Here is a 72,089-nt window from a genome sequence, read left to right as displayed (position 1 = left end):
TCCTGCAGGGCTAGCTGTAACTTAGCTAATTCAATCTGCGTTTGCTCATTTGGAGGAGTTACATTAAACAAGCTTTCATTAATCATGTCAACAATTTGATCTTTAGAATGATGAGAGCGAGCAGCAATTCCCAATTGTTGAGCAACAAGCTTAAGTTCATTCTTTGTTCTGTTTTCTACATCCAACACTGTTTGCACATTTGACAAAAAATCTTTGGCTTCATCAAGTGTAGTAATAGTAGACATCATGAATAAATCACAGTCACAAAATATCGAGCAATATCCTTATGATAATATCCTGAATATCCTGATAAGAGGTCGCCAAATTTATGTTACGGAACAGAGAAAGATAATGTACACTTCAAGTGAGAACACCAAAAATCACCACTGTCCCGTAACGTTCCAGGTTCAAAACAAAAGAGTTAGGTAAAATTACAAGTTAAAGTTTAATGCTCAAACTAACAACAAAACATTCAGGACTCATAAGGATAATGTAATGGTAAAAACAGGATAAATATATGGTTAACTGCAATAGCCTCTATTAACACGAAATTAGCAAGAGTAAATATATCTAAGTCAGCCCTGATCAAATGAAAATACACTGGGTAATGCTCAGTTAATGCAAGATAAATTATTACAGATACAAAGTAATATTAAAACTGGCTGACAAAATGAATCTTTACATAAATCACAAAAAACCTCACTAGGCCTAAGAATTAACCCTATGCTACACAGCACAAGAAAAAATGCAACAACAGTTATGCTCAAATTACACAGCTGCTAGATGGTTGGAGACTTCCTGAGCACTCACAACAATAACTGTACAGGGGAGGACAGAGATGTGACCAAAATGAGGAGCAGATCTAAGTGGCAATGATGCGGAGACTGAGCTCATTATATAGGGGCCAGCAGAGCCTGATACAACTTGTAAGAAGGATGCGCAAATGAAGCCATGGGGACAAAGAGTTGACAATCCCGCTCTGAACAACAGAAAGGACGACTTACTCTACTATAACGGTAGAAGGGGGGGACTGAGGCAGAACACGCTCGTGATCAAACATGCAGCATACTGTGCGTTAAAATTACACAAAGGATGATGAAATCATAGGCTATGTAACAGCATTTATTTATATAATGGTAATATGATAGTAATACAATGGCAAGTCTAATGTGGTCAGTTGTATCAAGAATCAGCCATATGGAATGTATTTCCTGTTTACATACATATATGTGAGATATAATAATACTGTTATATACAAAAGATACATGTATATGCGTTTAATTATAATTATATGCACCATGTTTCCTGGGAGTAGACTGTAGCACCAGTCGAGCAGGGCAGTACTCCCGAGGTGGATGGAAAGCTGATGACAGGAAGTGCTGGAGCTCTCGTTTCATCAGCCCTCAGGACTAGTTCCTGACCATCCCCCTTTGCTGAACTTTTTCAGTGTCTCAATTACACAGAGAGTAGGCCAGCATGCTCTCCAGTACAAATTTCTCTAACTATCTACACCAAACTACATGCACAGTACACACTACACTTCCTATTCAAAATTCAACTTTATAAAATGGCGTCTCATCACCAAGCCTCGAAGTCCCCAGGGGGGGTGACCATAATGCCTCCACCATCCGCCCCTCTCCCGGTGACGACTCGAGGTGCCTGGAACCACTGTCTGACTCTCTTCGTTTTGATTTCTGCAACATTCGCCGCCTTTCCTCTAACTTTCGCTCTGTTGAGCACCACCTCTCCTTCTCTAAACCTCACCTTCTTTTTCTAACTGAGACTCAGCTGTCTGAGGCAACTGACAGCAAACCCATTTCTGTATCCTCCTACTTTCTCTATAGTCATTTCAAAGCCAAAGGTGGCTGTTGTGTATATATACGCAACGACTTATCTTGCTCTCGTGTTCCTGAACTCGATTCCTCCAAATTCTCAACACTCTGGCTTCTGCTTTCCTGTCATTCTCTGACTAAATATATCTGTGCCGTTTACTTATCCCCTAATTCTACTGACTATCAAAAATTCTTTGACTATCTTACTTCTACGATGGAACACACTCTATCCATTTCTCCTTTCTCTGAAATCTCCATTCTAGGAGATTTCAATGTTCACCACCACCTTTGGCTCTCCTCTCCTTTCACTGATTCACCTGGTGAACAAGTCTACATCTTTTCTATCCTTAATGACCTAGAGCAGCTTGTGCAGCACTCTAGCCATATCCCTGACCGCCTTGGGGAGAGCTTCAACATACTTGACCTCTTCCTCACAACTAATCCTTCTGCTTACTCTGTTAATCTTTTCTCTCCGTTGGGCTCCTCCGATCACAGCCTTATTACCTTAACCTGTCCTATCACTCCGGTATGGCCTGTGGACCCTCCAGGGAAATGTCGTCTGTGGCATTTTGGAGCCACGGACTGGGAGGACCGCAGGCAGTACTTCTTTGATTTTCCCTGGAATGATTAATGCTTCCATAGCCAGGAGCCATCTGAGTGTGCCTTGCGCATTACGGAGATTATTCTCTCGGGCATGGAAGCATACATTCCTTTCTCATATCCTTTGACTAACGCAAGAAAGCCTTGGTTTAATCACGCTTGTTCTAATGCTGTCCGCAACAAGGAGAGGGCCTACAAAAGGTACCAGAGCCAACCCACCCCTGAATCACATCATTTTTACGTTTCTGCCCGGAATCGTGCTAAGTCTGTTCTTCGCTCAACTAAAAATAATTTCATCCATTCTAAATGCTCTCAACTCTCCAACTCGAATTCTTCCCGCTCCTTCTGGCACCTTGCCAAAAATCTTTCTAACAACTTTACCTCATCATCCTTCCCTCCTCTTTTCTACTCTGATGGTTCTGTAGCTATTTCTTCTACTGATAAAGCAGATCTCTTCGCACAGACTTTCTCCTCCAATTCCACCTTAGACGATTCCGGTGCTGTTCCTCAATCACTTCCCCCCTCTGACTTCCTCATAGCTGACATTAAAATTTCTTCAGTTGATGTATTTTCTGTCATCACTGGCCTCAGTACTAACAAGGCATATGGGCCTGATGGGGTCCCTCCTGTTGTTCTCAAGAATTGTGCTTCTGTGCTTACACCCTGCCTAGGCAAACCCTTTCCCCTTTGTCTGTCAACTTGTACCTTTCCTTCTTGCTTGAAGTTTGCTCTCATTCAGCCAGTCCCAAAGAAGAGTGACCACTCCCAACCCTCCAACTATCGTCCAATTGCTTTAACGTCCAGTATTTCAAAAGTTTTCGAGTCAATTCTCAATAGAAAAATTTTAAGGCATCTTTCCTATCACAACCTTCTTTCCGATCGTCAGTATGGGTCCGTCAGGGACGCTCCACTGGCGATCTTCTCACCTACCTTTCAGACTCCTGGTCATCCTCCTTTCGGGACTTTGGCGAAAGCTTTACCATTGCACTTGACATCTCAAAGGCTTTCGATTGAGTCTGGCATAAATCTTTAATTTACAAACTGCCCTCCTACGGTTTCTATCCTTCTATCTGTGCCTTCATCACTAGCTTCCTTTCTGGTCGTTCTATAGCCGCTGTTGTAGACGGCCATCATTCTTCTCCTAGATCTATCAACAGTGGTGTTCCTCAAGGTTCTGTCCTATCACCAACTCTCTTCCTTTTATTCATCAATGATCTTCTAAGCTGTATATCTAACCCTATCCACTCATACGCTGATGACTCCACCCTTCACCTTTCCATTCGTTTCCCGCAACGCCCATCTCAACAGTTACTTCAACAAACAAGGGATGAGGCTATGGCACACCTAATGTCTGACTTGGCTCGTATCTCTGACTGGGGTAAAAATAATATGGTTGTTTTTAATGTATCTAAGACTCAGTTCTTACACCTATCAACCCGACAAAATCTCCCACAGTTGTACCCACTAATGTTTAATAATATTCAGCTTAATCCTGCATCATCCTTGAACATGCTTGGGGTTTCATTTACTCGGGACTTATCTTGTAAAGATCATATTACATCTCTTGTAAAATCTGCTTCCAATAGATTAGGTGTGCTAAGCCGACTGCGCCCTTTCTTTACTCCTGGTCAATTGTTGACTCTATACAGGGGTTTTATCCGCCCCTGTGTGGAGTACAACTCTCATATGTGGGGAGGCTCCCCACATACAGCTCTTCTCAATAGGGTGGAGTCAAAGGCTTTTCGTCTCATTAACTCTCCTCCTCTTACTGACTCCCTTCAACCTCTGTCTCTTCGCCGTACTGTTGCATCTTTATCTCTTTTCTATTGCTACTTTCATGGTCACTGCTCCTCTGAACTGTCTGCTTGCATTCCTCCACCTCTACGACGGGCACGTAGTACCCGTCTGGCAGCAAACTCTCATCCCTTTTCTGTCCAACTCTCTAATGTAAGAGTTAACCGTTACTCCCGGTCTTTCATTTATGCAACAGGTCAGCTCTGGAACTGTCTCCCTCTGTCTGTATTTCCTGCTGCCTATGATCTCCAGTCTTTCAAACGCAGTGTGTCCAGGCATCTCAAATTGATCGGATCTTGAATTTGGCTCTCTATTGTATTTTATTTTCTCTTGATGGGAACTGTTACTGCGGGCTCATGGCCTTTGGTTCCTTCTTCCTCGCATAAAAAAAAAAAAACACCACGAAACCATTTGCTGTGCTGGGTGGTAACCATAGAATCAAATAATGGCGCCTGGTGGTTTAGTGGGTAATTTAGGCTCTGCAATCGGACTGAGCCTGTGTAGGTTTATATTCAAGGAGTGGTTGGGGTTCATTGGTCATGTAATGTCACACAGGGATGAGTTGGGCTGGTCACTCTCAGCTTAAATGTCAGGACCAACTTGCCTAGCCCTGGTCTCCTACGCTCCTCATGGGGCAACATAGAATTGGATGATGAAGGGATTATATGTGACCTCATAAGTTGTTTCTTTTCCTTTTCATGTATACATAAATTAGATTTACATTATTTACATAATATACAAATGTACAACTTTCATTGAGGGGGCCTCACTTGAATGTTTACTGATCTTCCCCCCGTGAATAATTATTCTAAGTTTCCAATCCTACCATGCATTCTGTGCATAGCCAGTAGTAATATAGCTAATACCATGGTGAAGATTACAACGACAACAGTAGATGGGCTTTACACACAAAATGGTTTGAAAATACTCATACTATATTCTTCCCAGGGCTACATTGTTTGACTGATCAATTGCATGGTTTCAGACATAGGTGACGTCAACTTAATATTTGTACTCATGTTTAAATCCATCATAGGTAGTGGTTTTAAGTGCTTATGAGTGTGACTGAGAATGGCATAGTGTTTTTTTTTTTCCTTGGTAGCTAAGGTGGACAAAGATGGCATAAGAACAGCACAATAGTCAGGTGCTATGTATAGGCCCGATGCTGAAGTATAAGATTGTGGTTCGTTCGTTCGTTCGTTTACAGATTCCCTGCACCTATAGTGCAAGGCAGGCTATACATTAGCCCGGTCAGTGGTGTATGGGCTGATTAAAAAGTAGTAAGGAAGATGACAGGGCCTGGGGACTGCCCAGCACGCTGGCTGGCTTTGTTGTGTGTGTTAGATGGTGGTTCGTTCGTTTCGTTTAAAGATTTCCTGCACATATAGTGCAGGCCGGGCCATTCATTAGCCCGGTCAGTGGGGTATGGGCTTGTTAAAAAATATTAAGGGGGGAGAACAGGAACTAGGGTTGCCCAGCATACACGTCCTGTCTCCTGGCTGGCTTTGTGGTGTATGTGAGATGGTGGTGTATCTGGACAAATTACAGTGCGAAGACTGATGTGTTATGAGTGAAACAGAAGATCTGTGAAAGACTGATGCGTTGAAGGTGGGTGAGTTTATGTGGAGCAAATGTAAAGTTTCAATGCTGATGAATGTAATGGTTTCTTATGGTAGACATTTCAAAAGCGACTGTTCCAGCTGGCTGAAACGTGATGATGTGCACAGGACAAAGATGAAAAGCAAGTAACGATGGGCGACATTTCCGTTCAGTTTCTGATTTAAAAGCGAGGGTGATAGTGTCCTGTTTCTTAGAGACCATGATGAGTTCTATGTTACTATTGATGGTGACCAATGTGTCATCTTTCTGTGAACAGATCAACTGTTATGAATGGTACATGAGTTACTGTTCATGTCGGTGTGAGAGTTGCTTCTAAGTATGGGTAATATAGCATGAGATTCTTTTCCTCAAACAACGGCTTGAAATCATATTTATGTATGGACTGACTGATTATTTGACGTAAATAGTGAATTGGCAGCGAGCTAATGGTGATCTTGCCATCACCAGCATTGGCAATGCCTTTCATGAAAGCTAAATAATGAGTCCTGGTATTGTCTAACTGAAGGAAAATTATGTCCATATGATCCATGACATCTGAGAAGTGTTGGAGAAGTGTCATATTCCCTTCCAGTGCATTTATTTTCTCCATACTTTCTTGAGTTTTTTTTTTTTTTTTTTTTTTTCTCAATCGTCATCATTGCAGTGTTCTGTGTATCACCTAGCTTTCTTTGATATGTTAATTTGTTAAGTAGCTAATTCAGTCATGCTGAGGAAGATGATAGTGTTGATGAGCATTATTTACTGGAGTTTGGAGAACAATAACTATGCTCTACATTGCTCGATGTTTTACGTACAGAAGGAGTTTAAATCAATTCCTAGATCATGTCAATTCTGTATTGTGGCATTTCCTGAAACAGTCGCACCTATCTTTGTTTGGTAATAAAAAGGGATATGGCAGACACTAATCAAAGCCATGCATGACAAAGAATGGCATCTCACCACTGGAGCTATTTATGGAGGAATCTGTCAAAGCAACTGCTTGTGGAATCCAGTCATTCCACGAACTTAGACTGCCAACCTGGTAGCGTAGACTTTTCAAGACATTCCGATTTTGACCATAATTTATTCCTGTATGCATTAGTTTCTTCTTGTTTTTTGTCATCGTTTGTGCTAGGGTGTTCGGCTGTATCTGATATTTTATAATTGCTGGCTAAATTTTTTCAGACACATTTCAAATGGCAAATATGAATGTTTTTCTTCATCATTTGGCAGCAACTAATTTACTATTTTATTGTCTGTTTTCTTAATAACTCTATATGGGTCTTCATATTTTGGTGCTAGTTTATTGTTTCTAGTGTGAATGATGCCTGTGTTGTTATTTGAATCGTTAGGCTTTTTGTTAAATGACTCCGTCATTTCTTCCTTTGACATCGCTAACTTTTTCTTCAATTTTGAGTGTCTCTTGAAATTCACGTAAACGAAGCTTAGGACAATCGTCATGATTGTATATTGGCAATTTTTCACCTTCGAGGATCTCGTACGGTAAACATTTATCTGTCCCGTAGATAATGAAGTGTGTCGCCTATAGAGTTGTTTATTGCACAGTTAATTGATGCTTCCACTATGGGAATCCAATCATCCTAGCTTGCGTAATTTTCAGTGAGAATGTGTCAGATCAGAATGCTCCTTTATTGTGAAAGATAACCAATGCTAGATGAAAAAGGCCCGACTCCTCGGTCCTAGAACACCTAACGTGTAGCGGGGTCCTCTTCCGAGACCGGGGCTTAGTGCAATAAAGAGAGGAAGGATACAAAAAATCCAGGCAATAACCTTTACACGGTTAGTACCACAGTCAGACACAGGACAAAATCAGCAGATGATACAACTCAGTACATGGCAGAAAATAAAACCTTAACTAGATAATTAGTATCTCGCAAGATACTAGCTTAACAGACACTGATGCTAACACTCTAGGTTTAGTGCACAGGTGTACTTGGAATACAGGGTCGCGGTACGCGGGGGAGTGTAGGAGTGGGTCTTACACGGGGGGGTGGGGAGGGCGAGGAGTGACGCGCGGAGGGTCAGATCAAAGTTACAGTAATATTGGGAGGGAATTGATGTTACGGATTCTGATTTAGTATTTTCTGATAGCAAGGGGATTTTCACAGGCGATTATATTGCTAGTCCAAGTTCTTACATACGCACTGACTGCTGAGAGGAGATTTATTAAGGGAGAGTAGAAGACACCGAGAGTTTGCTAAGTTTATGGTAATACGAGCGGGAGAATATTACTAACTCTTTTTCTCCCCTGTTTCCTGGTACCAAGGGACGTTTGGAAATTTTACTAACGGGAATCTCTCGTGCTAGGAGTCTTACTGATTTTATGCAAGGGCGTCACTCGTGAATCTGATTCACCAGAACTTAGTCTCTGCACTCGTCCTTATTAATCCGCCCCGTGATATCACTTGCCCTGGTATTCAACATACACTAAGTCACTGTATCACTGTTACACTAATTTTGGGGCAACATCACACTTAACATAAGTCACTTATATGGTGGGGGCGGCTGGGAGACACGCCGGCGACAACTCTGCCGGAATAGGGGCACTGCCAGGGGAGGGCGTGCCGAGAGGGCACGGGACGACTCGCAGGGGCGTCCTGTCTCGTCCAGGGCTGCAGGTGGGAAAGGGGCCAGTAGTCTCCGGGCTGGGTACGGGAGTGTGGCCCTCAGGACTGGGGCCAAACAGGTCCAGAAATCTCTGGCTCAGGTCTCGGCTGGAGGTGGAGGTCTTCCGCTGTCGGGGTGTGGAGAGCTCGCCCCCAGGCGTCCTGGGGAGGGCCTGGAGTACCCTTGGACTGTGGCCCCCAGAGTCAAGAGGCGCCATCAGGGAGGGGCTGCAGCACCGACCTGAATTAGGGTCCGTCAGGTGGTTCTTCTCCAGGGCCAGGCGTAAATAGCAGAGGCCGGGGGAAGCTGTAGGGCCTCTCTGGGGTCCATCTGCGCTGGAGGTCCGGGCACTCGTCTCACACTGGGGTGGTGACACTGCTCTCACTTCTCTCTGGCCGTGGGGCCCGGGTATTGGCCATGGCTGCCCAAGGGTGCAATTATAGGGTGCCAGGGCCCAGCTATTGGCTGTGGCCTGAGTGGGGGAATCAGCGCGCCTCTGGACACCTTCGGAACGGCTATCGGCCGTCTGACGAAGGCAGGAACGGCCTCTTGCCGTTTCCTTCTGCCGGAGGGGTGAGCGGCTATCAGCCGACTCGGGGGCAGCACCTTCGGAGCGGCTATCGGCCGTCTGATGAAGGCGGGAACGGCCACTTGCCGTCTCCTTCTGCCGGAGGGAGGAGCGGCTATCGGCCGTCTTCTGCAGGAGGGGGTGTTGGGCGGCTATCAGCCATCCCAGGAAGGACACCTTCTGACGAAGTCAGGAGCAGCTATCAGCTGTCTCCTGATTACCCTCAGGTTGGTGAGACACTGATTCCCTTGTGAGGGGCGGGTGGCTATCGGCTGTCCCTAAAGAGAAGGCACCTTCGGAGCGGCTATGAGCGCACTCCTGTAGAAGGTGGGAGCGGCTATCGGCCATTTCCTGAGGGGCGCTATTTGGAGCTGGACAGACAGCTCCACCCCGATCTGATCTGGCGGTCCCTCTCCGTGAAGGTAGTGTTGTCTTCCTGCTAGGGCGACGGTGAGGAGGCTGAGTGCTTTAGGGGCGCATGGCCCAGGCTGACTTGTGCCATTGTTGCACTGCATCCTGCGGTTCGGCTGCGGCTACTCTGTGGGGTCTGGGTGTGGGTGTCGGTGAGTTCCCGGGGGCACTATGCTGCAGCTCAAGCATTTCAGTAACAATATGCATGTAATTTAAGTAGCACAATTTCAGGATTTCATCTTGGAAAAATCATTAATAACATCATCAAGATCAACACGCTTCACGATGTCAGACTCGATCATCAGCAGAGCTAGGTTACACAGTCCGTCCTGGTTCGTGGTTGACCTCAGGTGATATTTCACCCGCTTCAGAACAGAGAATGACCTTTCTTCTTCTGCATTAGCTGCCGGGAGTGTTAAATACAGCCAATACATGATTTCAACATTGGGGAACGTTTCGGTGATTCCCGTGCTACGCATGTGCTGCAAGATGACTGAAGGTGGGCACTCATCAGGCAGTACTTGCATCACGTATTCTGAGAATTGCACAATTTCTTTGACAAACATAGGTTCAATATCTGCCGAGAAGTGAGCCCTACAACTTCACTGCTGCATTTTTCTGATCATATTCTGACATAGAGGTGATTCCAAGCAGAACAGCGAACCTGTCTTGCAGTACACAGTAGACCTTCTTACGCTTCTGTGATTGAACTGCCAATGGGTCTAGAATGGGGAAATAAGTAGCCGTTTTGAACTTCTGTTTTGGGAACAGTTGAGCTTTTGTGTCTGGTTCCTTGAAGAATTGTTTCCGCTTCCTCGAACGTTGCTTTTCCTCTAGATAGCTGGCATCCTGGACCAACACATGAGCTTTCTTCTCGACCTCTTCAAAAGAATCATCACTGTGAAGGACTGTAATATAGGCGTACAGACTTTCATATAAAGTCACACATGGAGCAATGCCTTTGTCTTCTTTCTGGAGACTCTTATTGGTGTAATCCAAGTGTCTCATCACGCAAGCCGATACTATGCACAGAATGGCTGTTTCTAGCTCTTCCATTTTTGATGCCAGACTGGATGCTTCGTTTCTGGATGCTGTTTGATGAGTCCTCTGGCAAGGGAACCAACGCTGCTCTTACTTTGAGGAAGTGTTTTTTTCGGTGCTTGTGCAGCGTCAGCTCGAGCTGACCATCGTGTTTTCGACACTGATTTCATAGCAAATCCGTGAGTTTCGACTCGAAGACTATTCCACTAGTGAGTAAATGCAGAGAAGAAATTGTACAGTGCCTGTAAAAACCAAAAGAACGATACCGCATCGATGCCGCTCTCTGCGGAGCATGAGCCAACCAGGTTGAGCGAATGAGCCGAACAAGGCACATATTCAGCCAATGTGCTGATTGTCTTGATTTTAGCTTGCAAGCCTTGGTATCTGCCTAACATATTGCTAGCTCTGTCGTAGCTCTGGCCACGACAATCGGCTATTGATATGTCACACTCACGGAGAGTCTCATGAACAGCAGCCATCAGCTTTTCGGCATCGTGACCCAGTATGAGGAAGTACTTCACGAATCATTCCACAGGTACGCCACTCAGGCTAACATAGCTTACAATGAATGATAATTGATCGACGTGTGAAATGTCTGGTGTTGAGTCTACGCTATGGCGTAGTATTTGGCTGCTTTGACCTCAGCGGCGATGTAAGAGAGGATATTCTGTGCAGTGAGATTGATGATTTCTTCACATGTTGTCGAAGACATGTATGAAACATAGCCTCGACCAACATTACCAAATCGTGACACATGATCTGTGATGAACGGGTCGAATTCTTTACCCCTGCACAGTTGTTGACTCTATACAGGGGTTTTATCCGCCCCTGTGTGGAGTACAACTCTCATGTGTGGGAAGACTCCCCAGATACAGCTCTTCTCAATAGGGTGGAGTCAAAGGCTTTTCGTTTCATTATCTCTCCTCCTCTTACTGACTCCCTTCAACCTCTGTCTCTTCGCCGCACTGTTGCATCTTTATATCTTTCTATCGCTACTTTAATGGTCACTGCTCCTCTGAACTGTCTGCATGCATTCCTCCACCTCTACGACGGGCGCGTAGCATCCGTCTAGCAGCAAACTCTCATCCCTTTTCTGACCAACTCTCTAATGCAAGAGTTAACCGTTACTCCCAGTCCTTCATTTATGCAACAGGTCAACTCTGGAACTGTCTCCCCCTGTCTGTATTTCCTGCTGCCTATGATCTCCAGTCTTTCAAACGCAGTGTGTCCAGGCATCTCGAAATGAATGGATCTTGATTTTGGCTCTCTCTTGTATTTTGTTTTTCTCTTGGAGGGAACTCTTATTGCGGGCTCATGGCCTTTGGTTCCTTCTTCCTCGCATAAAAAAAAAAAAAAAATCCCCAAGAAGTTTCCATAGTTTCTACACCCGAATATTTCGTCATCTCCACGTAATGGTAGACCTCTCTCAGCTAAGACTTTGACAATAGCAACAACTCGTTCCAGTACGCTTCTCCAGTACTTCCATTTCTTTTCATACTGTGCTTCTAAATGTGTATTTATACCTTCCTTCCGTGCCAAACTTACACTGGAAAAGACACAATCCTTGTGTGTAGCGTTATTTTCATGCTCTGCTATTTGTTGGGATGAGTTTTTCCAGTCATTGAATCCAAGAGTGAACACATCTTCTCTGTCGGAAAAGAGCTTGCAAGCCACACAACAGACATTACCAGAAGGTTCAGAATAGATTAACCAGTTAGGTTTGACAATCTCGGAATTTACTAGTTTCCGAAAAAACGCAGATTTGTTCAGATATCGAGTTCTGCCATCACTGTAGTTCTTCGTTGATTTTTAAAAATCGATGTCCAGGGACTGGTTGAAGTTTTTGACTACAAAAGCTTGACGAAACTCACTCGACATTTGTTCCGGCCACATATGCGGGTCATTCATTACAGCTTTTGTGGGAACCGTAGATGAAATGTCTGTCACTTCTTGGTGTGATGGTGTTGAAGCTGTTGCATATCAACTGTTAATTCAGCAGAAGTTTCCGGCTGATAGCCGGTCGCCGCCGCTGAAGGTCTGATGAGCATGTCGGTGATTTTTCTATAACTTTCGACATATCTCTTCTTTTCCTCTTCTTGTGCGATCTTCTTACGTTTTTGCGATCCAGTGGGGTTCGCACGCCCGATATCTCGTTCACGAGAGGCCATAACGTAGTTATGCACACCCTCTCTCCACTAGATCTCGAGGAGCAGTGCAGTGGAGCACGGTCATTTCAAACGCTGCACAGCGTTGCAGTAATTATCGTATGTCTGGGGAGAACAGACAGAATGTTAAAATCCGTTTTCTATCAAACCACAATGAATAAACTTTATGGACGGTAATGGACTAAATATAGGTTAACAGGCATAAATGGGCTGATATTCAGACTTTGTATTTGTATTCACATACTGTACATCGTATTCAGATATTCAGGCTATATTGGTCAAGGGTCATTCCGAAAGTAACGGCTTCTATTTTATTAAGCCGTTCTACGATGCCTAATGGTTGACTCACTCATAATTTGGTTATTGGCTCAATGCCTCGATCCACCTAATTCACAGATAAGCCATGGAAGCTGCTCAGAGGACTCTTCCCACCGCTTCTACATGCTGTTAAGTTACAACCACACACTATGTGTACATTATATAGGTTTCAGTCAACCTGAGCATTTAACTTTTATTGGATTTTATACTTTGTGCACCTAACTTTTTTCTATATTTATTTTTATGAAACCTCCAAGTCATCCAAGCACGAGGCCCCATTAAGCGCGAGGCCCTAGGCCATGGCCTAGTTGACATTTGCGATAATCCGTAACCGAGGCATTGATATCTATTGTGAATTGTTCGAGTGATATATGTGGCTTGGGTAACTGTATGTCCTCGCCACTCTTCAGTTTGTATATAACTTTAGACCATGCGGGATCAAGTCTCTGTTCTTGCGAGATTTCGTCATGGTTGGGGTTTAGTTCCCTTAAACCAGGGGTTCTCAACCTGGGGTACGCGTACCCCCAGGGGTACGTGAGAGGAATTTTGGGGGTACGTGACAGGTTTCTCAAAATACTTCGGTTTTGAATAACTGTCACTAAGTGACAACATTAACAAGGAAACTCTTGGAGTTAGGTCATTTGAGAGAAAGCTCTCTTGGACTACACTTGCCACACAACCTTGCAAACCCATAATACAGTAGTCACCCTTGCTCGTTTTCTATCGATCACGTCTCTCCTCACGCGTACCGAACAGGTACCAAAGTGAGAAGCACTGTTCGCCTCTCACTGTCACCCACTCACCACTCTTCCCTCAATACCCTCACCCTCAGGTACGCTGAGATCTGCTTCATGGTTTCCAGTGTATTTGTAGTCTGATTTTTTTTCCTCGTTTAAGTTGTCATGGATTTTGTTTGCGGCTACGAAGTCATGTGCCTACACTGCAGCCATAATAACTAGTAATGGTTTCCTTCTACATACCGCTGTGAGCAGGGATTCTCAGCACTGTGCTTGATTAAAAACAAGTTACGTTCACGTCTTGCAGTCAAAGATGACATAAGAGTGGCTCTTTCAAAGGCTGTGCCGAGGATTGACTTGTTGGTAGCAAGGAAACAGGCCTAACCATCTCACTGAATTAGTATATACTTGTATTTTAATGCAGTCACACACACTGACTTCCCTGTGAGTAACTAGTTACTAATAACTAGTTGCGAGGCTTAACAATCAGCATTAGTTCGCAGTCAGTGGAACACAATGCCTTCTTAATTCTATTTTGTTAATTTTTTTTCATGCTAGTGACGCTAGTCACGCACACAGTAATTTCCCCATGAGTAACTAGTTATAAGCTGTATATAGCACCACTACCTCACAGTCATAGTTATTGGAAAAATGTGTCTGATTTAGTTCTATTTTTTTTTTTATGCTATTCACACACACAGTGACTTACCTATCACTGTTACTAGTTACAAGTTGCAACTAGCTGCAAGCAGCACTAGTTCACTGTCACAATGATCGAAACCTGTCTGCTATAGTTCTGTTTTAGTAACTGTATTGCATGCTAGCAGCCAGTCACATAGTGTTTCCCTATGACAGTAGCTAGTTCCTATCAACACTACCTCATAGTGACATACACACATTAATTGAAAAGTTTGTCTGCTCCACATATATAACGCAATTTAAACTTAATAAACTAAGTCAATAAACCATGCATTTCTTTTTACCCTTCCTGATCCTGCATTGTGGGTAAGGGGTACGTGACCAATACTGAAAGACTTCAAGGGTACATAAGACTAAAAAGGTTGAGAACCCCTGCCTTAAACGTAATGTAGCAACTTTAGTTGTCTTTGGGTTTCTTGATAAGGAATCCACTGCTAAATTTATTTTGCCCTGTAGATAGTGAATATGCACAATGTAATTTTCAGCGGTACATTTTCATCTTGCTCTCCTCCCAGAGAGGAGTTCTTCCCGAAACATACCCGCGAGTGGTTTATGATCTGTATAAAGATGAATTTCGTAATCATATACCAAATCACTAAATTTTTGTAATGCAAAGATCACTGCCAGAGCCTCTAGGTCTGTAGTGCATTAATTTTTCTCTGCACCTTTTACTTGTCTGTTAGCGAATGCAGTTGGTTGATATTTTCCATGCTTATCTTCTTGCAGCAGTATGGCCCCTAATCCTTTAAGAGATGCATCTGTGCACATTATAAATGGTTTTATGAAATTAGGATAGGCCAAGCAGTGAGCACACGTAAGTTTATCTTTTAATTCAATAAATGTGTGTTTTTTTTTGTTCCTCTCCCCACTGAAATGTAGCTTGTTTTTTTCACTAGTTGGAATAAAGGTTCTGATATTCTAGCAACTCCATGAATAAAAGCACGGTAGGAACTTGTTAGACCTAGAAATCGTTTTACTTCATCCACATTTGTTGGTTCAGGAAAGTCTCTCACTGCTGTTATTTTATCATCTGAGGTGTGTATACCTTTTGCATCTAGTTTGTGGCCCAGGAATTTAATTTCCTTAAAGCAAAGTTTACATTCTGACAGTTTTATTTTTAAACCAGCATTGGCAAGCTTGTGTAGGAGCTGGTCTAATTTCTGTAAATGTTCATCTGTTGTGTGTGTTGTGACTATGATGTCGCCCAGATAGACAAAAATACTTTCTCCTAACATGCCTGATAATACACTATTCATTAATCGTTCGAATGTGCTCGGAGCTGTCCTTAATCCCATCGGCATTCTTTTATACTGGTAATGACCAGTGTCGACAAAGCAGTGTATTTGCATGATTCACCATCTAACTCAATTTCGTAATATCCAGTAAGCAAATCGAATGTGGAAAATATATTATTTTCTGGACCAATATTTTGCAAGACGTCGCTTATCAATGGCATAGGAAACCAGTCTGTGAGTGTGTTTCATTTTCGTTTTCATTATTCAAGGCTTCAACATGCTTGCATGCATTGGCCTTGGTCACCTATTGGCGGCTCTCCATGTTGCTCTATCTCTGGCAGCTTCCCTAGTTAATCACTTAACCCTGAGGTCATACTCAGTGACCTCGTCCCAGGTCTTTTTCGATCTACCTCTCGCTACCCTACACCCAACATTAACACGTCTCACTTTCTGAACCAAATTACGTTCCCATCTTCTCCACATGCCCAAACCATCTCAGTCTACCTCTCCTCATCATAACACCAATTCAGTCCAGTCCCATTCTACCTCTCAACTCTTCCATCGTAAACCTAGCCCCCCAAGGCCTTGCAGTGAAGGACGCACTGCACATCCACCTAATCATTGCCATTTCTGGACGTTTGAGCCTGCGAATATCCTCTTCCTTCACTGACCAGGTCTCACTACCATACAACATCACACTTCAAACACACGCTGAATACAAAGATCCCGTAGGACGAAAGGAGAGTCCTCTCAGTGTCAGGAGAGGCAACAGCTCCCAGAACTTCTTTCAACTACAGTACTCCTCACTCTAGCCACAGCACACAGGATCTCCGCACACAGCAAGCCTCCCAAGTAATAAAAGTCTTCCACACACTCAAGGGACTCACCAGCAGGTTCAATCCTTTCGCTCTTGGCAATATCCACATGCTCTCCCCGACACACCACTCACAAGAAATCAGCATTATCTGGCAGTCTACCCCTAATACCACTACATCTCTTATGAACCCACTCATCACAAACCCTGCACAAGATAGAATTACTTACCACGCTCTTGTGTCAATTCGCATATGGCCACTCTCCCTCTTCTTTGACAGTACTGCCTCCAGCCCTGCATACCATCACTTATTATATCTGTATTTACTCTTAAGCCCTTGTGCCCCATACCATCTCTCCACTTCCTAAAACTATCCTCAGCCTCCCTTTCATTATCTGCAGTGAACACTAAATCATCAGCATACAACAGTTCCCACTGGAGTCCATTTCTGAAGTCACGTGAAAGGGCTTCAAGTACCATGATAAACAACAAGGGGCTCAAGACTGACCCCTGATGCACACCAACATTCACGGACAACTCATCACTCGAATCTCCATTAATACTTACCTAGGTGTGAGCACCCTCATACATGGCCATAGCAACCCTAACCAGTTACTCCTCGATCCCAAGCTTTTTCACTGACCACTTCACCATCTCTCTAGGAATTCAGTCAAAGGCCTTCTTCAAATCAATAAAAACAAAGTACAGTTCCCTGTTCTTTCCTATATATTTTTCCTGAAGCTGTCGAACAATGAATATGGCATCCGTCGTCCCTTTGCCTGGCATAAACCCAAACTGCATAGCATCAATACGGTATTCACTCTCTCTAATCATACCTTCTAGAACTCTTTCCACTGCTTTCATTATCTGGTCTAAAAACTTTACGCCTCTATCATTTGCTCTTTCCAAAGCATCACCCTTCCCCTTGTACACATTTAAAATTAAACTCTTCTGTCAGTCATCTGGGACAACACACTCATATATGTTCATATTTATCCAGTCGATGACTAACATCATTATCTCCTGAAGTTATCAGCATTTCAGCAGGCAATCCAAAACCATTTGCTGCCTTCCCCACATGCATCCTGCCCATTGCCCCGCTCACGGTGGCAGCGTAAATCAAAGGCCAAGGGCCAAATACTGGATCTATTGGCTCCAAACCTGCCCTGTCCCAGTCAAACTGCTCATTCAACAACCGGCTGTAATGCTCTCTCCACGCATCTTTAATATCCCCACTGTTCACATTACCCCTCCTTCACCATTCTTCACACACTGCTAACCTATTACGAGTATATCCCTATTCTCCCTCTTCATCTGATTTCCCACCTTCAAAATCACATTCTTCCCTTCCACACGTTTTAGGTTATGAAGTAACAGTCTGTCTGACTCAGATTCCGCCCTGTAAACCTCTTTTCTGACCCTATGCTTGGCAGCCAAGTACTCCTCTATATTACAACGCTTTTTCCATTCCCGGAAAAGCCTTTTCTCCTTAACTGCAGCTTCTACATCCTCATCCCACCACCAAGTCACCTTATGTCTTGGTGGGCCATTTGTCCATCCACATGCAGGAAACGTAACTCTCAAGAGTAACTGTTCAATAACACTTCTCTCCACATCCCCCTGTTCTGCCACACTCTCCTCATCTTGCTATAGAAGGCATCCTATACTCTTTTTTTTTTTTTTTTTCAATTTCCATATTTTCCTCCTAGATGCATAGGTCCTCTTCTTCATCACCCGCTCCTTAAGCGCCATGTCACAGATCAATAACTTGTATTCCTGCACACACTCCTGGCTCCCTATAACTTTAACATCCATCACTAACCTCCTATCAGCCCTCCTGACCAGAAAATAGTCTATCTGGCTGCTATTTCCCCCAGACTCCTACATAATCAATCTACTCTCTTTTTTCTAAAGTGTGTTGCACACAATCATGTTCACTGCCTCCCCAAACTCGAGTATCCTTTCCCCTTCGTCATTTCTTGTACCATATGCACATCCCCCGTGTACTCCTTCATATGCTTCAGATGCTTCACCTACATGACCTTTTAAATCCTCCCTGACATTACAATCTCATCATACCCGATACCACTTACTACACGTATTAAGTCATACGAAAATCTATCCTTCTCTGCCTCGTGCAAGCCTGCCTGTGGAGCAGATGTCAATATAACTGTAAACATTGTCCCACTAAATAAAATTTTCACCACAATTATCCTATAACTTACCCTCATAACATTCATGACATATTCCACCCATTTCTCCCTAACCAACACACCCACACACTCATATTCATCTATCCTTCCCTGCCAAAACAACAATCCCTCCCAGAAATCAGGCTGATCCACCCCTATCCCAGATTTCTTGCACACATCCCACATCCACCCACCTTCTACTCATTACCTCAACCACTTCCCCCACTCTACCCCTCAAACTTCCCACATTCCACGAAGTAACTCTGATCCCCCTGGGTGATTTAATGTCCTCATGCTTCCTTTGAATTGCATTCTTTAACTTCGTCATAATCAGCAAAATAAGATTTGGAGAGACATGCCATAGACCCCACCCACAGCACAGTCCCAGGCCCGGGCAATGGATCTGGGATCCCTAGCCCACCAGCCTTGACCAGTGGCTGTGGTAGTGGCCTCGGGGCATCCTGCCAGGACAGCTACAGGGACACCCTCCAAGCGTGACTTGGCACTTTAACTGCCCAGCCATTATATATGCATTAATAGGGCAGCCTGCTGGGCCGCTACTCCCAGGTTCAGGCCCCTCTCTATTGGGCACAAGCGTCAGCCTGGGAACCGCGATGTCCTGTACCCTCTAGTACAGGCTTGACCCCCATCTCACCCTGGCCCAACAATCTATGTTGGTGGAGGCCTCGTCACGCTTCCCTCAAAAGGTCCGCCACTGGTAGCGGAGGCAAAATTTTCTGGCTGTATACCCTTGCTGGTGCCAACCCCTGTGACGTAGTGGGGTATGTTGTGTGATATGTAAGGTGCATGTGGTGTGGCATATGAGATAGGTAGAGGAAGTGTTTGGGAGAGTATGCTGGTCTGCTCTCCATGTTAGTGCCACGCTGAAAAGGTCAGCAAAGGGGGATGGTTGGGTACCCAGTGAAACAGGAGCCCCAGCGCTCAATGACCACACACATTTCATCCTTATGCTTCGGTACAAAAAACAGTGTTGCATTCTAAGGTGACACTGATGATTCAGTAATACCCAGTTTTAACATTTCATTAACATATTGATTTGTTAGGGTACATAATGTATATTGGTTGTGTGTCCTGGAGTATGTTAATCTTGTGTTTAAAAAGGTTAGTATAACCTAGTGGTTTTCAACCTGTGGGGCGCGCCCCCCTAGGGGGGCACGAAGGGCTGTCTGGGAGGGTGCGAAGGCGCGATAAAGAGGGTAATTATATTTGAAAACCATGAATTATGATGGAATTCAGTAATTTCTAAATGTGGAGAAAATATTTCAGATATGAATAAGAAATCTAGTTATCTGAATGTATAAACAATTTCAACGATTAAGAATCTATGATATTTCTTGTCATGTGCCAACTATGCCAGTAAAATTTGAGGAAGGGGGGCGCAGGGAACCTATCATTCAGGAAGGGGGGGCGAGAATTAGAAAAGGTTGGAAACCACTGGTATAATATAATTTCTCACCAGGTAATGCGACTGTCGGTCGGTGTTTTTGTATAAAAATCTAGTGGATCATTTTCAGCATCAAAATTTCCTGTATTTTTTTAAATAACGGAACAGAGGAAGGAAAAAGAATTGAGTAAAAAAATAAAAAATTCATACACCAGATTACTGGTGTCCTCCATTCATAAAATATCTGTAACAGTTGGACTTGAACAGCTGTAGGTTGAAGTCTAGAGGGAAACAACTCTGGGGAAGCAAGTTCTGGAGAGATGTAGTTCGGGAAATGAAAGAATTCTGATAGGCAGAAGTTTTGCAATATCGCTGAGTGACGCTCTAGTCATGAGCACTATCAGATGCCCGTGTAGCACGAGGGAAGGCATGGAGAGGTGGCACAATGGGCGCAACCTCGTTTGAGTATTTGCCATAAAAATATCTGTAAAATAATGCGAGCCAACATTCCTTCTTACTTGGAGGGAAGGTTTTATAATAGCAGGGTTATTAATAAGTCCAGCAGCTTTGAATTTTGTCTAGTTGTTTTAATGCAACCTCTTCACATCCACTCCACAGGGATGAGCAATATTCAAGCTGAGAGTGCACATGACTCTTATAAATTATAGCTAACTGCTCGTCAGTGAAGAGGTTACGGACTCTGTACAATAATCCTAGTTTCTTTGAGGCAGTTTTAGCAAGTGATAAATCAAATTCTCCATTATGCACTCTCAGTCTGTCGATTTTATCTTAACTGATATTCCACCTATTGTTACTTTGTGTAAAGCAGCTGGACAAGTTTCAGAATTGCATACACAAGTTCTTTTTTGATCTGAACTTCTCCATTTATCTGATTAATTAGGGACACATGAGTTTCCCCATTGTTATTTATCTGAATTAGGACATTTTCCACAGAATCTCATCTCGCTTTACAAGATTCTTCTAAGACAATAACAGAACACTTCTTCAGTTTACTCTTTATTGTGACTTTCGTAGCTGATAAAGTGGGATAACTATCTCACTGCTGAGATGTGCGGGAATTAATCCCTAAAAGGCGGTTAGTGTTCTGGAACGTCCATCAAGGAAAAGGCGGTCGACTTTCCAGATGGCATTTCTATTCCACGGGCCTATTATATACCAGGAGTGAGGTGTGGGCCACAGTATCCATGTATGCATGTTTTGCCTGTTTTTATAACACTTTTTTTGTTTTTTTCAAAATAACCCGCCTCACACGGGTGTAAAATTGGAAAGTAGCCTACCGTTCAAGGGTTAATTTGGAAGTTTACAGTCATCTCAGTCCCTGACTAGAGGAGAAGGGAGGGAAAGGTGAGAAAATTTCTTTGAGGTCAGACTGAATCATTCTGCTCTGGTGTTTAATCATTCCAACTCCCCTCGATTTTCTACCATTGTTGGGCGACACTTCTGGTGAAGGAATCTCCTCAATTAAGCCATACCGTGATGGGAAAAAAAAAAGAAAAAAAAGAAAAAGACAGACTGATACCCTCTATGCCGGCCGAGTTTGGATTTATTTTTTGTTCTTGGTATATGGGCTTAATGCAGCAATATAAGATCCATGGCACTAATAAAAGTAGTCACTAAGGCCAGAAGGTTGGTTGAATCGAGTCAAGTTGGTGCCATTCAACCTCTGAAATCTTCAAGGTTACAGACAGAGCAGAGCGGCTGTGAGCCTGTGAAGACTCACTCGCCTCCCTTGCTCCTAAACCAGTGTAGTAAGCATAGCGGAGAAATGTCTGAAATTAGCGATACGATATTACCTTCCATTTTACTTGGGTTGTTTGCAATGACTTCTCACTGCTGCAGGACGTAGATCTACGTCACCTGCTTTTTTGAAGGGGGCGTATATCTACATCGCTAGCATGGTACAAGTTAATTCTATGTTGTAATTTATCCCATTGATGTATGGCATTAAGATGATAATTATTTTCTTGTCACATGGTATTAAGGCCTAACAGAATGTTTGTTGTAGCTGCTTAATCTTCCACTAAGTAGAAAATAGTAGTAATTATTTTTGTAGTCTCTGTGAATGTAATATCTAGCTTTATAAGCAACGTTGGGTCTGGTTAGTACTTGGATGGGTGACCGCCTGGGAACACCAGATGCTGTTGGCATCCCTACGTCAAGTGGGGTTGGTGGAGGATTAGTGACCCTCCCTGTAAAACAATTAACTCTAAGCCCTTGGCCACCCTGTCTGGGATACATGGCGTCTGGCAATGAATGAATGAATGAATCATGTCATTTATGGGTATTCGTTTGGATCTACCATATATAAATCTAAATCAGATACCTCTAAAACCGTTACTTTATTTTAATTTCTAAAAATCCTCTCTAATTCCTCTTGTGTTATAAAATTCACTGCTGAGCCTGAACCCAAATATAATGAAATCTCTTCATCTTCACAGGAAGCAGAAACCAAAATACACTCATTCCCATGTATGCTCCTTATTTGAACTTTAGGTTTGGTTTTCTTTATGTTTGTTCACCTTTTGCACTAGTATGACCTTCCCCTGACTTTAAAAGGGATAATAATCTCTCTACCATCTTGAAGTTTGACGTCCAGTGTCCTGTGGCCTTATGCATTCTGCAGTAAGGGTCGAGTCCTTTTTCATATTCCTTATCCTCTTTGGTTTTAATGTAACACACAGAGTTTGTATGACCTGGGTTACCACAGTAATAACACAGTGTAGGCCTATCTCTAGAATGTGACCTATGAGATGGTTAACCCAACACATCCCGGCAGATTTTTCACCACTGACCCCCAAATCCTGGCAGATTTTCGAAAAGTTTTTTTTGGGGGCTAAAACCTCCGCTTTTTATCAGAAACATCGAAAATTCAGAAAGAAAGTGCTAAGTTGAGTCTAGAAATACGGTAGAGGTAACTGTACTTTACCTTGTTACCGAGTTCTCTCAGGACAGGCTCGAGAGAAAATGTTCTCTGTGGGAGGGGCAATTATTCCAGATCATTCATAACTGGTTAGATATTTATCTATTTGCTACGAATTCACTTGTAGTACAAGAGTATATTGGTTTTCAGACAATAATATAGGCGATATAAGCGTTGTTCACTCAGCAAACACATCAACATATGGCACCTTCTTTTATGATGTTACTGCCTCATCACTTCTGCTTGTTTCTTCCTCTGGCTTCTTTCTTTGTCCTCCACCTCAGGAATCACTTTCGCCTTGAATTTCCACAGTGGAGAGACCGTGGTGCAACATGTCTTTACTGGCCGGGTCACTGGTAGCAGGTGAGTTGCCAAGAAAATGGTGTGCGTGGGGGGAAGGGGGATCAGGTGGGGCCAGGCATTATCCCCACCTGGCGTTGGGTAGAGGAAGGTCTCCCACATATGCCTACCAAATATCACCCATGAAACTTGAAAAATGTGCAAATGACACCTAGCAATTGCAAAACATATGGATACGTTGTCATATGTCACCGTGACAAAACGTGGCAATGTATACATACATAGTCGGGAAGTCTCGGGTTCATCATATTTAGGTTTTTCTGTGGCACGGTTTCTGCTTGGGCTGTGTGCAAATTTTTGATGGTCCCTGTAGCCTTCTGTTTGTGAACTGTGCCTTAATGCCCGATGTTTTATCTATCTGTTTCCTGGTCGAAAATTTCTTTGTTCTGTATTTGTGCTCGATGTATTTACAGCTGTCACTGTGTCAGTAATTCTCATCCCAATTTTAATGTGTGTTGGTGTTTCAGCCTCTCCTGCTTTGATACAGTTCAATTCCACATCATCAAAGAAGTGAAGTAAGCATGTTCCTGGATTATAAGGGATTGCCTTAGCAATGTGTAAGATTCTCTCTGGCAGTTTACATAACCCAACAATATAACCAATAATAATTATCAGCTACATACATTGGTGATATTCCACCATTAACTGTGGTCCAGTCTGAGTTTTCTATGCTGCCTAATAGAGTTCTTTTAATCATGGACACATCAGCTGTGATTTCACTTAAATCATGAGAATTGTGTGTATGTTTCATGAGATCTATGATTTTATGTAACTCTGGTGTTATACCTGTTAACCTGAGGGATCCCGTTGATGTATGGGTACATCACAACGTTTTGTCACGGTGACTCCCGTTGGCGTGCCCATACATTTTGCAATTGCGAGGTCCGTCATTTGCACATTTTCAAATTTTGCCCGTGATTTTTGGTACATATACGCGGGACACCTTCCTCTACCCACCGCCAGGCAGGGACACTGCCTTACTCCGCATGACCTCACCCCCTGCACGCCATTGTCTTATCAACTCACCTGTTACCAGTGACCTGGCCAGTAAAGACATGTCGCGCCACAGTACGAAATTCAAGGCGAGATTGATTCCCCAGTCGATGACGATGTGGAGGACAAAGATTATGTGGTGCCCGAGGAAGAAATGAGCAGAAGTGATGAGGAGGTAATGTCGCCAAGGAAGGTGCAGTATGTTGATGTGTTCAGTGAATGAAACAATGCTTATATCACCTATATTATTGTGTGAAAACTAATATATTCTTGTACTACATATGATTTATTACCAAATGAACAAATATCTACCCATTTTCAGTGGTTTGCAATAGTTATCGCTACATAAAAAATGCAACACCTGCAGTGTGGCTCGAGAACATGGTACCGAGTGTTTCAAGGGTCACCTGTTTAGACCACTTCTAAGCTCAGGTGAGCATTTTGGGGGGCATTTCCAATATTTCTCATGAAAAGCAGAGGTGTTAGCCCCCAAAAAAGTTGTCAAAAATCTGGGGGGGGGGGGAGGTGGTGAAAATTCCGTCGGGACTTGGTGGGTTAAATAATTTCTACCCCCAGAGAATTTCTTTATCAATTCTGTTTTAAATTCATTATATTTCCCAGCTCGTACGGGTTTACCAGATTTGAGCAAGTTTTCAGTTGGACATCTTTCTTGATTAACTCTAAATGTAAAGCATGCTATTTTCTCTATCTCATCCATTATACTTCTTCTAACAAATAGCTGATCACACTCATTTATGACTGTGTGGACATCAATTCTATCCTTCTCAGTGTCTGAGAATTTTAAAACATTTTTTGTCTTTGTGATACACATATATTGGATGTTGATTTCTGTGTGGATTGGGTGGATTCTGTGGGGAATGCCAATCACTGTTCCCTGTTGCAAGAACCATTGTGTTTGTTTGTTTGCCCAGGTTCACTTGAATGACCGTGTTATTGTAATAAGGGAATGTATCATGTTCGTTTCCAGATCTCAGTATTCTGTTGTATTGTTTGGGTCTAAATTTTCATAAGTATGTACGGATTGTCTATGATCTTCTCTATCTAGATTTGAAAAACCTGGCCATGATACATCATCATCCTCGATTACTCTTCCAGGTGATGTGTTTGTTTCTTGGTCTCATGTATGTGAAGAGTTATGTGAGTTATTTCCGCTTACCTCTCATTCTTCTAACTCTGAGTCGTTATTTGTTTGTTGGGATTTTCTACAGAACTACTTGTTCCCACTAATCGTGTATCGTCACTGGGTATCGCTAATGCTGGTGCTTTTTTGAACATACCATAATAATACGACTCACTAGATTTCGTTAATAATCACATATTGCTGATAAGTGCAGCCTAGTTATACTTATAAAACACGTGTTGTATGTTTGTGCCAAATGTATAATTGTGTATCACTTATGTATAGGCAAGAATAAGATTTCATGATTATATAACTTGGAAATAAATGAATGATACAAACGATTTTGTGTGTAGGTCGGATAAAAAGCCTACTGGGAAGAACAAAAGTGCATTCAACTCACTGATGTCAGCTTTGCACTGACTCCAGTCGTCAGCAGATGTCGTCATCAGCTAGGTAGGTAGGTTGGCAGGCATGTGCAGGCTGGCTATTGTGAGGCACTTGGAATGATTGGCGTGTTATGCTGCCGTCATCTTGACTCGTCAACATTCATGATGGTGAAGGAGTGGCGATGGTGATATAGGTTGGTGCTGAGTTGTTCCCCTAGTCACAACACTTACAGTCGTTTTTTTTTATGAAGGCAGTTTGGGTGGAACGCTCTGGGACTTCACACTGTTAGCGCTGTTGTCACATTGCCCGCCGACACACGTGTAATTATTTGTGTTTACCTCTCTCTCTCTCTCACTCTCCTATTTTAAGCTAGTAACTACTTATAAATGAATTCTAAACACTCTGTATAGATGTAATTCAATAAAAAAGCTGTAGTATAGTATAAATCTCATAAGACTTGTCAGGGTTGCCTTTGAGACGTTGTCAGGTGGTGACACGAGGGACAGCCCTGCGTGAGTGGGTCTTACTCGGTCAGTCTCCCGCCATGGAAGCTATTAAAAAAAAAAAAAAAAAAAAAAAAACGCACCTATAGACTTTTACCTCAGGGGTGGTGTGGAAAAAAAGTCGAAAACAAGAGAAAAAATTAAGAAAATACAATTAGTAGTAGTTAATATATAATATGAGAGAGAGAGAGAGAGAGAGAGAGAGAGAGAGAGAGAGAGAGAGAGAGAGAGAGAGAGAGAGAGAGAGAGAGAGAGCGCACCTGTGTGGCGACGATGTGGCAACAGAGCTAACAGCGTGAGGTCCCAGAGAGCCCGACCCAAACTGCCTTGATAAAATAGAACGACTATAGTCAGCTCCTCCTTGCTGTCTAGGTGCTTGTTGCTGCTTGTAGTTTCTCACTTGGTTTGTAGTATTCTCACTGTCTTATAGTATCTTGTTTGACTGTAGAGTTGCATCAAAGCTAAATAGTTTGATTGTTGCTTGTTGCTTGTAGAGCAGTCGTAGATTGTTTTCATTTTGAAGTTCATTCTTAATTTGTTCGTTGATCATTGATAAAGATGTTAATGGGCCTCGTTTACCACTTGCATATAGTCTTGAGGCTTAGGCTGATTGTAGTTGGTTCGTTTTTGCTACTTGCCGCCAGTGTCAAAGGCCACCAGATGTTAGGATTATGTGGCCTTTACCTATTAGTTATAGAGAGAGAAGTTGTATTATCTTGTCTGGTTGATCGAAGAGAAGCAGGCAGAGAGAGAATAAATATTGGTGTTGTAGGGGAACGTCAGGGTAGGTCGTTTCTATCCCGTTATCCTCTTCGTACTGTAAGTCAGGTGAGGTGATAAAATTGGCAGACTGGAGTCGATGGGGGTTTATTGTAAGACAGTTGCTTGACTGAAAAGTTGCAGAGCTTGGCGTGACCAGTGTTTGGTTAGTAGCAGTTCGTGCTTGCTAACGCCTTCCCACTCTCTCTCTCTCTCTCTCTCTCTCTCTCTCTCTCTCTCTCTCTCTCTAGCCTCTACTCTCCTCGTCCCTCCTTCTTCCCTGGCTGTCTCTGGTGTCGATCTCTCTGGTTCTCTGACTCCTACTTGTGATTTCAGACTTATATCCCCCTCTGACTTCAGGCTGTGTGGGAGTACGTGTGGGTACGTATGTGCGTGTGTGTGTGCGTGTGTGTATGTAGGTTCCCGCACATTTCCGACATGTGAACGACTATCAGGTCATCCTGTGTTTGGAATACTTGAGTGTCTGGCTATAGGGAAATGTATATAATCTTTTCCTGGAGAACTCAGACATGACTACCTGTCTTACATATTGTTACTTATAGCTGTATAGTTACACAGTTACATATTCTATATTGTGTCATAAAATATTAATGCCTATGCCACTAGATATGAAATGTGTGAAAGTATCAGTGAATGAATTCGCTGTTGTGCCCTTTCAAAATAAGTCAAGACATGTGAGTGAGTTTGAGGGTTACGAGAAAGTTCGGCTGGATATGGTAAGTGAGTATGTAAATAAACAAGATGTAGAAGTTGAGAAAACAAAAGAACTGACGAATGATAGAAATGGCAGGATGTGGTATGTTTAAAAACCCGCTTTCATTGTTATATTCCTCTCACTCCTTGAGTTAGCAAGATATGGGGTTAAGATGATGCTGATGTTGAACTACTTCAATCACAATTATAACATGAAATTCTTGCTATTATCGCTCCAGGCTTATCTGTGCATGAATCTTGTTGACTACAGGCCAAAGTTGTCCTTCTTCTGCAGTCCACTATCCCCCTTTCCGAGGACGACAAGGAAGGGATTGAGGGAAGTTTGTGTAACTGGGTAGCTCCACTACCCGGCTATATCGGTGCCACCGCGTGAGGACATCCTTCCCCAACACCAAGAGATTATATAACAAGTAAACAGAGCATTGATATGCTCAGTGCTATATTCCTTTAACCTTTTCAATAGGCACTGGAGAGGGATGCCTTCACGTGATGGCACTGATCTACCTGGACGACTCCACTATCCAGTTATACAAATGTGCCTCACTTCCCTCCCTGTCCTCCCCCCAGAATGGTGGACTGCAGGAAGAGGATAGCTCCTCCTTGCAGTCCACCCTTTCAGTATGGAAAGTATCAGCATTCTTTGTCATTAACCATCTGTGCTCCCTCCTGCCAGGCCAAGCAGCCTGTCTTCATGTCATCTCTGTCTCATCAAGCATTATCATCAGTCTTATCATCACCTTACCTTCCTCCACAAACCTCTCTCTTCAAGTATCATAATCTTTGTCATATTTCTGCCACGGGCACCTGTGTTCTGAGATCATCATCAGCTTCCTTTGCTCTTCAGCCATCACCCGCCCTAAGCTCGCATCAGTCATTATCATCATATACCTTCCTCACAAAGTCTTTCTCCTCCAGCTGATCCATGTGAGCCTCCAGCTTCGTCTTGAAGTCCACGAAGTCGTAATTTACAATCGTCACCACAAGACCCCCTGCAGAGATAGGTTTTTACTTACATATATTTGCATTGATAAGCTACGCAAGGATCATTAAAAGATAAAATACTGCTCGTGAGTTGATAATCAGGCTACTCTTTCGAGGTTTTGATCGCTCATAGTTTTTTTTTTTTTTTTTTTTTAGAACAGGCACTTTTGAGAAACAATGATTACCCATTATTATTATTATTATCATTATTATTATTATTATCATTATTATTTTTATTATTATTTTTATTATGACTATTATTGGTGCTTTCCCGCAAAATATCCATAACTAACTAATAGCTTTTTCATCACAAAATATTTGTAAATACCATTACCTCTGTGTCCATACCTTTGTTAAGCCCACAATGACCAATTCTGGCCAAAATTCGAAATAAATATTTACAGGTATTCGTATATTTTCGCGTGTCGCGATTTCCGAAAAGTTAGCGCCATCACGTCACACACACACACACACACACACACACAAATATATATATATATATATAAATATATATATATATATATATATATATATATATATATATATATATATATATATATATATATATATATATATTGTTTGGTATTTTTCTGATACTCCCTGGTCTTACCGCAACATAATGAAAAAAGAACTAAGTCAGTATCTATTACATTTTTCGTGCAAGAAACAAACAGATGTAGAGACAGACACACATTCACAAATTGCCTTAATAATAATAATAATATTAATAATAATAATAATTATTATTATTATTATAAAAGTCCACCAATCCGTCCACCAATAATCCGAAAATTCCAGTAAATACTCCGAATTTGTCAAGGCGATAGTTTTCGATTTTATTTAAATTTTTATTAGGGCCTATATGTAAGGATTTGTCTGGCTTGGACTTGCTCTTGGACCTGGATTAAGTTACGCCTTATACACCTGCCTACCAGTTCTGACCTTTATGCGTGAGACAACCGCTAGTGACGCAATGACCAGACAAATATCTGGTACCTTCTTGTGGAAAGGGAGAGGTTAAGGGAGGAGGGAGGCTGGGGGAGCTTATAGTTCATATCCTTCCCTCCTCCATCCCCATCCTTCTCACACAGTTACCAGATGGATCAATGGTTCTTAAGCTGGGGGCCGGGGGGGGGGTGAATCCATGTGCCAACTATTGCTATCTGCTAGAAATAAGCACACACATACACACACACACACACACACACACACACACACACACACACACGTAGGAGCAACTCTGAATCATCCTCACATGATACCTCTGTGCAAAGCAAAGTATACCAGTCACCCCTACCTGTTCACTTTCTATAATTTTATTTCTCTTGACGTGTCTTGTACACGTTGTTGGTACCACTGACTCGCACTGGTAGCAGTGTTTGCATCTCATAATACTACCACCCACCGAACCTACCACATCTTCAGAATATTCCAATGGAAATGTGCTGAGTCGGCTTTATGAGCTGATGGATGAAGTGAAAATTATTCTACAAAGCCACAAGGAAAATTTGCATCATGCATTCTCAAGAAAAGTTCCAGCATATACTGACATATCTTGCTGACTTTTGGAGGCAATCACCATCCTCATTTTCAAGCTTCAAGGGAGAAACGCAAACATTATTGCACATTATGATGCAATCAAAGCTTTCATGGATAAAATTCAGCTTTGGAAACATAAAATACAAACAGGGAACTTTTCTTCGTTTCCTAATCTCAGTGAGCTAACAGCTGAGAATACTGTACTTGATCAGTATGGTTTGGACATAAAGAGGGAAATACTATCTCATTTGGACTCCCTTGCTGAATAATTTATGCATTATATTCCAAATGTCACCAGGGAAAACTCTACCTGGAAATTGATGCAAAACCCATTTAATACTTATGTAGACTCGTTGGTGGATCATCTGCAAGAAGAAGCCATAGATTTGAAATGAGACTCGAGTGCAAAAGACGACTTCCAAACCATGAAACTGGAGGAATTTTCGGTGAAATATCTCCCTATTTACTTGAAACTTGGAGAAGTTCTTTGTTTGTTGATTCCCTTTTCATCTACTTATCTCTGCGAAGTTGGTTTCTCAACTCTTGGAGTACTGAAAACAAAACAGCGAAATCGACCGCACATAGAAGGTGACTTAAGTTGTGCACTATCATCCCTGAGGCCTAGAATTAATGATCTTGTGAAAAAGAAACAACATCCATCTCACTCACAATTGACATGATTTCAGTTTTCACATCTTTCATCAAAGATTAAGCTTCGAAAAAATTTAGAGTTTCTTCCTCTGTGATATTGTTAGAAGTTTCCTTTTATATTATTTTTATATAATTTTGGGCCATTATATAAGTGCATGTTTATTTGATTACTGCTACATAATAAAAATCTTATATACTGGTATTACTTATGGTTTATTTGTTTTCATCCGTGTTCACCAGGTAAGGATGTATCTGGTCCTAATCAATAATAAAATAAAACTGTGATCAATATAAACAATTAGCACTGCATAATTTGTATACATAAATAAAGAATGGGAGGGGGGTGAGGTTTTCTTAGAAATCAAAAGGAGGGCATCATGTAAAAAAGTTGGGGAACCACTGAGATAGATGAATGTTGGCTACTGTTTCGCAACCACTTGTCTCACATTTACTGTTTCAAAGTGGTGAGCGAGTGTAACGCGGAACTTTCTCGGGTGTACCTGCCTGCAACTATTCATTTACAGTTCTATGCATTTCTGATAAGTAAAACAATAACCCATATCATTTTAAGTGTTTATTAAATGATCATGTTCACTCACGATCACTAATTTCCGCCCAGGAAGTGCCCCTTTCCTACCCTTATATACCCAAGGAAGACGGGAAGGGAGAACGAAACGAGCTCATCCCGCCTCTACCTCAGCTCCCAACCCTACCCCATACCCCTACCCAACCCAACCCCCCCACTCGTCATTCTTAAATGACACATCTCTAGCTAACTTCATATTTTATAGTCACATTACTTATACACAAACAAAACACTAGGATATGTAAGAAGTATATATTATAACTATGAACACGCTGCAGCAAGAAATTAATGCAATATGACACTGACAGTAAAACAAAAAAGTTAACAACGACCATCCCAGGCCTCATGCGTTAGGTGCTTGCGTGCATGCATGTCTGTGTGTGCGTGTTTGGGTGTGCCTGTGTCTATGTGTTTCGATTTGTGTGTGTGTGTGTGTGTGTGTGTGTGTGTGTGTGTGTGTGTGTGTGTGTGTGTGCAAAGCAGTACACCCAACACATGAGGCCTGAGGTGACCGTTGTTAACGTTTTTGTTTTACTGTGAACGTCATAATGCCATAATTTCTTGCTGCAGCGTGTTGATAGTTATATTATACTTTTAATATATCTTCGTGTTCTATTTTTGAATTAGCAGTGGGACCAAGAGTGTTAAGCATGAAATCAGCTTGAGATATAAGTGCCAGTTCAGAGTGACGGGTGGGGTGGGGGGGTTGTGTAGGGGTATGGGGAGGGTTGGGAGCTGGGGTAGAGGCGGATGGAGCTCGTTCTGTGTCCCCCTCCCCTCATCCCTGGGTGTACAAGGGTATGAAGGGGACACTCCTGGGCAGAAATTAATGACTGTGAATGTAAACCGGAAGGCACAAATTTCTCCCCATACCCCCAGCGGCCGGAGTCGCGGCCAGTGAGTAACCGGGAGATCGAACACCTAACACCCACAGCCCCTCCCTCAACCCCAGTGTAAGCGTAGTTGGATTGATGTGTGATGGCCAGAGCTGATGATGTTACAATGTGTCATGACTGTTTACACAATCAGAACCAGCAGTGATAAGTATATTAGAATGCCGGCAGTGAAAACACAAGCTGCCACCACACCCCCAGGATGAGGACACAAAGGGCTGGACAGCACACGAATTGCGCCCGGGCAACAGGGCCATAAGATCACCCTGGCCATGCGGCCCTATTCCCCGGAACTCGCCAGCCACCTCCACCTTAGTCAAAGTGCACTACCTTTCAGGCGAGCTGACCACCGACAGGATTGAGGTGGAACTGGCCTAACGGTTCCGAGCAGCACCCCAGCCATGGCATGTAGCCGAGCACCTGATACGGCCTGCAACTGTCAGTTCTTAACCCCTTAACCGCGGGGCATCACTTTCACGACGCTTGGGAGCAAGGGATCTTACCGTGGGGCGTCACTTTTATGAGTCTGTGTTATTTTGAATTCGCCCGGGCATTCAAGTGGTGACTTATATCATCTATCAGTACTGCCAATGTCCAACACTAGTCAGCACTCATAATCTCATCTGTAGTCACATCCATTGTTGACAATTTAGCCATTTCTACCCGTTCTTGACTCCCCTCCCTACCTCCCCTCCATTACCCTCTCCTCTCACCTGCACGGCCGTGCTATGCTAAGTAAATCTTCCCTGGAATTTTCCACTGATTTCATCCATTGAAATAAGCCCTATACCCTATTGTTATACCAAATAATATATACAAAAAAGAAATAAGGTAAGTGATAGTGCCATATACCTGGAATTGGCTAATTATCACCTGACAACACCTCACATGCACTCATTCACTAATTTTTGCTGTTTATTTCCCCTTGAAATATGCCATATAATCTATTCTCGTAATAAAAATATATATAAGAAAGGTAGGGAGAAGCCTAAATGATATTTACATTCACCTGGAACTACCTAATTTATTATGTATTGTCTAGATTTCCTGCCAATCATTTCATAGTGTATATATTAGCAGCTGTCACCACGCTGACATTGACAGCATTGCACTCCCCCTAGGCCACCAGTCCACCACACTGTATTCAGTTTACTGTCGTCTTTCAAGGTGAAACCACTTTGGATTTGCTCCTGTCCAATTCTGCCGCATTTTAGCTCCATGCAAAGGGCCCTGTGACCTCTACCCCCTACTAAACCTCGTGTGGAAAGGGGTAAAGGGCTAAGTGACTGCTGTGGAACCTGAACTGGCTAATTTATCAATGAAACTGGTGGACAGTGACTACGATCTTCCTGGTGAGTAAAACAGTGCAAGTGGAAATGTAAATAATGTGTAAACAGCAAGTGAAAGCAATGAATGTAAATACAAGTGAACAGTGGAAAATAGTTTTATAAGTTACTGCAAGTGACAGTGCATAACACAGTGTAAATAAAATAGAAATGTAAATAATGTAAATAAAATAGAGAATGTAAATAGAAATGTAAATGAGCAGTAATATAAGAATACGAGTATATATACTAGGAGTAATGAAAGTGAAAGTTTCACTCTAGCATGTATGAATACTATGAGTTAGGAAAGTGGAAGTGAAAGTGACAGATTCACTCTCAACGCTAGTATACAGGATACAGGACAAGAAAGCGAATGCTACGTATTTTACTGAAAGAGAAATTGAATGCCTACAGGGACAATAAACTATTATTACTGAAGGAAACTTATGGATAAAGACTGCAGATATATATAAGTGTTATATAGTAATAGAAATATAAAGTGTGAGTGTTTTTATGAATAATAAATGACAGAACACCAGCGGCAAACGAGCGTAAGTGGGAAGGTCATACGCGCTCGTAAATTTTCATTGCTTTCAGTGTTTTTTTTTTTTTTTTTGAGTATGGATTCCAAACTATTTGAGAATCATAGAATAGTGTTTCTAGTGATAATTTCAGGCTGTGGTAATCATATTACGGGTTGTCGGGAAGTGTAAAGTGGAGACTTCTTTACCCAACTTCAGAGGTCTCCACAAGTCCTACGGTACTCGACGAAGGCTCAACAAACATCTCAGGAGAAAGCTGTAGGTATGTGCCATATGTGTATGCAATTTTAATACTGTAGGACTAATAACTGATTTTTGGCAAATATTTTTAGAGAGTCTTTCGGAGCGCGAATATTCCTGTGGGACATGCAAGTCAAGCAAAAACAATCCCGCGGTTTAGGGGTTAAGGAGACGGCCTGTAGCCGCTCACAAAAAGAAAGGGCCACTGCCTGTAGCTGGGCACCAGAGATGGCCTGTTACCGCTCACAAAAAAATTTCACAGCCTGTAGCTTGACCACTAATTAGGAGACGGCCTGTAGCCACTCCACCTAGTGCTGCTCACACCCTTTACAGGAACCAGCAACGGCCAGTAGCCACACTGGGGAGAGACAGGTACGTCCCCTCTCCTTCCCTAGTTGCCTCGGAGGGCACGCCACTGGTGATGGCCTGTAGCCATGCCCATAGGGAGGAGACGGCCTGTAGCTGCTACTCTCCTGCACGGCTCACTCCTTGCGGGACCTCGGTGACAGCCGGTAGCCGAACCAGCAGGCAGGTGAAGGCCTATAGCCACATCTCGCTTGAGTACCTGTTAAGGAGTCGGGCCCCGGCGACAGCCTGTAGTAGCGCTGACAGCAAAGGGACAGCCTGTAGTCGCCCTCAGTCTGTTGCCCAAGGGAACCTAGCAATGGCCTGTAGCCGCGCTGAAGAGAGTCGCCAAAGTCTCTTGCCCCCTGTGACTCCGCAATGAAACGGTGAGCTGTGCTCAGTCCTGCCCTCCGGTAGGAGCACAGGCTACCTGCCTGTCCATCCAGACCGAGGGAACCTCCAGGAGGAAGACCACTGCTCGGAGGATTGGTGGAGAGGCCCTGTACTGTCCCTGGGGTTGTGCTCCCTCCATCTGGAGGAAGAGGACACCTACCTGACGGACTCCGGCTGAAAGTGACACCGCAGCCCAGCCCTGACGGCGGCGCCCCCAGCAGAGGACAGCAGCTGGCGCCCCTCCAAGGATGACCCCTGGACCCCCGGGTGGGCCCACTTCCCATCCCGACAAAGGCAATGCCTGTCCTCCACCAGGCACTTGAGTGAATGTTTCCAATGCCTGTTCAGCCCCAGTCCCGAGGGCCAGACCCCAGTTCCTAGCCCCAACAGTGAGGGGCCATTCGCCACACACAGCCCGAGCCCCAGCAGGGAGACGATGCCCCTGAGAGTGGTCCCATGGACGCAGGACGAAGGGACTCCCGCAGGGCCTCTGCCCACCCCAGGCCGGGAGTTGTGAGCCCTGGACCTTCCCTTCCCCCAGTGAAACCAAGTGTGCACGAAAAGACAATGGATTTATAGTGAACAGTGAGATCGGGATTAAGAGAATAAAAGAGAGTTTACAGTGAATACTCTGAGGCCAGAAAAGACCGAAACAAGTGAATAAAGAAGAACAGGCACCCTAGTGAATGGCAGTGTGCAGTGGGGCCTAGTAAGACTAGAATACAGAAGCATGGACAGTGAATATTACGAGCAGTGATATTACCCTCACCCCCTTGTAACGACATCTGTAACTATTCCCCTCCCTTGTGCAAGTCAGTAACACCCTCCCCAGTATTCAGCCTATACACTCAGTGTCAGAACAGTGAACGCCTCACTGTAGTGCCTCACCACCACAAACAGTGTAATAGTGCCTTTGCCCTCCTGAACCAGAGTTAGACTCCTATGCATTCAGTATCCTGTGCGATACTAGACCCATTAATGCTAGCCTATGTATTGATTTTGTCCATGAAATTGTGTAAGATTGTCTACGTGTTCCGCATCAGTTGAATTTGTCAATATACGTGTAAGGTTATTGCCCTGTGTTTTTATGCCCTGCCCCTCTCTTGTCTAAGCTTCGGTCTAGGAAGAGAACCCACCTGCACACTAGGCGTTCTAGGGTCGGGAAGCCGCCCCTTAAACACCTAGCATAACATAATATTATATAAAGGCATTTAATGTGTAATACTGTGCTGTTATCCACAACATATGAGAAAGGCACGAAAATGAAAGAAGACCCACATTGTATTATGTGTTTTTTTCTATAAACTTAAGTACTATATGATAATGTTACAAATAACTGTAGTATAGTGAACAGCATCTGTTGAAAGATATGATGTCTTTTACCATACATTCTCGCTCCCACCTCCACCACTCCTCTCCCTGGGTTCCTGTCTCTGTTTCCGCCAAAGCCTCTCATACCCTCTCGTCCCCTACTCCCATCCATTGTTAACCAACATAATAAAGATACTGATGAAATGATCCATCAGGTAATGATCATAATAATATTATCATACATCTCTGTATTAAGCACCAACTAATCAGTTACATTCCATACTTTGGTATACCAGCCAACTGTTTCATCCTGCTATATAGTAAGCTGTTACGTGACATATGCACTGCAAATTTGACCTTGTGTTACAAGGACATACGGTTGTTTATCGTTAACACAGGTTATGTGTGATCTTGGACGTCCAACCCTGCTCAGGTAGAGGTGGGTCTGAGAGACCCACCAACCCCGTCCCATTTTCTAGTTCATTGACTTATAAATACCCGGGAGCCCTCTTCTTCTCAGTAGTTTCCTAACTTCGTGAATCCATGCAAGGGGTGAGGGAGTGACTTCAAGCTCTCTCTCCGTTCCGCAGTATAAGAGTATGTGAGTATAAGTTCGGTATGTGAGACCCACGTCTACCTGAGGTGTGTGAGATATTTTGTTCTCCCTGATTGCAGAAATGAATGCAGTGTCTGGCAGCCCCTCTTCACACCATGAAGCACCATCCCATGCCAAGCTTTAGGGCCACTCAAACAATCATTCATATTTTTTAAAAATGTTTATGTTGCGTTAACATTATATATGTTACTTTATTTTAAGTATTAGAATGAAGGGAAACATGAACATTTTTCCCGAATTTGTATATTTTTCGGTCTGAGAGACCCACGTCTACCTGCTATGCAACACGGACCTACATATACCTGAGCAGGGTTAATGCATGTTAACGTGGCAATTTAAGCCTTACATTATAAACACGTAAGGTTTATATTCCTGTCATTATTGGATGGACGAAACGAATCAGGGATCGGCTCTGACGAACCACAAACTCTCTGATTTACCAAAATATTACGACCTCATGTCGCAAAAGTAAAACAATGTCATTATGTATATAGATGACCCACATTCAGTCGTATACATTATTACATTGTGTCACTATCGTGACAAGAGGTTGGAATGTTAAAGCAGAGAGTTCGTGGTACGTCAGAGCCGATCCCTAATTCGTTTCGTTCATCCGATAATGACAGGAATATAAACCTTACTGTAATGGTAGGATTTACACTCCCACCGGTTGTTGTTCATCAGTGTAACGCCAGGTATTATATCCCACCGGTTGACACCAGTGTAATGTTAGGATTTATAATCTTACCGGTAGTTGGTTCTGTTCAACTTACCCATTGATAATACAAATGGTACTCGACTTAGTCTCCCCTCCGTGATTGATAGAAAATTCACTTCAGTAAAACAGAAGGGGGAGGGGTGGTGTTTTGACTTGGTATGATAAAGGTTAATTGTTGAAGATAGTTTTGGTAGCGTTTGTAGTTTTTGGCCGAGTCGAGATTAAGTCAGTACCACGTGTGGTCGTCGTTCCCAAAGCGGAGGAATCTTGAATTGGAAGGGGAGTGAGTTAGGCATGAGAGGACATAATTCCCTTGATTGGGTATAAAATGACATATACGGTACTTGACTCTACTTTAATAATTCTATACTGGGTTTCAACCGACATTTTTAATAACATGACCTTTAGTCATATGAAAAAGGGTTGTACATTAAAACCATGGTTTGGGCGATCATTCCTACAACATTGTCACCAAGCGAAACAATTTGGAACATTCAAGCGATTTCTGAGGTCATCGCACCTCACTCTTTTTTGTTGGTTATTCTTGGGCTCGACAATAGCCTCAAGACTGGGACATTTATGAACTTGGGTTGTCTTTTCGGGCTGGCATAGCCCCGAACCAAGAAAAATAATCACTTGGGTTCTCTTTCGTCCGTATAGTATAATCTCATCATGCAATTCACTATAATTCACAGTCACTATCAATTCATAATTATTAACAATTCATAATCATCATTAATGCATAATCACCAAAAATACATAATCACTCGGGCTTGTTTAGCCTCGAGGAACAACTCAAAAATCACATTTTTGCTCACAACCACTAAGTTCCCTTCAACGCTCCTAATTTTCTAACATATTAATATAAGAGAAAGAAAACGGTTAATGAGTTTGAATTTCGCCTTTCCGTTACATGATCACATCACTTTTCAAATTTCTATTCCTTATCTACAAAAAAAAAGAAGTTCACCTGATAGATCAATAATACCATTTCTACTACATTCAGTTTATAAAATAATTCATGGGTAGTGTAAGTGTGTATGTAAGACGAGTCTATGGGCAATACCACGAGATGGCCTCGTGCACACTCCGACGTCACGGTGTCTGTGGACTGAACCAACGTCTATTATACATGATGTCTGAGCAGCGAGTGCAGCATTGTCGGGCACCAAAGGACGCCACTGCTAGATCAAATGAGATTGTGTTTTTGCAATATGGTGGATTTTAATTCTCTTCACTATTTATATAGTAGTGTACACATGACGTTAGGACTTTTGATTGAATTGGGGAAAATTTGGGATTCAATCCTTACTTAATTTAAATACTGAATTTACTGCCATCCCGCCTTGAGTTTGGGGTAGCTTATGCCATCTAGTGACGGCTAAGGCAAGCGGGACTATTAGATCCTCACAAATGACATTATTTTGGCCTTTTTGACTATTAATCTTACATATTTGGGTTCTAGCAGCTTCATTAGTAAGCATTTCACAACTAGGATACGGAAAGAATTGTATACCCATCATTACTCTGTTTAAGGTTTAAACTTGGCGCCCAACAACGACACATAAACAAGGAGAAAGGCTGCACGCATCTGTTATTCATCACTCGACCAGACGGAGGAATTCCCATAGCTCAACACTCACAATTACATCACCCATGCATAGATACAGAGATGTATACATATAAAAATAAAGTTAACCCTACATCAATTATTAACATATGAACTACTACTTAGAACAGGAATTTATAGACTAGTATTCAGATTACACCCTATCCAACCTAGAAATTACAGTACCTCTAAACACATACATGAATACTAAATTTGTGGCACTACATTACGTGTTTATAATGTAAGGCGTAAATTGGCACGTTAATATGAATTAATAGACGTCCAAAACTACACATAACCTGTGTTAACGATAAACAACCGTAGGTCCTTCTAACACAAGGTCCAAGATGCAGTGCGTATGTCACATGACGGCTTACAACATGATGAAACAGTTGGCTGGTATACCGAAGTACACTATGGTATTGTAATTGATTTGTTGGTGCTTTATGACAATATGATCATTATCGGATGGATCATTTCATCATCATCTTTATTGTGTTGGTTAACGGTGGATGGGAGTGGGGAACGAGAGGGTATGAGAGGCGTTTGGTGGAGACCGAGACAGGAACCCAGAGGGAGGGGTGGTGGAGGTGGGAGAGAGAATGTATGAGAAAAGACATCATGTCTTTCAAGAGATGCTGTTCATTATACTATACTTATTTGTAATATTATAATATAGAACTGAAGTATATAGACAATGACACATAATACAATGTGGGTCTTCATTCATTTTCGTGCATTTCTCATATGTTGTGGATAACAACACAATATTACACATTAAATACCTTTATATACTTATCCCTACTGGTTCTGATTGTATATAAAAACAGTCATGACATATTGTAACATCACCAGCTTTTGCCGTTCCACATTTCTCCAACAACGCTTACACTGGGGTTGAGGGAGAGGCGGTGGGTGTGGGGGTTGGATCGCCTGGTCGCAACTCCTGTTACTGTTGGGGAAGAAATTAGTGCTTCCGGGTGTACATCTTTCTAATGTTTTCAGAGGTCCCTGCCACTAGTCCGAAATAAACAATAATCCGAAAGACCCTCGGTACCCTGCCATTCGGATTACGGGACTTTTATAATAATAATAATAATAATAATAATAATAATAATAATAACTACTACTGCTACTGCCGGAAAATAGTACAGATCCTGTTCTTAATTATGCAGCAGCAGTAGCAGGGGTAGGTACGGCAAGGAAGGTGGTGGTGGAGCGGGATGTGGGGGTGCGGCCTGAGTTGGTGGAGGAGATGAGGGATGCTGGGGCTGTGGTGGGACCAGAGATGGATGGAGGCAAATCTGGCGGAATTCATGGTGAGGATGATGGGCCTATGTTAGTAGAGAGGAGGCAAGAGATAAGTGTTTGTGAGAAAAGTAGGGGAGTGTTAAGCGGAGCAGAAAGGGAGAGTGAAGAGTTATCTGGTATGATGGGCAGGGAAGGTGGTGGACTGTGTGATGCAGGGAGTAAGGGAAGAGGTGTGACAGAAAGTTGGTGGACAAGCACTCCTAATATGCCTGTCACAGACTCCACTACTGGGGCAATAACCAAAATAAAAAGATCACAACTGAGAAAAGAGAGTGATAATAATGTTACTGGACAGGAAGCAAAGCAATTTCAAAAGCAGACCATGAATAATACCAGTGATGATAAACTTGGTGAGTGGCAGCTTGTTGAGAGAAGAAGACCTAGAATGAAAAGACCTCAGTTTAGAGGTGTAACAGGCTCAATGAAGAGTGGTGGGCATGATATTAAAGCAGTGAAAAAAACTTTGGATGTATTCTTGGGAAGGGTTGATAAACAAGTCTCTGTTGACAGTATAAAGAATTTTATTTGTAGTGTTTTTAATATTTCTGTAATAAACATTGAGAAACTGCAAATTAGATCAGAGGAGTTCCATGCTTATAAGATTACTGTACGAGCTACAGATAGAGATAAATTATTTAATGGAGATTTATGGCCAGAGGACATTGTTTTAGATAAGTTTTATAATAAGTCTAGGGGGACCTTAAACAAAGATTCAATTTAGATACTTATATATAGATATATTTTTTTTTTATTGTCTACAACTTTTGATATTTTTTATTATCTTGACTTTTGTCTTCAGTTGATTTACTGACTACTGTGTATAGTATTTTTAACATTACTGTGTACTTTTGCATTTTGTTATACTGTGGGTATTTTATGGTTACAGAATATCTTAGACTTTATTATTTTATTGCATATTTTTTAATCTTTTGGTATTTTATTATAGGTGTTTTATATACTTATATATGTGTATGTGTGTGTGTGTGTATGTATATGTATGTATATGTGTATGTATATGTGTATGTGTATATGTGTATGTGTATATATATCTATATATATTTTTTTTCACTATCTGCCTCCTTTTGCTTCAGTTTTTATCATCCTATATTGAACCTTTCTTTTTTATATTTTTTCTTTCATAGCATAATTTTAGATAGGAGTTTTATTTATTTTTTTATTTTTTTTTACTGGACTTTTTTCTGGTACTTTTAAGCTTCATTTTCTTTATTATTTTTTTTTCTGTGCATTTTTAATATTGTAGTATAGAGAAGCATAATACTGTACCCTACATCATTATGGATATTACTATTTGTACTTACAACTGTTGTTCATTAAGGAAAAATATAGATGTGGTGCGCTCACTTGCAGATGGAAGTTATGATGTTATTTTTTTGCAAGAATCATTTCTTAAAGAAGATAGGCTAGGAGATATTGCTTTTATTGATGAAAGGTATATGGGTGTGGGATCTGCTGCTGGCTATTCAGAGAAATCAGTTAAATCATTTAGAGGAAGATGTGAGGGAGGGCTTGTTTGTCTGTGGAAAAAGAATGCTTCCTTTCAAGTTAAAGTTGTATCTCTTGAAGCAAATATGATAATTTTGGAAATGTCAGTGAGAGGTTTCACAGTATTACTGGTAAATGTATATGTAAAAAGTGATGTTTGGGAGGATGTCACCCTTGAACATTATTTGGAGTCACTGAGTAAGTTGGAGCAGGTTTTAAGTAATTATAGCTATGATAATGTGTATTTTTTAGGAGATTTTAATGCAGACCCATTTATAGGTAGAGCATGGAATAATCTCAGCAATTTTATTGGAAGAAATGACCTGAAATGTTTTGATTATGATATGCTTGATATTAACACATTTACATTTATTCCTTACAACAACTCCTACACAAAATGGTTAGACCATATTATAGGTAGAGATTCCAAAAATGTTATAATTTCTAATATACAGGTGTTATATTCTTTTATTGGATCAGACCATTTACCAATGGTTGTATGTATGTACATAAATTGCCCTGAAGAATGCCTTAGTACATTTTGCCAGGGAGAAACAAGTGTTAGTGAGGACTTTTTAAATTGGAACAGCCTAAGTGCTGATGATATTAAAACAATAGAAAAAGATGTTAATAATGATTTGACAAGGTTAATTGCTCTTGAAACATTAAGTTGCCAGGTTACTGGATGCCAACGTAAGCAGCATATACAAGAACTTGATATTTTTTATGAGCAACTGATTTCTTCATTATCATCTCGTACTAAGAAATATAAGGGTATGAGGATAAGAAAAAATAAACACAGAATTATTCCTGGTTGGAATAGAAATGTTAAAACACTGTATGAGAGATCACGCTGTGACTACATGGAATGGTTGAAAAAGGGAAAAGAAAGAAATTCAAAGGAGTACATGAAGATGGTTGGTAGTAGGAAAGAATTTAAATTAGCACTCTCAAAGTGCAAGAAGGAAGAAATTAGTGAAAGATCAAAGGCTGTGGAAGAAAAATTCTTAAATAAGAATATGACAGCCTTTTGGAAAGAAATCAAGAAACAAAGTAATAAAATAAGGTCATCAAAAGTAGTTGATGGGACCAGTAATGATAAGGAAATAATAAACATTTTTAATGGAAGAATGCTTAGAGGAGTTGGAGATGTTAGTAGTGGTAATGAAGAGGACTCCTTTCTCACAGTATTGAAAGAAAGGTGGAAAATTAAGAGAAAGTTTCATATATGCATATCAGTTGAAAGACTTTCTGCGTTAATTAAGTCATTGAATGATGGAATAGGGCATGATGGATTACATTCTTTTTTACTAAAGCATGCTTCAGTGGAGTTTTTAAATATTTTAACACATTTTATCAACAGTTGTTTTACTCATTGTTACATACAGTACCTGTTGAAATGTTAAAGGGTGATATCACTCCCACAATGAAAGATCTGAAGGGTAATGCAGCGGACTCTGCTAACTATAGACCAGTAATGGTTTCATCTTGTCTTTTAAAAATTTTAGAACTTTATTTTTTAAATATTTTAAGTGAGAGTGTATTTTTTGATTCCAAACAATTTGGCTTCTGTAATGGAATGTCTACAAGAGATGCTTGTTTTTTATTAAAAGAAACCATTAGGTCTTATACAAAAGGAGGCAGAAAATCATACATAGCTTTTATGGATCTATCAAAGGCCTTTGATAATGTTGATCATTTTAAATTGGGTCATATTTTACTGGATAAAGGAGTTCCCCCTGACTTAACATTAACTTTAATGAGATATTTAAGAAACCAGTTAGCAAGAATTACATGGAATGGGAGTAAAGGAATGTATCATATAATTAATAAAGGAGTGAGGCAGGGAGGAGTTCTTTCTCCTTTACTTTTTAAACTGTACATAGATAATGTTTTAAAAACCCTGACGGAAACAGATGTGGGTTGCTGCCTTGGGGTTGTTAGATTGAATGCAATTGCATATGCTGATGATATAGCATTACTAGCTGATAGTGAAGAGCATATTCTATATTTGTGTGACATATTTGAACAGAATATTAATAGTCTTAATTTAAGAATTAACAATGATAAATCAAAAATTGTTATATTTCAACATAATAAGAAACAGGCACAAGGTATCCGTTATTTAAATTGTTATGAAGTGGTAAATGAATACAAATATTTAGGCCATGTAATTCAAGACAACTTTTCTGATAATCGAGATATTTCTTTCAGATTGAACTCATTTTATGCTAAATTTAATTCAGTAATTAGAAAATTTAAGAACGTTAATGCACAGACGTTACTGTATTTGTTTAAAGCATACTGTGTCCCTGAGTATGGTTTAAGTATTTGGAATATGAAAGATATGCTTAGAAGCAATGTATTCAGAAGCTTTGAAAGTGCATTTGCGAATGCTCTTAAGAAAATATATAATGTCCCAAGATTAATAAGTAATCATAGTATATCCAAGGCAGCAGGACTACTTTTACTTAGACACCATGTTGCCCTAGTGCAAGCTAGGTATTGTAAAGCCCTAAGTAGAAAGAATAATGCGGTTTTTAGGTTATTTTATCAGTCCTCAGGCCACCATGTTCCTCATTTATTGAAATATTTTTATGATAAATATGAGATAGATATATTGGATAACTCTGTGGACATTATAAATGCCAGAATTCAGTGGGTGCAGAACCATGAGGAAATAAGTGGTGTGGAGTTAATGTAAATTTTGAAAAAGATGTATAACAGTTGATACTGAATGTGTTGGTATGCAAATTGTATATATTTTATTTAGTTTTTTTTTTTTTTTTTTATTAATGAAATTGGATCAACTCCTCGATCTGATTGTTAAGGATTTATTATTATAAATATTTTATTAAATTCAATTGTAAAGGAGTATCTATAGTATTTATGATGATGAAATGTATTATATTTTATGTATCACGAGATACGAAATAAAGACGATTGATTGATTGATTGATTGATTGATTGACTACTACTACTAGTATTTGCATTTAATGATTAGAGAAGGGGAAGCACTTGGACTACCTCCTTTCCTAAAAGGTTTTGATTCTAAACTTATCCACTGTATTAGGGTCTTTAATGCATGTAATCACTTTGGCTGGATCCCCTGAAGCAGGGGTTCTCAACGTTTTTCCCTAGTACACCCTGAGTTATCGGTCCATCAACCTATTCTGCCAGTAATCTGACACTGCATATGCGATGAAGATGTATTAAGACTAATTCAGTATACAATGGTATTACAGTGTACAGTATCAAATGGTTGAAACTGCAATGACTTTATAAGCAGTTATGTATCAACATCATAGTCAGTGTACAGCACATACAACGGTACCACACTGAATTGAAACTGTAGTTACTTTATGAAGAAAACAAACATTAACATTAATTCTGTGTAGAATAGTACTGTAACAGCTGAGTTTTAACAATGGATTAATAAGATTTCGATGCTAGTCACGAGGAAGTGCTATGAAAAGTATTGAATGCCGTAGCACTGTCATTTTCTGTCACCATACTATTAGAAATAAGCCGCAAAAGGACGAAGAGTTAAGCTGAGAATATTATACAGGTGGTGAGGCTTTGTAAAGGGATGAGGAATTCAGCAATTGCCCTGAGAGCCATCGAAGCTTACTATGGCCCTGATGATGATGTTGATGGGTTTGATAATTATCATAATGCAGAGAATTTTTATAATAAAAGCAACTAGGACAAAAATAACCACCCATCTGGCTTGGCGAAACGGATTAATTGGTCGATGCCAGAGACATCAATGTGCTGCTCATCCATTGCACCAGCAACGACCACTAAGTCATAAACACCTGTCAGGAGAGAGAGAGAGAGAGGGTTATTAAAAAGTTCTGGTGTAACACACATAGCCGTATTCTCTTGGCCTAAGGAAGCTCCATAACACCTATCCTTCTAGTAAATTTTTTCATATGGTAGTCGTCTCGTTCATCTTATATATTATGCAGACTGACTGTAATAACCCTTTCAGTCCCATTATGTATTTTATCTATTAGTGCTTGCTACTTCTAGGCAATTTTATTCAGGTTTTGAAGGACCTCATTGTCTGGGGAACAAATTATCTAATCCCTCCAGTCTCAAAAGTCCATCCTAAGCTGAGAAAAGTCTAAATATGACGAACAATATATAAAAGCGCGTCACGACATTGAAGTTTTTTTTTTTTTTAATGTAACTTACGAACGACTATTGAGGATTACTATGAATAAAGAATTAAGGAAGGAGGTGCTGGAAAGCCTGCATGTTCATGATAGTATACTGTAGCTGTGTTCTTATTTTTTTCCATTCATTGGGTCTGCTTTGTATTCTTTTGTTTAGTACAGTTTAAACACCTGCATTCCTTTGTTGTGATTAATGTAATATTAGATGAACTGTTTCTTCAGGGAAATACGTTCATTGTAATGTAACCACTCCTATTGGCAATTAATAGTTTTAATAATTTTTGAACTAACTAGTGTTGTAATATATTCCTCGCAAATACATTCTTTCGTAAATTATAAAAAAACCTTCAGGGACTTTGCTGTCGGTGATGGTGACGCCAATGAACTCCTTGAACTTGTTGTTGTAGAGGCCAGTGTCTGTGAGTTTCTTCAGCATGCCCTCTGACGGCTCCAATGCGTCCAGGTTCCTGTGGGACAGAACCGTTGCATCTCAGGGTGATGTTCAGGCACACGCATTGATTGTGCACACCAGTATATGAGGTGTGTTGAAATTAGGGCATTGTTCTTAACTCTTTGTAATGAGTGGCCTTTGATTTGCGCCGTTGCTTGACGTTCAGTAGCTTAAAAACATACAGTATCCATGCAAACTCTGTTGGAAGTAGTTTAACTTGTGGACAGTTAAGATTGGGATGCGAAAGCCTTCTAAACAGTATATGTATTTAATGATATATCATCTCTCCTCGTACTAAGAAACATCTCACATAGGATCCGTAATGAGTGTTAATATTAAGAATTGTGATATCGTTACAAGCTAGCACTGATATGGTCCATAACCAGCAATGGGGCGTTTCGTGAACCAGGTTCATGAATAACGAACTCTGTCTCATGATTGAATACTATGTGGCACTAAATGTCAGGACAATTCATATGCACTGAATCCAGAGCCCATGTGTGTTGGATTAAAATATAAGCCATTAAAACAATTATATCACGCTATACTGAGATAATAATCACACATATTGCTATGAGTCATAACTTATTCTCATATGGCAACACCCTCCCCCTTTTGCTGAGGACCTATTAGAGGTGGATGAGACCATGCTTACCAACCTTCCTGAGCCATCGCTCGTCACACGAAGAATGCCGAAAATATCGACTCCCACCTGCACAGATAGTTGTTTGAGCTTCTGTGCATCAGCCACTCATTTAGTTACCACACACCATGGGACGAGAATACGATCCAATGTCTAAATGATATACAGACCTGCAGCCCATCTGATTGAGCACCTAGGCGACCAAGTTGGAGCCCGCTGCCACTCTCCACTACCTGACACAGCTCACTGCGATGGTTAGTACAGTAATACTCCTTTATTGAAATGAAACCACCAAAATCCAGCAGAACATGAGTTGCTCCCATGTCCTGGCTTGAAGCGTATCTTTCAGAGCCCCCTGACCGAGGTTTTGACCTGAAATCTATCTTCCCCAGCCTACAAATAAAATACTGACCTGAAATTTTAGCCCCAGACCAAAGCGCTGACCTGAAGCCTATCTTACTGAGCCCCCAGCCATAGTACTAACCTGAAGCCTGTCTTGCTGAATCCTCAACCAAAGTACTGATCTAAGGCATAACTTCCCGTGCCCTAACCGAAGTACTTACCTGAAGCCAATCTTGCTGAGCTCCCGGCCGACCCAGCCCGTGCCTGCCGCTACGTCTACGAAGGGTGATCAGAAAGTAATGACAGTTCGTGCTATAACATGAAAACCTTGAATGATGGGAGGTAGGGGAGCAAGGAGAGTGCAGGGTTGCCTGTCCTTACGAGTTATGCCTGACTTTTCTCGTTTTATTGTTGTGAGTGAATGCTTCACTCTTGTTTTTGCTCTCTGGCCAGAAACATGGATTACTCGAAAGAAGGCTGCAGGTTCTACATTTTTACGAGGTGGAAACTGGGAAAGAAAGCAACAGAGATTCGAGGGGAATTATTAGAAGTTTATCCAGACACTACTCCTTCTCTGGAAACTGTTTCCCGCTGGATTTGTGCTTTCACAGCAGGAAAAACTGAATTGAAAGATGAACAACTCTCTGGACGCCCCCGGACATCCGTGACCAAAGCAACAACTGTCCGTGCACGGTCCATCATTGACGAGGATCCAACTGTAACTCTTAGGTTCTTAGCCTTGGAGCTTGATATCAGTTATGGGAGTGCATATGACATCGTGCATGAACAATTACACCTGAGGAAGAAGTGTTGTCGATGGATACCCCATTTGTTGACTGATGAGCAAAAAGCTGAACGGGTGAGGATTTGTCGTGTCTGGCTTGCTGAATTTGAACCAAATGGTCCAAAACGGTTCTCAGATGTTGCTACTGGAGATGAGTGTTGGATTTCATTCTTCACAACCCGTGACAAGCAGTCAAACATGGTGTGGTTGGGCGATGAAGACCCTCAACCTCAGATTTTGAAGGAAGGATTTCGCAGCCAGAAGCGCCTTTTCACCATCTTTTTCAATTCTCAAGGACCAATATGCGTGGATGTGATGCCTGAAAAGTCCACTATCACAGCCCAATACTACACAGACCAGGTCCTTCCACAAGTCTTGGAACACAAGGCCAACACCGCACCAACCCGCCGTCGGTCTCGCCTTTTGCTGCACCACGACAATGCTGCACCCCACAAAGCTCGCCTCACTATGCAGTACCTGGAACAACAAGGTATAACTCTGCTCCCCCACCCACCCTACTCCCCTGACCTGGCTCCCTGTGACTTTTGGTTGTTTCCAAAAATTACATCTGCCATCGCTGGGAAGCAATTTCATCGCATCCAAGACTTGGCACGGACCGTCAATTCAGAACTCCGAAGTATACCGTCTTCAGAGTACCACGCTTGCTTCATGAAGTGGAGAAAAAGAATGGAACGCTGCATAGAGGTTGGAGGGGAGTACTTTGAAGGAATGTGAGTCATGGTTTGATAGTTCTTCATGCTAATAAAAGTTTATGGACTCACTGTCATTTCTTTCTAATCACCCCTCGTAGTACCCGACACAGCGGCCTCTCCTCCTTGGGGACCAGCAGACCAGCCTCCTCCGCGATTACTTTGGGAGCATCGTATTGCGTCTCGGTCCACATCATCTGGCAGGCACACTAGGCACTACTGAATTGCTACATATGATGGTTACTGAAATGTCAATATGTATCAAAACTGAACTGCTGCAGTTGAAGATTACTGAAACGTCACTATGTATCATTGAAATACATAAAATAGTGGGACTACAATAGTGGTAATTTGTAAACAATGGTAATGATGATTTATAATATAAATAATATCATTACAGCCTGTTTACATCAAGGTAGCATAATCAAAGTTGGCAACAGAGTTAATCCCACACTCAGATTTCTCAGGCTGACCAATATGTGATCGTGGAGATTCATTAATTTAAAGGATAAAGACCATAGAGGAAGGTTCAATTGCCATAACTGTAAGCGAAACGTGTGCACAATAATGTATAGTTATGAGGGATAGCATAACTGTTAAGCAAATACACCACATAACAGTTACTCACAAACTTAATCAGTAACATATCAGTAACAGTAATGGTGTGGTCTGCTACAGTGTATGTAAAAATTACCTTAACACGTACCATTATACATAAACTTGGTAGTCAGATGAGAGGCAAATCCTTAACCCACTCCGTCCGATGGCTTATTTTCATATTTTATTCTTGCTATATCCAGACACTTTTATTCACCTTGTGATAGATCTCTAGTACTGAAGGAGCTAATGAAGGCTATACCTAACTCCTGGCCAAAAATCTCTTCCAAATCTGAACAGAATTCTCTGGAGGTAGTAACAACAGAAGAAATTCTTCATTGGACTGAAAGGGTCAGCAGTCACCAAGAAACTTTATAGAAAAAAAAAAAAAAATGCTTTCCAAGACACTGACTGTCGCTCGACCAGGCAGTCCAGTGAATGCTGAACTAGTCAAAGAAGTAGGATCATACCTCGCACTAACTACGAGGAATGTCATCACTAATAGTAAAAACAGAAGCCAGCTACCCCTAAACCAACTTTGTTACTCTTCATACATTGCTGTTAATTTATTTTCTTTTCTGTCTACCAGCCAGTCGATATATTTGCTTTTCATTTACCTATTAATCGGTCATTATTTACTTATTTATTTAATTGATTTCATTATTTCCTTCGCTTATAACAAACTTTCAGACTGAAAAGGCTGAAGGTACTGCACAGTTCAACCCCTTCACAACCGTGCCCCTTCCTTAAACTGAGAAAAAACATCCGTAGGCAACAAGCACAAACTAAAATGATGTCAACAACGCAAGGGGTATATCGGTCTCTCAGTAGGCACAACAGTGGGTCCCAGTTGCCATCTAAACTAATATACGAGTCATAGAATCCTGCCCGTGTGTGTGTGTGTGTGTGTGTGTTCGTATCTAATTGTTCTTACCTAACTGTATCTTAACAGGAATGAGCCAAGCTCGTACTGTCTCGTGTATTAAATCACTGTTATCATACATATCCTTAAATTTATGAATTGTTTTGGCACACACTGTTTCATCCGGTATTGCATTCCACTGATCAGTTCCCCAATCAGGGAAACTAAATTTTCTTACGTCTGTATCAACTCTCTTTTTATGCAGTTTTTTGCAGTGTCCTGTTGCTGATGCTTCCCCATAGGTTATATACTCATTTATGTCTATTTTCTCTTTCCCTGAGACACATTTATATAACATAATCATGTCTCCTCTTTTCCTATTTTCCTGTAGTGTTGGCAGATTCAATTTTTCTAGTCTTTTTCATAGATTAGATCCTTTAAGCTTGGTACCCATCTTGTAGCGGCCCTTAGAACTTTTTCAGTCTTATCTATTTGTTTCTTGAGATGAGGATTCCAGACTACTGATCTCTTCTCCAGGGTTGGTCCAATGAATGATGTTATTATCTTTCTCAGCATATCATCATTTATGTATGTGAACGCTATTCTCATATTGGCAAGCAGTGTATACATGTTCCATACGTTCTCACTGATGAGGTCAGCCGAGGATAGTCTGTTATTGATAATCACTCCTAGGTTCTTCTCTCTTTCTGATATATGTAGGATTTTACTTCCTAACTGATAATCCCAATCTGGTCTTTTTTCATTTTTACCAAACTTAATTACATGACACTTGTCCACATTGAATTCTATTTGCCATGTATCGCTCCATTCATGAAGTTTAATTTTTCTTGTAGCTCTCTATAATAGTCTGTGTTAGTAATTCTCCTTTGTATTCTTGCACCATCAGCAAACATATATAGATAGCTTTCGTTTCCAAAGTTACTATCTATGTCATTTATATACACTAAAAACGTAATTGGTGCCAGCACTGAGCCCTGTGGAACTCCGCTGGGCACTTCCCTTTATGATGAGTAATTACCCCTTAGTACTGTGCTCATTTCCCTTTTTCGAGAAAATCTGGCATCCAACAGTAAGCTACAGGTTTCCTTGGATTCCTCCTTGACGGTACAGTTTCCATAAAAGTCATTGGTGCGTACTCTGTCAAATGCTTTCTTGAAGTCTAAATAGATACTGTCCACCCATCCTTCTTTTTTCTGTAATGTTTGTGTAACTCTATCATAGTTGCTTAATTGGTTAATAACACGTGATTTTCTTTTTCTAAAACCAAGCTGCCTTTCTGTTATCATATTGTGTTCTTCTACATGGTTTATCCAGTCTATTCTTATCAGCTTTTCTATTTTCTTACAACACTGGTTGACGGTACTGATCGGTAGCTGAGTGGATTTTGTGTATTAACTTTCTTGAATAAGGGAAAAATGTTTGCTTTCTTCCAAATATCAGGTAGTTTAACTTTACCTAAGAGTTCCTTGAATATTAAATATACTAGTCTACTTAACTCTTTTCCATATTCATTTAGCTTTCAACATGAGTTTTCGTCAGGACCATTTGCTTTCCCTTTGTCTAATTTACTTAACTCCTCCTGTATTTCTCTTTCTGATTTTTGTATATCTGGTAATATGTGTGGGCATGATTGTTCCATATCATCTCTCTCAAAATTAGTTTCTTCTGTAGAAACTGATTGGAAATTTTTGTTTATTGCTTCACAAATGTCTTTCTCTTCTGTATAGATGATCCCCTCATCCGTAATGGACTGTATTTTATCTCTAACTTTGGTTTTGCTTCAGATGTAGCTGTAAAATAACTTTGGCTGATCTTGACTTTTATTAATAATGTCTTCCTCAAACTGTATTTGGGCTTCTCTCCTTATCCTTGTATAATCGTTTCTTGCCTGTTTTTAGTTGTTATATGCCTTCTCACTATCGTATCTTCTGTACAGTATCTATTTCACAACAAGTCTAATTATTTTTCTTTGGATTTTTTTCATTCTGTATTAAACCATTTCTTTATTTTCATTTCTTCTCTGTGCTGTGGGAAGCAATTTTGGACTCCTATTTCGTAAAGTTCACAGAATTTTCTATAAATAACGTTTAAATCTTGTCCTCAAAGCTACTTTTTCCAATCTAAGAAGTACTTCTTTAGGTCATGGTAGTTTCCTTTTTTGTACTTTAGGCTTGTTTTGTATCATTACTGTTAACTATGTCATATGCAATCCTGAAGTTGCAATTTAATACTTCATGGTCGCTTTTGCCGAATGGAGGGTGATACACTATATTGTCAGTATCATTTTCATGTCTAGTAAATATGAGCTCTAGAACTGATGGATCATCAAGTCCTCTTTTTCTGGTGTTTTCCTTTACATGTTGTGTTAGGAAAAACTCCTGCACAAGGTCCAGGAGCTTTTCGTCTCAACAGCTTTCATGGCATCTTACATCTAGAGTATTCGAATTTGTATTTGTATTGAAATCTCCACTTAATATAATTCTCTCAAATTTCACTTCCATTCTATGTAGTAATGCTCTTAAACTTTGAATTGTACTCTCCGCCAGGTCTTCATATTTGTCTCTTTCCCAAGTGTTTGTTCTGGGTGGCATATATAAATCTACTACAATTAATTTCCCTTCAGATGCAGTAGTCTCTACTGCAATCAGTTCTACTTGTGAGGGTATATCTAGTTCTATTTCTTTGACTTGTAGATTTTTCTTTGTTAATATTATAATTCGTCCTCTTTTTTTTTAATTCCTATGTCCTCTTCATATATATATTTTTTTTTTTATGCGAGGAAAAAGGAACCAAAGGCCATGAGCCCGCAGTAATAGTTCCCTCCAAGAGAAAAACAAAATACAATAGAGAGCCAAATTCAAGATCCGATCATTTTGAGATGCCTGGACACACTGCGTTTGAAAGACTGGAGATCATAGGCAGGAGGAAATACAGACAGAGGGAGACAGTTCCAGAGCTGACCTGTTGCATAAATGAAAGACTGGGAGTTACGGTTAACTCTTGCATTAGAGAGTTGGACAAAAAAGGGATGAGAGTTTGCTGCCAGACGAGTGCTACGCGCCCGTCGTAGAGGTGGAGGAATGCAAGCAGACAGTTCAGAGGAGCAGTGACCATTAAAGTAGCGATAGAAAAGAGATAAAGATGCAACAGTGCGGCGAAGAGACAGAGGTTGAAGTTTAGGGTATCGTTTGATATCCGTGGTGTTAATTTTGTTTCAGTTAGGCAAATAGTCTGTGGTTCCTTTTGTTTGGCATAATCTTTCATCTGTTTTAAATTAGATACCATTTCACTACATTTGAGTACATCAGCTTAATCATAAAATGATCCACAGGTATACATGGCGAGTGATGGGAAGGGTGGGTGGTGAACTGAATGAAAGGAAGGCAATGACTGATTATGTGTGTGCGGATGAAAGGATGCGAAGATCCGTAATGGATGCAAGAGCTTATAGAGGCTGGGGGAGTGGACTTTCTGACCACTACTTGGTGGTGGCCAGAATTAGGATACAAGTAAGATGGAGGAATAGAAGAAGGGAAAGACGAGAGGAAGGAGTAGTTGCAAGGAGAGTGGAAAGGTTACAAGAGGATGAGAAAAAGGCAATGTATAAGTGAGAAATGGAGGAACGATTGGGCAAATATGAATTGGAGCAGATGGGGGACGTGGAAGGTGTGTGCAGGATATTTACAGAAGAAATATGTGCAGCATGTGATGTGGTGTGTGGGAGGAAGAGAAGACGGAGGGGGGTGCAAGGAACAGCGTGGTGGACTGAAGAGGTGAGACAGGCTGTGGCACAGAAGAAGAAAGCATACAATGAATGGATGAGAAATAGGGGCGTGGAAGAAGTTGAGAGGCGGAAGAGAGAGTTATATGTTGAAAAAAAGAGAGGTGTGAAAGGACTAGTAAAAGAGAGTAAGAAGAGAGCTGATGAGGAATTTGGAAGGAATTTGAGTGTAAAGTGGAGGGACTGTAAGAAGATGTTCTGGAAAGAGGTGAAGAGAGTAAGACAGGGTGGAAGTGAGGTTAGCAGGGGAGTGAAAGATAAAAATGGTAGATTACTAGTGGAGAATGGAGAAAAAGTGAGCAGATGGAGAGAACACTTTAAGGATTTGTTGAACATACAGGATGGAAGTAATGCGAGTATAAGTGGCTGGGGAATGGCTGGGAGAAGGAGGGAGGTGAGAAGACAGGAAGAAATCAGTAGGATAGAAGTTGTGGAAGCAATAAAGAAAGGCAAAATGGGGAAAGCCCCAGGAACTGATGGAGTGTGTGGTGAAATGCTGAAGCATAGGGGAGAGATAGTAGTAGAATGGATGTGGAAGATGTGCAGATTGGCCTGGGAGGAAGGTAGAGTCCTGTAGGATTGGAAGTCAGGTATAATTATTCCCTTGTAAAAAGGAAAAGGAGAAAAAGAAGTGTGTGGTAATCATAGGGGCATTTGTCTTCTTAGTATAATGGGAAAAGTGTATGGTAGGATACTTATTGACAGAGTTAGAGAAAGAACAGAGGAATTAGTTGGAGAAGAAAAGGGAGGCTTTAGGAAGGGAAGAGGTTGTGTAGATCAGATATTCATTCTTAGATCTTTAGTGGAACAGTTTCTAGAGAAGGGAAAGAAGTTGTATGCAGCTTTCATGGATTTGGAGAAAGCATATGACAGGGTGGATAGACAAGGATTGTGGAAAATATTAAGAATATATGGAGTAGATGGAAAGTTGCTGAATGCTGTGAAGAGTATGTATGATGGTGCTAAGGCTGCAGTGCGTGTGGATGGTGAACTAAGTGAATTTTTCTCTTTGGAGGTTGGGTTGAAACAGGGATGTGTCATGTCTCCATGGTTGTTCAATCTGTTCATGGATCTACACCAAACAACATGCACAGTACACACTACATTTCCAAAAATCAAAAAACAAACCATGGCGTCTCATCACCCAGCCTCTGAGTCCCCAGGGGGTGGGACCACAAAAGCCCCCACCTTCCGCCCCTCTCCCGGTGACGACACGAGGTGCCTGGAACCACTGTCTGACTCTCTTCTTCTTCATTTCTGCAACATTCGCGGCCTTTCCTCTAACTTTCGCTCTGTTGAGCACCACCTCTCCTCCTCTAAACCTCACCTTCTCTTTCTAACTGAGACTCAGCTGTCTGAGGTAACTGACAGCAAACCCTTTTCTGTATCCCCCTACTTTATACTCATTTCAAAGCCAAAGGTGGCTGTTGTGTATATATACGCAACGACTTATCTTGCTCTCATGTTTCTGAACTCGATTCTTCTGAATTCTCTACACTCTGGCTTCGGCTTTCGTGTCATTCTCTGATTAAATATATCTGTGCTGTTTACTTATCCACTAATTCTACTGACTATCAAAAATTCTTTGACTATCTTACTTCTACGATGGAACACATTCTGTCCATTTCTCCTTTCTCTGAAATCTCCGTTCTAGGAGATTTCAATGTTCGCCACCACCTTTGGCTCTCCTCTCCTTTCACTGATTCACCTGGTGAACAAGCCTACATCTTTTCTATCCTTTATGACCTAGAGCAGCTTGTACAGCACCCTACCCGTATCCCAGACCGCCTTGGAGAGAGCTCCAACATACATGACCTCTTCCTTACAACTCATTCTTCTGCTTACACTGTTAATCTTTCCTCTCCGTTGGGCTCCTCCGATCACAACCTTATCACCTTAACCTGTCCTATCAATCTGGTACGGCCTGTGGACTCTCCAGGGAAACGTCGCCTATGGCATTTTGGAGCCGCGGATTGGGAGGCCCTCAGGCAGTACTTCTTTGATTTTCCCTGGAATGATTATTGCTTCCATGGCCGTGAGCCATCTGAGTGTGCCTTGCGCATTACGGAGGTTATTCTCTCGGGCATGGAAGCATACATTCCTTTCTCATATCCTTTGACTAACACAAGAAAGCCTTGGTTTAATCACGCTTGTTCTAATGCTGTCTACAGCAAGGAAAGGGCCTACAAAAGGTACCTGAGCCAACCCACCCCTGAATCATATCATCTTTACGTTTCTGCCCGGAATCATGCTAAGTCTGTTCTTCGCTCTGCTAAAAATAATTTCATCCATACTAAATGCTCTCAACTCTCCAACTCGAATTCTTCCCGCTCTTTCTGGCACCTTGCCAAAAATCTTTCTAACAACTTTACCTCATCATCCTTCCCTCCTCTTTTCTACTCTGATGGTTCTGTAGCTATTTCTTCTACTGATCAAGCAGATCTTTTCGCACAGACTTTCTCCTCTAATTCTACCTTAGACGATTCTGGTGATGTTCCTCCATCACTTCCCCCCTCTGACTTCCTCATTGCTGACATTAAAGTTTCTTCAGCTGATGTATTTTCTGCCATCACTGGCCTCAGTACTAACAAAGCATATGGGCCTGATGGAGTCCCTCATGTTGTTCTCAAGAACTATGCTTCTGTGCTTACACCCTGCCTAGGCAAACTCTTTCGCCTTTGTCTGTCAACTTGTACCTTTCCTTCTTGTTGGAAGTTTGCTCTCATTCAGCCAGTTCCAAAGAAGGGTGACCACTCCCAACCCTCCAACTATCGTCCAATTGCTTTAACGTCCTGTATTTCAAAAGTTTTTGAGTCAATTCTCAATAGAAAAATTTAAGGCATCTTTCCTATCACAACCTTCTTTCTGATCGTCAGTACGGGGGTTCTGTCAGGGACGCTCCACTTGTGATCTTCTCACCTACCTTTCAGAGTCCTGGTCATCTTCCTTTCGGGACTTTGGCGAAAGCTTTGCCATTGCACTTGACAACTCAAAGGCTTTTGATCGAGTCTGGCATAAATCTTTAATTTCCTAACTGCCCTCCTACAGTTTCTATCCTTCTATCTGTGCCTTCATCTACAGCTTCCTTTCTGGTCGTTCTATAGCCGCTGTTGTAGACGGCCATCATTCTTCTCCTAGATCTATCAACAGTGGTGTTCCTCAGGGTTCTGTCCTATCACCAACTCTCTTCCTTCTATTCATCAATGACCTTCTAAGCTGTACATCTAACCCTATCCACTCATACGCTGATGACTCCACCCTTCACCTTTCCATTCGGTTCCCGCAACGCCCATCTCAGCAGTTACTTCAACAAACAAGGGATGAGGCTATGGCACACCTAATGTCTGACTTGGCTCATAACTCTGACTGGGGTAAAAATAATCTTGTTGTTTTTAATGGATCAAAGACTCAGTTCTTAAATCTATCAACCCGTCAAAATCTTCCACATGTATACCCACTAATGTTTAATAATATTCAGCTTAATCCTGCATCATCCTTGAACATGCTTGGGGTTTCATTTACTCGGAACTTATCTTGAAAGATCATATTACATGCCTTGTAAAATCTGCTTCCAAGAGATTGGGTGTGCTAAGCCAACTCTGTTCTTTCTTTACCCCTGCACAATTGTTGACTCTATACAGGGGTTTTATCCGCCTCTGTGTGTAGTACAACTCTCATGAGTGGGGAGGCTCCCCACACACAGCTCTTCTCAATAGGGTGGAGTCAAAGGCTTTTCGTCTCATTAACTCTCCTCCTCTTACTGACTTCCTTCAACCTCTTTCGCTTCGCCGCACTGTTGCAACTTTATCTCTTTTCTATCGCTACTTTAATGGTCACCGTTCCTCTGAACTATCTGCATGCATTCCTCCACCTCTACGAGGAGCGCGTAGGAACCGTCTAGCAGCAAACTCTCATCCCTTTACTGTCCAACTCTCTAATGCAAGAGTTAACCGTTACTCCCAGTCCTTCATTTATGCAACAGGTCAACTCTGGAACTGTCTCCCTCTGTCTGTATTTCCTACTTCCTATGATGTCCAGTCTTTCAAACGCAGTGTGCCCAGGCATCTCGAAATGATCGGATCTTGAATTTGGCTCCATATTGTATTTTGTTTTTCTCTTGGAGGGAACTCTTATTGCGGGCTCATGGCCTTTGGTTCCTTCTTCCTCGCATTAAAAAAAAAAAAAAAAGAGGTACAAGGTAGGGTGGTGGATGTTGAAGTTGCCCTGGTGAAAGAGGATAGTGTTTGGAAACTCCCTGTACTGTTGTTTGTAGATGATACTGTGTTGTTAAGTGAAGACGAAGGGGAGCTGCAAGTCTTGGTGGATGAGTTTGAAAGAGTGTGCAAGAAACGGAATCTAAAGGTGAATGTAGGGAAGAGTAAAGTTATGGTCTTTGAGAGAGGTGAAGTCAGTGAATGTCCAGCGAGGTTGGATGGTGAGGAATTGGAAAATGTGAGTACGTTTAAGTATTTGGGTAGTGTGATGAGTAAGGATGGAGGTTTGGAGGGTGAAGTGCTTGAAAGGGTACAGCAGGGAAGAAAGGTTGCTGGTTCTTTGAAAGCAGTGATAAGAAACAGGGAAGTGAGCATGGAAGTGAAAAAGTTACTACATGACAGTATTGTGATACCAACTCTAACGTATGGAAGTGAGAGATAGGCTGACGAATGAGGATATAAAGGAGCGTTGTGGTGCGGATGTGGATGTGATGGGAGTGTTATGAGGAACACACTGAGGTGGTTTGGCCATGTGGAGAGGATGGAGGGTGAAAGACTGACGAAGAGAGTGTATGTGAGTGAGGTGGAGGGGGGTAGAGGGAGGGGGAGGCCGAGGATGAGATGGAGGGATGGGGTGGAGAGGTATATGAGAGGGGGGGGGTGTGAGTTGGGAGCAGGGTAGTGAAATGGTGGGGGACAGGACGACGTGGAGGCAATTTGTTTGTGGCCACCCCAAACGGGATTGAGGTGTCTGGCAATAGATAGATAGATAGATAGCTGAATCATCTTCTTTACATTCTTGCCATAGCTTGAGTCCATTACCTTCCTTTTTTTTTTTTATTCCTTTCTGGTTATGTACCACTTTCGTACCTGCAATCCAATTACTTTGTAAACAAATTTCCTCTGAGCTTTCCTCGTTTTTTTCTGTTTTTGTCTCCTCTCACTTCTCCTTTAGTGTACCCAATTCCTCTTGAGTTAGGCATCTTTTTATCCATAATATTTTGAATTCCTCTTTTTCCATGAGTTTGTTGGCATTTTTTAATATTTCCTCAACAGTGTTTGCACTCTGAAATGTTACCTTCAGGGGCCTTGACTTACTTCTCTCATATTACCTTAGCCTTTTATATTCTTCAACATCTTTCTCACATATATCCTCTGATACTTGCTACCGTATGTTCATTATATTTTCCATCTCCTTTTTGTCCCTTGAGGTTCTGTTTTTTATTTCTTCTTCACCTATGCCACTGATTAGATTTGTTAACCTCTACGGCTTCCCTGACTAGTTTTGGGTTATTCTTTATATATATATATTTTTTTTTTCACTTCCTTTCTTACGCTTTTTTTCTACCCTTGTATCTAAATCATCCTTTAGTTTCACCATTTCAGCATACGTAGTTTGTACCTCATCTTGGTAATTTCAGACCTTTTCATTTACCTGTATTATTTTCTCTTCAGTATTACTACTTTGGCCTGTCAGACTGCTTGCTTGCCTGATTTTTTTCCCTATCATTTCTAAAATTATCCTTAATTCACTTATGGTTAACAACTATACAGTGCATCCCATTCCACTAGCCTTTGTTCTTAGTGAATTTACCTTAGCTGATAGTTCATGTATTGTCGTGGTTTTTCTGTTTATTTCCTTTATTAATTCCTCATTTTTTCCCTGTCTGTGTAGTTCATTCTTGATTTCTTCAATTTCCATTTGAAAAGATCTTTCTAGCCTACTTTTTCAACTAATTTATCGTAAGTTTCCTTTTCAGTCAGGTCTGGGAAGAACTCATCATCCTGTTTTTTATCTTTATCTCTTTTTTTAACACCTTCTAAAGGCATCTTTCCAAAATAAGCCATCTTAAAGAAAAGATCTCTACTTACAGTTTTTGCATCACTCTATCGTCTGCTGATCTTGGTGTTGTCCAACTGATGTAAGGAAATTCACCACATTCCTTCACACTGATGTACTTACTCTAGTCTACGCTTTGTTATTTCTTGTTTTACTATGCTGAGTTATCACCTAAGTTAGCCTGATACAAGCTTGACCCATAAGTAGATACAATTTAGGTATCCCCAGAACGGAGCTCAGTGATACACGTCCGACCTTTTTGCTAGTCACCGTGTGTGTGTGTGTGTGTGTGTGTGTGTGTGTGTGTGCGTGCAGAGCAGCCGAAACTGGAAAAAAGATTTTGATGAAACTTGGAGCTTGGTCGCAACTGGGTCACAATGAGTTTATCTTAATTTCATGGCGATTGAAATTTTCTGAAGGGGTGTTTTGACCCATGATTTTTCCCATCGGTTTTACAATGTTCCGGTTGCGTGGGACATTTTCCGTGGAGTTTCCTGCATCAGTGTATAAATCGTTGGTTGCGAGCAGAGTGAAACATGGACCAGAAATGGCTCTCATTTAGGCAAGCGCTGAGCGGCCCGTCAGGGCCACGAAGTGCTTGTCAGTATTTTAGTTCATTTGCTCTAGCCTCACAAAGATCCCTAACCTTCTTCAGTTCAGTTGAGGACTAAATATAGTCAAAGTTTACGATTGATATGACTTGCAACCAGTCAGACTCATTTCTACCTCATAACTAAGGTTCATTGAAATTCACACAACAATGATTTCTAAGGTTCATTGAATTTCACGCAATGACTACGTGGTATTCAAGTTGTGGGAGTAGCCCAGTTCCATCAGGAGAAAACAAACCATCTTCAATCACAGTTTTGCCCTTGACATACAGCAACATCTCATTCAGACCCATTTGCATCTTGTTATTTGAGGCCTCGCGCATTGGAAGGGTCACTTACGCCATCCCAACCAGATTTGGTTTTTGAGTTGGTATTTCTTTGGTAATGATAGCACATTCACCTATATCCGGAAGCGAAAATGAACGTTCTTGGTTTATAACAAAATGGTTAAGACTGAAGTAGCAAAACTCTGAGAGTGATCTCTGCCAACCATTGCTAGTGGGGAGAGTTAAGCCTTGGAATGCGCAGGGCCTCATTTCACCGCGACCAGTGTCTGAGTGTGATATGTAATGTGGTCCAATCTTATCAACAGGTGATAGCAGTTTCATCTTGCAGTCCACTGGGTTTATGTTTAGATAAGCCAGGAGCCTCAACAACAACAGCTACTGCAGTGACGTATTTTATTCTATTATTCTGTCTTAAGATGATTATATTCAGTTTTGGAGAGAGAGAGAGAGAGAGAGAGAGAGAGAGAGAGAGAGAGAGAGAGAGAGAGAGAGAGAGAGAGGGATCCAAAGCTGAATAAAATAGTCTACCTTTAGCTAGACCAGTTTATGAGGCGTCCTCGAGTTCAAGAAGCTTGCATCGTATTCTAAGTGGCGTAAGAGGTTTCGTAGTGCCTCATCCTTAACGGTTTATTTTGCATTTACACTTCAGTACTCTCCTGTATGCTTTTGATATCGTTTTAATGCTGACAGAGTTTCCACCAATAACGTACTGGACGATGGTGAGGTGGAAATGTGCGGAATAAATCGCTAAGAACAGGTGTTACTAAATCTCCAGAGAATTCTTAATAATAATAATAATAATAATGAAAATGAGTATACTACTACTACTACTACTACTAATATAATAACAAAAACAACTACTATAATAATAATGATAATAATAATAACAACAAAAACAATAATAATAATAATAATAATAATAATAATAATAATAAACAACCCAACACAGTTTGCAACAGTTACATGCTAGAGGGCGGTGAGGTTTAAATGTGCAGAATCAGTGGCTGAAGAAGAGGTGTTTCGGACTTTTCAAAGCCACTTAACCATTTCAACCCAGTAGCATGTTTTGTTGTTCTATTCTTGCTACTTCCAGATGGCTCTGTTCAGCTGTGGGAAGACATTTTGTAGTAAAGGAATAAAGGAAGGCAACATCTCACCTTCCCAGTATGAAAGATAATTAAGGCAATATTTCACCTCCAGTCTGAATATAGTCATTATCTTACTTTCCTACTTCGAGGGAAAAAAAAAAAAAAAAGCAACATCTTTCTTCCCCAATTCAAAAAAAAAAAAAAAAAAAAAGGCAACGTCTCACCTCCTCAGCTCAGTGAAGGCAATATCTAACCCCCAACCTCCTTTCGATAAAAGCAATGATTGGAAAAAAGCAGTATCTAACCTCCAGGTCAAAAACAGCTATATCACTCTCCAATTAGAATAGAGGGCAATATTTCGCTTCTGTCCGAAAAGTCTTCAAACTGAGTAAAGTCGTCTACAGACAGAGGACTATAAAAATAATAAAAAATAAAACAGTTGAGCATCAACCTATAGGTGGTAGACGTACCTTTTCGTAGGAACTAGCCCAGTCGTCATAATAGGCTATGACCTGGCTGTTGGTGTGAAAGCTCATGATATCATTGAACTTGTCATTGAGAGTCTTGCCGTTGTTGCCTCCCTCCCCATCCATCTTGTCTGTAAAATGACCAGTATTGTAATCTCTGCAATTTCGTAAAGACGGAGACAAAAGCTTACTTTATTTCACTGTCTCCATGTAAAGGTGTTTCATTTCTTCCCTCACACACACACACACACACACACACACACACACACACACACACACACACACACACACACACACATAAGCACAGAGAGATATCAAGCTTCGGAGTATTAGCCAACAGAGGAAATAAGAGGTAAAACATGATGCGAAATTTTGTCCCCGGCTCCACAAAAACTCCAGCACACGCTGGACATTACGCTGCTAACGGCTCTGTAATATCGACAAAATCCGGGTATTCCTGCGTTGCTCCTTAACAATTGCTCCCTCCCTTGCCTTCCATAGTCATGTTGTTGTTACTGCTGTTGTTATGGTGGTGGCCTTCTCGTTTGGACTTAAACCCAGTGGACTACAGGCTGAAGTTAGCGTTCTGTAGTCCACCATCCTCATTTTGGAGGATAGGGAGGTAGTCGAAAGACGTTTATATAACCAACCAGTTATGCCGCCCAGTTATATCGATGTCACTCGTGAAGGTGTCCCTCCAGCACCACCTTGCCTGTAAAGTGGACTGATAAAAAAATGCATAAATCTTGGGTTAACCACTTCAACCGGATGACGTCTTTTGTATTGTAAACAGGTTGCCGCTGGACAATTATATTACCTCAGTGAAGTGTCTCTCGTATGCTGATTCATATCATCTGATGGTAGCAAGGTACAATAATGGAATCCATTTAAGGACATAAATCTATTTTTAAAAAAAAGTAAGATAAGGAACATGGAACCAAAATTCCGGGGGACTTGAGACATACGTGGATGATTGTGCGGCCCATGTCACTGGTAATGTGGCTAGCTCTCCCACTGTGTACTTTCTCTCTCTCTCTCTCTCTCTCTGTCTCTCTCCTTGTTTCCGGATCCTGCTTCACCTCGATTGCTGACAAAGATGATGATGATGGACTAAAGCTCCAGATATCGCTAGAAAAAAAAAACAGCTAAATTTTCAAGAAAATTGTCAAAATAATACCAAAGCCCTTATAATATTATTGGAGATCGATATGTAGAGCACGAAAAGTTTCACTTTCTCTAGATTAGTGTATTGGAAAGTAAATTTAGTTTTTAAAAATATTTTCAGTTTTCGAAAAATATATAAAAATATGTAATAAAAACAGTAAGTTTAATATGAAACAAAATTTGGAACATAAGTTATTTATAAGTTTTTTGTATTTTTAGTATAATTTATTTTGACATTTTAAAAAATGAGTATTATTAATCAAATATACTAAAAAAAAGTAGAAGTAAATAAATTCTTAATGTGTGTGTGTGTTTTTTTAAAGTAATAATGGGTGTGCTGTGGAATGCCTGAAGGGTGGTGGAGTGACTGTTGTTGACTGGTTAGAAAGACTGTTGAATGTGTGCTTTGTGGAAGGTATGGTGCCAACTGACTGGGCAAGTGCTTGTGTGGTCCCGTTGTATAAAGGCAAGGGTGATAAGTATGAATATACTAGCTTAAGGGGTATAAGTCTGTTGAGTGTTGTAGGTAAGGTGTAGGGTAGAGTGTTAATTATGAGAGTTAGAGAGGGTACAGAGGGAGTGATTGGTGATGAGCAGTGTGGCTTAAGGAGAGGGAGGGGATGCGTGGATCAGGTGTTTGCTGTGAGACAAATGTGTGAAAAGTATTTAGAGAAAGGCAAGGATGTGTTTTGGGCATTCGTGGATTTAGAGAAAGCGCATGATAGAACTGATAGGGAGGCTTTGTGGACTGTTTTAAGATTGTATGGACTTGATGGTAGGTTACTGAAAGGGGTGAAAAGTTTTTATGTAAATAGTAGAGCGTGTGTAAGAGTAGGAACTGCTGTGAGTGATTGGTTTCCCGTGAGAGTGGGTCTGCGACAGGGATGTGTGATGTCGCCTTGGTTGTTTAATATTTATATGGATGGTGTTGTAAGGGAGGTGAATGCAAGAGTTTTAGGTGGAGGTCTGAGTCAGGTGAATGTTGATGGTGGAGAGTGGAATCTGAAGCAGCTGCTGTTTCCAGATGATACTGCATTGGTGGCTGATTCAGAGGAGAGACTGAGACAGTTGGTAGAGGAGTTTGGAAGGGTGTGTGATAGGAGGAAATTGAAAGTAAATGAGAATAAGAGTAAAGTGATGAAGTGTACGAGGTTGATAGATGGTAGGAGGATGAATATAGTTCTGAATGGTGAGTTGCTTGAGGAAGTAGAGTGCTTTAAATATTTAGGGTCACATGTGGCTGTGGATGGAAGAATAGATGCAGAAGTGAAGTTTAGAATGAATGAAGTAGGTAAGGTGCTGGGAGGATGTAAAGAGAAGGCTGTATGAGGGTGTTGTGGTTACCGACTGCGTTATATGGGGCTGAAAAATGGAATATGGGTGTAGCAGAGAGGAAAAGTTTGAATGTAATGGAGGTGAGGTGTCTGAGGAGTATGTGTGGAGTGACGCGTATGGATCGAGTGCGAAATGATGAAGTGCGAAGAACTGGAGTTGTTCGGGAGATGGCTGGTAGAGTTGAGCAGAGGGTGTTGCGATGGTTTGGGCACATGGAGAGAATTGGTAATGAGCGATTGGTGAAAAAGATAACTAGATCTGATGCGAGAGGTGTAAGGCTGAAAGGGAGACCACAAATAGGATGGATGGACAGAGTGAAGAGAGCGCTGGATACGAAAGGGATGTCTGTTGAGCAAGGAACACTGGCTGTGCGTGACAGAAATAAATGGAGAGAAATTGTGAAAGAATAAATGATGATGCAGCCCTGAGGGGATATTCTCCCGCATTTGCTCTGATCAGCTAGTCAAGTCATGTGCGGGTAAGAGGAAGGGTCTATTATGATGTGGCAGGGGTAAACCAGCTCTGCTGTTGGGCCCTGCTGCGGATGTCACTGATTGCACTCCGCAGTTGACCCTTGTGCAGTGTGGTGCGATGAGTATCTGTCCCTTCTTCCCTTTGGGGCTAAGATGCGAATGAAATGTGTTAGAATGGATGAGTAAATGGGGAGTGTGTCGTCCTGTCTCGGGTACCTACGTTCCCTTGGGGGAAGCAGCCTAGGTATATAGATAGAATAATGAAAGAATTTGTTTAACGCATTCCAGTACACTAATTTATCCAATAAAACGGGACTACGTATACATCAGAGAGACCTGACTCAGACTTCCCGTATTATGGGCACAATAGGTGGCATAGGATCCATTTTAGATGATATAGTTCGTATTATGGGGACGATCTTGAGGTAAGGCTCCTGTGGACCCCGGCAACACAGCCATTGAGAGCATGTGTGAAGAGGTCCACGGGCACAGCCGCAACCCAATTCCATTGGAGATATGACCGCATGGAACAATGCCATATAAGAACCTGATCCTATTTGGCATATAAGGAGATTTCACCCTATATTCTTATATAATCCATAAGTAAGATAAGCAGGTCCTGAGAGTGGAGTGTTGTCGTTGAGCTTGATTACAGTTGGGTAGAGCTTTCACTCTATATTTACCTTGTTTGTCGTGTCAGTTTGTACTATCACGAACAAAAGTTCGTTCCCCCAACCAGCCACTGTGTGAATCGGAAACATCTTAGGACCGAAAAACGAAGCATCTGAAAGAATTGCCATTTTCATCCAACAGATGGCGCACAGTAATGTTTATGAGGGGGACAGGGAGGTAGGGAGAGGGAGGTGCGACAAAAGGAAGTTTGCATCTGGATGCAGATTACGTAGCTTAAACACAAAATGTTGGTATGATTACGACTGTGATTGAGATGGATTACAATAACGCTAAATAATGCTCGGTAACAGTATTTGTATGCATGGTGGATGTTTTAGCAGCAACAGTGGTCAAGTTAATATTATGATTACTAGCAATATACTGAAATCACATGTTTTACATGTTGAAGCAGGGGCTTATGATACTTACTAATAATTTATAGTATGATACTGTTTTCATTGTCGACAGACGGCCAGCATTCGGACAACCTGTTACGCCAAACAATATTTTATTTTGACCCTTATAAAATATTAGATTTTATGCCACACAATACCGATAGTAAATATCTCGCAGAGAAGCAAATACATCACACATTGTTGTGTACAGTATATGGTCAATAAATTTTGCCTTCCCAATCAAGTATTGTATTACAGGAAATAGTGGCTGAAATTTACCTACATTTACACCTGGCACGTTTCCCTCAACCTCGGGTTAACATAACGAAAGACTGTTCATTTTTCTTTGTTTTCCACTGTACCTCACTGAAGGGCTACTTTAATGAGCAAAAATAGCTCTGCATTTTTTTCAGTAAAGTAGCACCTTCAGTGAGGTAATTGTAAAAAAAAAAAAAAAAAAATGCATATTATGTAGACCATAGTTATTGCTAACCCGTACTTTAGTTGAGGCAAACCTGTCCTCGTAACCGTAGCCTTATCCTGACGACTGGTGTGGGTGGAATAGTCCATACATGGTGCAGACACTATCATCTTCCTTGACTCGTTAAGTAGGTCTAGTAACCATGCAGTTTTTTATTATCAATATGAGAAAATAAAAACGTGATGTCCACAACTTATGCAATAAAGCAAATACCTTACTAGAAGTATATTGTGGGTGTTAAATTGTTTATGATACACGTAACCATGTCAGGACCACCCATACAGGTGGTCAGCTATTCAGGAATGATGGTTTTCACCTCTCTCATCACTCTCCTTTGTCTTCCTTGTAGAAATGTTTGCTTCTGTATGGGAGAGGCCGAAGCCACGACTGTAAGTTTGTATGGGGGTAAAGATTGTGTAACTTGATCACCAAATGTTGAGCTATCAAAATAATTGTCATAATGATGGTGAAATACAAAGTTCTCAGAAAAAAAAAAAAAATGCAATACATGATACGTTTTTATAAATGTTGGTGGGATGTCTAAAACATGTAGGTCATTCCCAGGAGGAATTGTTCAGTACCGTCTAGGCGACGAAATGGTTTCATGGGCCTCACACGGTGCCTGGGAGAGGCCCATACAGCAATATGCTTTGTAATAATGAAATATATGAGCAACCGACTTGCACAAATACACGTTGTTACATAGCCTATGATTTCATCATCCTTTGTGTAATTCTGATGTACAGTATGCTGCATGTTTGATCACGAGCGTGTTCTACCTCACTCCCCCCCTTCTCCCTTATAGTAAAGTCGTTCTTTCTGTTGTTCAGAGCAGGATTGTCAACTCTTTGTCCCCTGTGGCTTCATTTGCGCGTCCTTCTTACAAGTTGTATCAAGCTCTGCCGGCCCCTATATAATGAGCTCAGTCTCCGCATTAATTGCCACTTAGATCTACTCCTCATTTTGTTCACATCTCTGTCCTCCCCTGTACAGTTGTTATTATTGTGAGTGCTCAGGAAGTTTCCAACCATCTAGCAGCTGTATAATTTGAGTATAACTGTTATTGCATTTTTTCTTGTACTGTGTAGCATAAAGAGTTAATTCTTAGGCCTAGTAAGGTTTTTGTGATTCATGTGTTTTGGGTGTCAGCCCTTATTAATAATATTTTGTATCTGTAATAATATATCTTGCATTCACTGAGTATTATCCAGTGTTTTCTCATTTTATCAGGGCTGACTTAGATAAATTTACTCATGCTAATTTCGTGTTAATAGAGGCTATTGCAGTTAACCATATATTTAACCTGTTTTTTGCCATTACATTATCCTTATGAGTCCTGAATGTTTTGTTGTTAGTTTGAGCATTAAACTTTAAATTTGTAATTTTACCTAACTCTTTTGTTTTGAACCTGAAACTTTATGGGAAGTAGTGATTCTTAGTATTCTCAATTAAAGTGTACATTATCTTTCTCTGTTCCGTAACATAAATTTGGCGACCTCTTATCAGGATATTCAGGATACTATCATAAGGATATTGCTTGATATTCTGCGACTGTGATTTATTCATGATGTCTACTATTACTACGCTTGATGAAGCCAAAGATTTTTTGTCAAATGTGCAAACAGTGTGTGATGTAGAAAACAGAACAAAGAATGAACTTAAGCTTGTTGCTCAACAATTGGGAATTGCAGTTCACTCTCATCATTCTAAAGATCAAATTGTTGGCATGATTAATAAAAGCTTGTTTAATGTAACTCCTCCAAATAAGTAAACGCAGATTGAAATAGCTAAGTTACAGCTAACTCTGCAGGAGGCTCGTGTTAAGGAAGCTGAGTTTCAGGCTCGTGCTAAGAAGGCTGAGTCTCAGGCTAAGGAGGCTGAGTCTCAGGCTCGTATTCAGGAGGCTGAATTTCAGGCAAATGTTCGCATTCAGGAGGCACAGACACAGGGTCAGGCACAAATTGAACTAGCTAGCATTCAGGCAGACCATGAGTATCGCATGAAACAAGGTGGAACTGGATCATCTAGCTCTGATGATTTTGATGTCGCTAATTTTTTTTTTTTTTTTATGCGAGGAAGAAGGAACCAAAGGCCATGAGCCCACAGTAACAGTTCCCTCCAAGAGAAAAACAAAATACAATAGAGAGCCAAATTCAAGATCCGATCATTTTGAGATGCCTGGACACACTGCGTTTGAAAGACTGGAGATCATAGGCAGCAGGAAATACAGACAGAGGGAGACAGTTCCAGAGTTGACCTGTTGCATAAATGAAAGACTGGGAGTAACGGTTAACTCTTGCATTAGAGAGTTGGACAGAAAAAGGATGAGAGTTTGCTGCCAGACGGGTGCTACGCGCCCGTCGTACAGGTGGAGGAATGCAAGCAGACAGTTCAGAGGAACAGTGACCATTAAAGTAGCGATAGAAAAGAGATAAAGACGTAACAGTGCGGCGAAGAGACAGAGGTTGAAGGGAGTCAGTAAGAGGAGGAGAGTTAATGAGACGAAAAGCCTTTGACTCCACCTTATTGAGAAGAGCTGTATGTGGGGAGCCTCCCCACACATGAGAGTTGTACTCCACGCAGGGGCGGATAAAACCCCTGTATAGAGTCAACAATTGCGCAGAGGTAAAGAAAGAGCAGAGTCGGCTTAGCACACCCAATCTCTTGGAAGCAGATTTTACAAGAGATGTAATATGATCTTTCCAAGATAAGTCCCGAGTAAATGAAACCCCAAGCATGTTCAAGGATGATGCAGGATTAAGCTGAATATTATTAAACATTAGTGGGTATACCTGTGGAAGATTTTGTCGGGTTGATAGGTGTAAGAACTGAGTCTTACATGCATTAAAGACAACAATATTATTTTTACCCCAGTCAGAGATACGAGCCAAGTCAGACATTAGGTGTGCCATAGCCTCATCCCTTGTTTGTTGAAGTAACTGTTGAGATGGGCGTTGCGGGAACCGAATGGAAAGGTGAAGGATGGAGTCATCAGTGTATGAGTGGATAGGGTTAGATGTACAGCTTAGAAGATCATTGATGAATAAAAATGTTAAACTTGTCCCTCCTTTTAATGAATCTGATTTAACAAAGTATTTTCAGTTGTTTGAGAGGGTAGCTACAGGTTTTAATTGGCCCAAAGAGTATTGGCCAGTACTCCTTCAAACTATTCTCACCAGTAAAGCTCAAGTAACTTATGCATCTTTGCCTCAGGATCAATCTGATAATTATGATGTCGTTAAGAGCTTGATTCTTAAGGCCTATGAGCTTGTTCCTGAAGCCTATAGAGTAAAATTTAGGACAACTTATAAGCAAGATAAGCAATCCCATGTTGAGTATGCAAAAATCAAAGAAGATCTGTTAGAGCAGTGGTTAAATTCTAAGAATGTGGATTCTGATTTTGACAAATTTAAGCAGATGATTTTGCTGGAGGACTTCAAAAGGTATATTGATAAAGATGTAAGCCTATATCTTGATGAGAAAAGAATAGATAATTTGTCTGATGCTGCAGTTTTAGCTGATGAGTATGTTCTCACTCACAAGAGATATTCTAAAGAAAAAGGGAAAGCTGAGACTAAGTACGTTGCCTCTACTCAGAGTACAGGTAACAGGAGAGAGAATAAAGATGATGTTTCTCAGGAAGTAAATACCAGCTTCACCTCTAGATTTCAGAAAAGTAAATGTACTTATTGTAGTAAGCTTGGTCATACTACGGAGAAATGTTTCAGGAGACAGCGTGATGTGAACAAAAAGGAGTCTTTAAATATTCAGTCATTTGGTCTAGTGTCCACCCTTGAGAATTCCCAGAATTCTTTAACTGAGTTAACTGAACCTGCTTTGAGGGGTAAATTAAATCCTCATGATGAAGCTCCTCTTTTGAGCAGTAACGTGGGTGACACTCTCAAGAGTTCATGTGCTAATTTCCTGTCTGATGGTTTTGTCAGTCCTCTGGACAGTAATAACAGGAAATCAGTTAAAATATATCGTGATACAGGTGCTTGCCAATCCCTTATGCTGACCAGTGTTCTAGGCTCTAATGTTAATTCCTCTGATGAAACTGTAATCTTACAAGGTGTAGGGAATAATTACTTCTCTGTCCCTCTGTGCAGAGTGAATTTAGAGTCTGGTTTTGTTAATGGTTCCATTATGGTTGGGTTGGTTGAGACACTCCCAATGTCAGGTGTAACTTTCTTACTTGGAAATGATATTGGTGGAAGTCAAGTGTGTCCAGCTCCTCAATTGTCTAGTGAGCCAGTGGCTGCGGGCCAGG

Source organism: Coenobita brevimanus, chromosome 17, assembly GCF_032717465.1.
Source record: "Coenobita brevimanus isolate Jiangsu-jjx chromosome 17, ASM3271746v2, whole genome shotgun sequence".
Taxonomy (NCBI): Eukaryota; Metazoa; Arthropoda; class Malacostraca; order Decapoda; family Coenobitidae; genus Coenobita; species Coenobita brevimanus.
This window is presented reverse-complemented; position numbering follows the sequence as displayed.